The 70858-nt window shown below is 41.6% G+C and overlaps 1 protein-coding gene across 1 annotated transcript; it reads left to right on the forward strand.

The window, feature by feature from the left end:
• Positions 1–10106: 10106 nt before the first annotated feature.
• Positions 10107–39221, forward strand: LOC131254360 (uncharacterized; the record flags this gene model as incomplete). The annotated part of the gene is made up of 3 exons (XM_058255350.1): positions 10107–10287; positions 33031–33155; positions 38388–39221. Coding segments are annotated over 3 exons (789 nt in total), but the record flags the coding sequence as incomplete, so codon positions are not given.
• Positions 39222–70858: the final 31637 nt, after the last annotated feature.

Below are 70858 nucleotides of genomic sequence, written 5' to 3' on the forward strand. Positions count from 1 at the left end.
CGCTGAGGCTTGGGCGCGTGGCAGATCATTTTTTTGGAGTTTTATTCATCTTCATTGTATTTCCCTTATGCTCATTGTACTTGTAAAGTTTTTTATTATAGTGGAAATGTGATGGAGTTTTTGGTTGTTGTTGTGGGTTATGCCTTTGGTTATGCTTATTATGAATCAAACTGATGTTGAAAATCCTCCTTGTAGCATCCCAGGATTGGAACCTGGCGAATGGGCGCTGGGAGCCGAGAATGGGGTTCTACGGAGGCTGTCGGCGCCGGATTCGGCGATCGGGAATTTTGTGAGCCCGGTTTCCGAGTTTGGGGCGTGACACACCATTCATCCATTTTGCAAGATCATTTTAGGGCATGAGCTCAGAAATGATGAAGATCTAAAACTCAAGTGGATCACACCACAAAAGTAGAAGGGGCAATGATGCCAGCCGTTGGAACCTTACTAAGTTCAATCAGGATGTTTATTTGTTATCCAACCCATTCATAAGTTAATATGGACCTAGATGAGGGGAAAACAAAAATATCATCTCGATCTAAACTTACAACTCTTAAAGAAGTTTTCAATGGTAGGTGTTTAATCACCGTTACTTTTGTAGTGTGGTCTATTTAAGATTTAGATCTATATCATTTTCCTGCTCATGCACCGAATCAATCTTGCATGAATGTACTGTATGGATATAACACATACATTGTGGTCAGGCCCACAGAATTTAGTGACGTAAATTCATAATGAGATTAGATTGGTTGAACAATCCTGACTTATAATTCAGTGAACAATTGTTTGTGGAAATTAGGCCGTGAGATATATTTAGAGGTGTACATGAATGGAGCTAGCTCGCTCGACTCGACTCAAAAAAGCTTGATCCAACTTGGTTAGAAGTTGAGTTCGAGCCAAGTTCGAGCTGGCCCCAGTTCGACTCGACTGAATTTGAACCCAACTTGAATCGAACTCGGATCGGACCGATTTAGTGACTTGGTTACTTTGATATTAATGTTGCTCACCAAGTGTTTGATGAAATGATCCTACGAAGTGTAATTGGTAGTAAAGAAGATATGTATATGAAACCAATAGCCTTTTTTTCTTGATTTTTATGTTGCTTGGAAGGTGTTTGATAAAATACCTGTAAAATCATTGCTATTGTCTTAAATACAGTGAGATCTTGAAGGTGCAGTCCGCATGTTTGTGAAAATACTACACATGCGAACTCAGCTCGATCTTGGCTTGAACTCGGCTCGAATTGGCCCGAGCTGCTGACCGAACCGAGCTGAGCTAGCTAGTCAGGCTCGAGGACTGAGTCAAGCCGAGTTCGAGTTGAGGTCAGCTAGTGGCCGAGCCGAGTCAAGTCGTGCTTAGGCCAACTCGACTTGGTTCGATTCGATGTACACCCTTAGATATATTTCTTTTTTAACCATTCAATAAATGTCAGCCAATCCAATATTCATATAATCAAAGGAAGTGGATTGCATAGTAACTCACTACCCATAGCATAATGAGTAAATTCTGTGAGGTCTACTATGATTTATGTATTTTATCAGCTCCATCCATCCATTTTTCTAGATAATTTCAAGGCTTGATCACAAAAATGAGGCATATCCACCATTCAAACGGATCACACCATAGGAAACAATTGAATTGAATGTCTACCGCTGAGAAATTCTTAGGGCCACAAAAGTTTTAGATGAAGCTTATATGTGTTTTCCCTTCATCCATGTTTGAGTGATGTCATGAACAGGTTGGATGACAAATAAACATCACTGTAGGGCCTAGCAAGGTTTCAACAGTGAAAATCATTATCCCCACGGTTTCAGTGGTATGATCCACTTGATCTCTGGATATGCTTCAATTTTGGTAATAACCCCTTAAATTAGATGGAAAAACGGGTGGACGGCGTGTGCCCTACCGAGTTTACTTAGTACAATAATAAAGAATGGAGTAACTCTTAACGCAATCCGATTTCATAATCAAATGAGCTATCGAATATCTAGCATGTTGTAAACATCCAGGCCGTTCACAATCAGGAGAACTGGAGAGGCCCACTGGTGCGGCTGATCTATGGTCAAGATTTAGCTTGTGAACAAGATCAACCCACACCCACACCCACACTTTCCATTTAGATCATCAGGTTAGACGGACGAAAACCTATGCTGGGGTACAAGATGCCTGATGGATGATATAGACTTTTTCTTCACCAGGTGCTCATAAAACAGGAAGTCAACGGGCGCAGATTAGGTGCCACCCCGCCCTGTTTGGAGCTCCCGACAGGCGGAGTCTCCGATTGCCAATGTATAAATCTTATCCACACCATCCATTCGTTTTTTCATATCAATCTAGAATAATGGACCAAAAATAAGACAGATAGAAGGCTCAAGTGGACCACACCATAAGAAGCAGCGGTGCTAGGGACGCCTACCATTGAAATCTTCCTAAGGCCCACTGTGTCGTGTATTTTCCATCAAACCCCTTGATATGGTCATAAGTTGATCACTCGTGATCTAAAACTTCTGTGGTCCCTAATAAGTTTTTGACGGTATAAATTTAATCACCAACGTGTGGCGCATTTAAGACTTATATATTCTCTATTTTTGGAATAATATGAAAAAAAAAATAAAATGAATGGATGGTGTGGATAAAGTTCATACATCACTTTGGCCCCTCGGGTAGTACCTAATCCGCCCGCGATTCATAATACATTCATCTAAGTGGGCCCCACTCTAAAGCCGAATCGTCTTGGTCACTTAATCAGACGTGGAAATACTATTTCCTTTTCGACGAGACTTGTCCTGGCGTACGTTCCACGAAATTTGTTCTTTCGTGTAGACTTGGACGACTTCGAAGATAAGTTCCCGTCAGTTTATTATTTATCTATTACATTTTAAGTTTGTTTATTTTATTTTAGGGATTAGAAGGGTGTTTTGATTGGGTTTGAATTAGCTGTAAAACGGATTGCCTACGAGTTGCTCAATATGCTCTTATCATATTGAGTAAACACTGTTGGGCTCACCGTGAATGCATCTTGTCTATCCATGCCGTTTTTCCATTTTATTGTAGGGTTGATACCAAAATTTAAGCATATTCAAAGATCAAGTTGACCATACCATAGGAAATAGTTGGAATAATGATTTCCACTGTTGACACATTTCTAGGGACTACAGTGATGTTTATTTCTCATCCAACATGTTGGTAAGATCACACAGACATGGATGAAAGGAAAAAAACAAATACAAGCTTGATCCAAAACTTCCGTGGCTCCTAAGAAAATTTTAATGGTAGATGTTCGGTTCACACTGTTTCCTATGGTTTAGTCCAATTGAGATTTGTATATGCTTCATTTTTAGGCTCAGGCCCTAAAATTATCTGGTCAAATGGATGGAAGGAGTAGATAAAATTCATAAATCACGGTGGACCGCACAAGTTTACTCTGTACTGAGATACTCAGCAACCAATCCGCTTCCAATTAGTTGACGCCTTCCTTAGCTATATCTCGCTATTTTAGTGGCCTCACTAAGAACTATGGTCCCCACTGTGATGTATGTGTTGTATCTGCATCATCCGTCCACTTGGCAAGATCATTTTACGAAACGAGCCAAAGTGAAGTAGATCTATAGCTCAAGTGAAGCATTACATATAATAGTAGGACAATGATATGACATGTTTGTAATTTTGAAGTAATAAGGTGCGTGGGTATCCCCACCAGTCTAGAGCTAGGCAACGGTCCGGATCGGATCGGGTCTAACTCAATTCGATCCGAAATCTCAATGGCCTGACTCGTACTCGATCTGATCCAGGATTGAGTCCGGGTCACCTAACTCGAATCGAGTCCGACTCCGTCAGGGAAACTGAGTCGGATCGATTGGGTACGATTCGAATCGTACGAATTTAATCCAACTGTTTCATGTTGTGTGGTCCACTTCAGCCTTCAATATACCACATTTTTGTGCTCAAGGCCTAAAATGATATGTCAAAGTGGATGAACGGCTTAGATAAAACATGTACATCAAGGTGGGCCCCACATGCCTCTAAAAGAATTGTATCCGCACTTTCATTGGTCGTATAACATATTATAATGTTAACGTGCAGTATTTCGTGCAGTGACGTCCTTTTCACTCAAGTCTTGCTGTATTGACGTTAGCAAGTTATGTGGGTCTGATCATAGGGTATGTGTTATATCCAAACCGTCCATTCATTTGGCGAGCTCGTCTTAAGGCTTGAGATGAAAAATAAGACAGATCTAACTATCAAGTCAACTACACGAATTGTTTAACAGTGAGAATCATTCTCTACTGCTATTTGTGGTGTGGTCCAGATGATCTTTGGATATTATTCATTTTTTTGATAATGCTCTATAATGATCTCTAAAAATATATGAATGGTGTAGATATGATAAATACATCACTGTGGGGCCCACATAACTTTGATCTCCTTTGAACCGTTCGTACAACTCGAAGCTTAAGGAGTGTCATTACTTGTCTTCGCATGCCACGTACCTAGCCTAGCTACAAGCCTACAACAGTTATATAGTATAGCTGGTGACTGGTGTGTGGTACACTGGTATTGATGGAAACGGATTGGCTACTCCCCTGTTGGTGGTCGGTGATCTGTGAGCCCCACCATGATGTATGTATTTCATTGATACCATTCATCCATTTTTACAGATCATTTTAAGACTTGATACAAAATATTAGAATGATAAAAATTACAGGTGGACCACACCACAGGAAAACAATAATGATTGGATATCCTCCATTAAAATCCTCCTAAGGCCCACTATACTATTTATTCAACATCCCATTGTTGATTAGGTCATACAAACCCAAATGAAGGAAAAAAAACACAAAGATCAGCTTGATCCAAAACTTTTATGACCCCCAAAAAGTTTTTAATGGTCAATTTTCATTAAACACTGTTTCCTATAATGTGGTCCACTTGAGATTGGGATATACCTCATTTTTGGTTTCATATGATAAAATGATCTAGAAAAATAGATGGACGGCATGGATGAAACACATACATCATGGTGGGGCCCATGAAGAACCAACCATCAGACATTCCTCTCCTCTCTCTCTAAATCTCTATCTCTATTTTTCTCTCCTCTTTCAAAATCTCTCTCTCTCTCATGTTTAGTTTCAAAACTAGGGGAGTAGCCGATTCGATTCCGGTACTGACTACTGAGTAAACTCTGTTGGGGCCTACCGTGAATGCATGTGGTTTATCCACTCCGGATCGGGTCAGATCTGATCAGATCGAATCCATTCGGATCGGATCAGATCAGTCCGGATTGACCACGATCCAATCCCAATCCAAAAATCATTTGGATCTGAATTACCTAACTTGATCCACACCGATCAAGGCCGTCTGTTCGGTTAGGATCGCGTCAGATCGGGTCGAATCCACCGGATCGGATCTGTTTTACCTAGCTCCACCCACCACAATGGGAGAATATGACAAAATTTCTATTTTGGAGGTAAAAAGCTATTGACATACACAGCCCTCCTTGTTTATTGTACGCAGAAAATACTCTCTAATTTTAATAAGGAAATGGTACAAGAAGGTCGACCTCATAGAAACTTCCCGTGAGGTCGAGATGTGTGGGTCCCACCGTGTTGTGGGTCGATTATGAACATCATGCATTTGATGGGTCCCCTTTAAGTTATCGTGATTTTCCAAAAATCAGCCGTATATGGAACTCAAGTGGGTTATGCCATCTAAAACCATGCAAAAACATGCTTAAAATATATAAAAGTACTTAGTGGGGCTTACCTGAGTTTTTTGGATGCGATTGAAACTTGGTCTAACCCCTCATCCAAGTGGGAAACACACAATGAATAGTTTGGATTTGTGAACCACATCTCGGTGTGCCCAGTAAATAATTACAAATGTTTTAATGGGAGGGTAACCCATCTCGACTGTTGTATATGATGTGGCCCACCCAAGTCATGGATTGACTTGATTTTTAAGCTTGTGGCCCACCATGAAATGGTGCATTTGACTGATGGGTAGATGTTCGACACACATCATGGTGGGGCCCACACAGCTCGAACTCATAAGAAGTTCCCATGAGATGGTTGTACCATTTTTCTATTTATAATTGTTAAATACACGTATCATTTTTCATATGCACTGTCATGCATCAAAACACATCTAAGTCAACTTATGTGAGAGTTAAGTGTGAAATAGGATAGTTGTCTTGAGTTCAAGCCCAAATAATCTACATACCAAAAAGATCAAAACTGATGATGGATTATATGAAATAACATTTTTGCCTCTGATTTTGTAAAGATGAGAAAAAATTTTATTTTAAACAAAATTCAATCCACTGGTGGGCCTAACACTGCCACATGATGGTGGACCATCCATGACATTTGATCTAAATGATCTGCTCATTATGTGGGCCCTAAGATGGCCACATGATGGTGGACCATCTATCACATTTGATCTAAATTGTCTGCTCATTATGTGGGCCCTAACATGGCCACATGATGGTGGACCATCTATCACATTTGATCTAAATCGTCCAAACCGTTAATTAAAATCATCCAAAAGCCATGAATAATCTTTTGGTGCTTGGATTGGGGCAAATGAATTTTTTTTTTAATTATTATTATTATTATTATTTTTTTAATTTTAACTGTATATGTAAAGAGAAGGGGTTACTTGCAATATTGAGAAGAGATGGAGTTACTTGAGATATGGCAAACAGAAAGGGGTAAATATAAAAAACTCGAAGTTAAAAGAACGCTTTCGCAGGAAAGCGTCACCTCGGCCGGAAACGGATTGGCTACTCCCCCTGACACCGTCCAATGGCTGGTGGTCGGTGCTATGTGGGCCCACCATGATCTATGTGTTTCATCCATGCCGTCCATCTATTTTTACAGATCATTTTACATTATGAACCCAAAAATGAGATATATCCAAATATCAAGTGGATCACATTACAGGAAACAGTGTTGAATGAGGGTCGACCGTTAAAAACATTTTGGGGGCCATAAAAGTTTTGGATAGAGCTGATCTTTGTTTTTTCTCTTCATCTGGGCCTGTATGACCTAATCAACAGATTGGATGTCAAATAAACAGTATAGTGGGCCTTAGGAAGATTTTAATGGTGGATATCCAATCACTATTGTTTTCATGTGGTGTGTGATCCACATGAAATTTATATCCCTCTCATTTTTAGGATCAACACATAAAATGAAATCTAAAAATGGATGAAGGAATGGATGAAACACATACATCATTGTGGGGCCCACGGATCACCGCCCACAGCAACGGAGCTGGGGGCAGGGGAGCAGCCAATCCGTTTCCCCTCGGCCCCACCTAAGTTCCCAGCGTAGGAACTTCCTGCGAAAGGATTGGCTACTGTCCCTGACACTAGCAAATGGGTAGTGGTCGGTGCTATGTGGACCTTAAAGTGATGTATGTGTCTCATCCATGCCGTCCATCCATCTTTTCAGAAACTTTTACACTATGAAACCAAAAATGAGGTATTTTAAAATCTCAAGTGGACCACACAGTGTTGATTGAAATCTCACCATTAAATGCAAGATTGGGTCCACGAAAGTTTTGAATCAAGATGATACCATGGTGTGGTCTAATTGAGATTTTGATCTGCCTCATTTATGGAATAAATTAGTAAAATTACATGTAAAAATGGATGGACGGTGTGGATAAAACACATAGATCATAGTAGGGCCCACATAGCACCGACCACTAGCCACCTTGCTAGTGTCAGCATCACTAGCCAAACCGCGTCCCTGAGCCGGGTGCTACTTGGGGTCCACCATCATGTTTCTGAAAAATCTACCCGTTCGTACGTTTTTTCATATCATTTTAGGAAATAAGACCAAAATTCAGATGAATCCAAAACTCAAGTGGGCCGCACGAGAGGAAAAAGTGAAGATTTAGTGACTACCGTTTAAACATTTGTATCGCAGTTTGAGGCTAATAGTTTTGTGTTTTCACTTCATCCCACTGGGAATGAACTTATAAACGGTTTAAGATGGCATCTAAACACCAAGATGGAGCCCAGAAAGGTTTCAACGGTGGAAAACTCTTTCTCCAGTTTTACTTCTCATATGGCGGCCTCAACTTTTGGATCCACCTGATTTTTGGTATCATAACCTAAAACAATTGGAAAAAACGTATGGACGGGGTGGATTTTTCAGAAACATTATGGTGGGCCCCACGTAGCATCCCAGCGCAGGAACGTCCTGCGAAATCCGCGTCCAAGTTGGACGCTTTAAAACGGAACGAATTGGCTACTCCCCCCGCTACCAGCCAATGGCTGGTGGTCGGTGCTCTGTGGACCCCACCTTGATGTATTTGTTTCATCCATGCGGTACATCTATTTTTTTATATCATTTTATGGTTTGAGACCAAAAATTAGATATACATAACAATCTCTGCTGGACCACATTGCAGGAAACATGTTGAATGAACGTCAACCATTAAAAACTTTTTGTGGGTCATAAAAGTTTTAGATCAAGATAATATTTGTTTTTTCCCTTCATCTGGGTCTGTATGACCTAATCAAAAGATTGGATGTTAAATAAACAGTACAGTAGGCCTTTGGATGATTTTAATGGTGGATATCCAATCACTACTGTTTTCCTGTGGTGTGGTCCACCTGAGATTTATTCCTTTAACTTTTAAGGTGGAAACTAAAATGATCTTTAAAAATGCATGAACGGAATGGATGAAACACATACATCATGGTGGATCCCACAGAGCACCGACCATCAGCCACCAGGCTAGTGGCAGGGGGAGTAGCCAATCCATTTCCTTAACTACTTGAATTCTAATCAGATCTCATTTGCACAGTCCAAACGCGACTTCAAATCCAATCGCGCGATTCCAAAAACCTCACTGTCCTTCTCTGGAAATCTTATTCTGCTGCAATCGCTTCTCCTTCTCTTCGTTCTGTTTTATTCTTTTTTACATTTTATGATAAAATCCGATCGATTTCTCACACTCGAATGAAGTTTTCTGGAGTCCTTTCTCTCTATTTCCGTTTCAGAATCGGAACGGATTGCGATATTCTCAGATCGAGAGGTTGGGGTTTTTTGTGATTTGAAGTTGTTCAAGATCTGCTGGAGATGTACAGGAACGCAATCCTCGCCGTTGTTTTTGTGATTTGAAGTTGTTCAAGATCTGCTGGAGATGATGGACAGGAATTCAATCCTTGCCGTTGTTTTTTTGATTTCGGTCTTCGTTGCTGGCGGGAGTCTTCAGGTTTTAGCAGCGGCGGGAGTGGAGAAGGTGAATTCTGATGGCAAAATCATAAAGATCTTATCTTGTCAGCTCTTTTTGTGAATTTAGGGCTTTGATTTACGAGTATGTTATTTCCCTTAGGTTCCGTACAGATGGGCCCACCTTTCAGTGATCCGGACGGTCTTTGTGGTGGGCCCTGCCGCAGGTACGGTGATGGAGTGAAATCTCCTCTATAGAGGATCCCGGCCATTCAAACAGCGGAGTTTTCCTTCCCCATTTCATATGGACCCTTGACTCTGTTTTGTTGCTAACAGTACATTTTCAGGGCAACAACCAGATGGCTGGAATTGTGCAAGGGAGTTTTTCTTTTTTGCATAACAGCACATTCATGGTGGGGCCCGCATTTAATTGATTTGGCCCATTCCAATGGTGGGCCCCACTGCAGATCCACGATGGAATCGAGATTTCGTCCCTGTATGTGTTCGTCTTTTCTTGTTGCATATGGACTCTTTGCCATTGTTTTAAGACATTGAATTTCCCTGTCCAACTATTGAATGGCTAAGATTGTCCATTGGAGGTTGCTTTGGCAGCATTATCCCATCCACAGTGGAGCCCACCATATGGGCATTCTGCATTACTGGAAGGTGTGCCCAACGCATAACGAATGCTGGCTCGAAATTCGATGCACAGATTCATAGTCCAAGTTTCAGACTGATGTTGAAATTTCGGTTGGTGTTCAGGATTCTCCATCGCCGAGCCCTTTGCCCACAGCGAAAGGAGATGGACCTAAAACAAATTTGTCACATTCGAAATCTAGTCCTAATCATCCGAAATCAGATACAAATCTGAACGATTCTCATAAATTGAATGCCAGTACCCCTGGGGACCCACCAGTATCGAGCTCAGCTCCGCAAGGTTCAGATGGCAAAAGCCATAAAGAGATAGATAAGAATAGAAGTAACACTCCTGATGTCTCACATACTTCTGAGGGAAAAGGTCAAGAAGATGAAGTTTGCAAGGTCTTGACTAATAAGTGTCACCAGGGGAATCTGACTGCATGTTTTCAAGATTCCGGACAAGGTAATTAAGATTTTGTTTCAGCTTCTGATTGGTCTTGTTGTGATATATTCAATTATTGTTATCCTTTGCATGTGAGCAAGTGAATTTGTCTCTTTGGGTCAATTGGTTTTGTCTCTGCAGCCAGCAGTAGGTTGACCAAGCTTTATTTTATCAATCTTATTTTGGAAATAAGAAAAAAAAAACAAAAGCAATATGATCAGATAACAAACTAACAAACATTCGTTTGACCGACAATCTCATGCTCATCACCTGTCTTGGACTATTTACTCACCTGTTTGGAATGCCATCAGCCCTTGGACTGCATCGATACTGCTATAATGTGCTGATATCAAACACAACTTTTCATTGTCCTGACGGGAAATCTTTTTAATCCATGTGGATGTATATTCCATTTTCCATAGTTATGCATGTCATATATTTTACACAATATTTATATGCATGTACATAATTATTGGGTATTGCTTTCGTGTTGTCACTTTGTGGACATGGATATTGCATATCACCGAAGTTATTTGTATCATATATTTTACATGGTATTTATATGCATGTCCGATATTTTTTTTTGGGCATTTTATAACTGGTTTTTTGTGCCATTTTCTTTTTGCATGATATTTGTTGTATTCGATGTTTTGCTGGCAGTTACTACAATAATTCGAACTAAAATATACAGATGCAAATAATTGAAATCTGTGAGTAATTCTGACAATTCTCAGAGCCTTGCTTCATCAATAATCATCTTGGACAAACTCAATGCTATAGCATCATCACCATCATCGTTTAAGCCTTTAACTAATTGGGGCCAGCTACACGAATCCTATCCTGCCATTCCACTCTATCAAGAATCATGTCCTTATTAAACCCATATGCAAACTGGTTAATTGTAATCAACCTATGTAATAGACTATTAGATAGCCTTGATTGTAATCAACCCATCAATAGTCTCTCACATTCCGCTTGTGGGAGTTTCATGCTTGCATTGCCGATCCCAAGCCTGGCTAATGGAAGAGGGTTTCGTCAAGTTGGTAGTTGGCGTCAAACTTTTGCCATAACTTCCATCATGAATCCGAACAATATGACATTTAGCCGGCCCCAATTAATTGGAATAAGGCTTAGATGATGATGATGATTTAAGCTATATGCCATCAAAATCTTCTATTTACCACATCCACTCATGTCCTTTTGGGCCTTCCCCTACCCTTTTAGAGCCTTCAATTTCAACCAACTCACACCTTTTAACCTGTGTTGTGGTTTCCGTTTCATGTGGCCGTATCAAAGTTTACTTTCCTTCATCTCATTACTTATCGGTGCTACTCCTAAGTTACCTGGAGTACATCCATTTCTAATTCTAATCCTTGTCTAGCCACTCATCTATCTCAATATACTCATTTAAGCTACCTCATCCTATGAACATGTTATTCCTTGACTGTGATGGTATCAATCATAATAATAAAAAAAACTGGACACGATTATTGCCCAACGAGTTTGCTCTAGTTTGTTTGATTGTCACCTTTATGATCATTATCATTGTTGTCATCATTACGATCTTCTTCTTCTATGCACATGTTGTTGTCCTCTGAATTAGCTTCATCTTGCTGTCCGGTTTATGTGCCTCATATGAGGATGGATATTTTGTTGTGGCCTCGTAAATCCCTTGACTTTTCAAAATCTCAAATCAACATTCATATCTTGCCAGGCAATGTCATATTCAAACTTGCTTCAATTGCATCCAAATGTACTACTAGTACAGCTTATAATCCACTAAGCTAGTTATAGGGGTTAGGTAGATGATCCGGTGATATAGCATCAATGAATTGAAAGCACATGCTCCAATCTGTGGAAGGTTATCCGCCTATTTATATACCAATAATGTTACGAAATTATCCAGAACCCCATTGATTTTTTGACATATTTTCCGCTCTCACCCATAAGGATTGTGTAGCACTTAATCGGGAGACTTGGGCCAGTCAAATGTTAGCCAAGTCATGTTAGGGCAATATGAATTGTGTTTGTATAAGCTGTAGTTGCAAAAACAATGAAGCAAAGCGGCAACAGATTCGGGTGTAGAAGCAGGGAAGCCTTTATTTCAAAATGCTTTCAAGTGTAAAGTGCAAGCTTGAGTCCAAAGTGCAATTTGAAGCGGGAGTGACACCTAGTTAGAAGGATTGTGCAACTAAAAAGCAATTTGTATCATTGCCTATAGACACTGCCATCATCATCATCATGTTGGCTTCTAAATGGTTGAAGCCAGAATTTTTATAACAAGCTTCCCATTGGACATCAAACTTTGTCTTTTATCCAGGTTCTGGAACTGGCCATGGCAGTGCTGATCAACTTCATGTTTAAGAACATTAGCTGATACATATCAGTATTCAAAAAAAACAAAAAAAAAAAACAAAGCAAAACAAAACAAAACAAAACATGCTCTTGCTTGTATTTATCAGTGATATGTCACTTTAACTGGCTCATATGACTGATACGTCAAATTGCACACCGATATGACTCATAAGTAATGCATATCAGCTAACACATACCAATGTTTACTGGCTTTCGGGCCTCAATGTATTTTGGTACTGATATTTTGAACCCTAATAGATATTGAGTCAATGAATAGCGTCTTTGAACCATGCTTCCCCTAGAGTCTTGTATTCTTAGAATTGTTGCTTTTCTCGTTTGTAGTGATTCTTTTTCTCCACGTAATTGCTAACATAGCTTTGAGCATTAGGACACGTAAAAGCTTGATCATTTCCTTTTGTACAGAGGAATGTGCTTATCTGCATCCCTCCACTACACATTCTATATCTGTTTCGAAGTTTTGATTTGGAAATAGACAATGTCTAACTTTCAGTCTAATGAGTTTCTTGACATAACTTTACTACAGGCAAGCTCAAAAAGCAACATAACAGAAAAAAGGAGGGAGAAAGCACAGCTGATGCTTGCTTCTCCTGTTTTGGATGGATATCCCTTCATATTGTTATTTTCATTTGTGGTTTTATACCCCCCAAAAAAAAAAGAGGGAAAAGGGGTATGTGGGTTAGAAATAGATAAATAAGTTCGTTATTATCGATTGTTGGAAAATCTTTTGTGGAATTTCTTTTCAAATTCCATTGTAACAAGACAAGTTTTTTCCTAGTTGGGGAACGAGTGAATTGAACTGACAAAATCAAGGTTCCCAGATGATGCATGCCCACAGCCCACCTAGGCCCATCTATGCCCAATACAGTGCCCAACAATGACGTAGGTCCACAGCCCATTGTAGAGTCTAACAAGTGCTGATTTTTGGATTGTTTAGTTATAGATTTGGGGCATAAATTAAGGATTGCTATTTACTATTTTTGGACGACATGAGGGCTGATTTAAAGATGTGATTGAAGATATGGGGTTGATTTAGAGGTGTAATTAAAATTTTCTATATTGTTTTTACTATTGTTAAGCTTTACCATCTTAGATAGGTTAGAATGATTTGAAGTCAACTAGGGGTGCACACAGTTTGGTTCGGTCCGGTTCTGGGGTGAAACCGGAACCGAACCGTTCCTTACGGTTCCAGGATTTTCAGAACCGGAACCGGACCATTAGCACCCTAGAACCAAACCGGACCGTGAAAACCCATTCGGTTCTGGATTGGTTCCACGGTTTTGAGCTTTTTATAATCCGGCCCAATTGCATATTCTATTTTATAATTTAGCCCATGTCCATTCGTGTTGTGATCCACTTGATAATGATTTAGATATTGTATATGGTGTGAAAAAATACATTTATGAAAGCAAGCAAAGGGTGCATTGTAAACCATAAGTCATGAGTCAAATATACAACTAAAATATATTGTAAACTCATGGTTCCAGGTTCGGTTCCACGGTTCGGTTCCAAGTTCGGTTCCATGGATGGGATCCACAATTCGGATTCACGGTTCGGATCATGGTTTGGTTCGGTTCTACATACCCCCAAACCGGAACCGAACTGAATTAAACGGTTCTTTAATTTTTGGAACCGGAACCGGTGCACTCTAGAACCGGACCAAACCAGACCGTTTGGTCGGTTCCGGTCTGGTTCCACGGTTCTACTGGTTCGATGTGCACCCCTAAAGTCAACTATCATTGATTTGGAATCAATAACATAGTTGGGGGAATTCTCATTAAAGATTCACTTAAGAGTCTATTTGGGGGGGTGGGGGTGGTTTCGACTCTATATCATCGTCTAATGGCTTCAAAGGGGTGACACAAGAAGAGTTTGTGCAAGTAACCCAATTGATTCATGCATTCATAGAATGAATAGATCAACTCACCCATACAATAAGCGGCCTTACTAATAACATGCAACCTCGGTTTGTGAGCACTTTAATGATTGAATCCTTCAATTGTTGGAACGTGACAAAGAGCCCAAAATTAAAGTAAAAATTCTAGAATTCCATGGTCAGTTGCATGTTGACGACTTCATCAATTGACTAAGCAAATTGGAAAAGGTGTTCGAGTATAAAGAAATCGCAGATAATTGGAAGGTGAAGTTAGTAGCTATGAAGTTTTCCGGTCAGGCATTAGTATGGTGATGCAACCAAATGGCTACACAAGCCGATTGATCAAGAAGTTGAGCGCAAAGCAAACTAAGTGCAATGCTTATATTCAAGAGTTCGCATTCAACCTGAAACATTGCGCCGGCATCGGAAATAAGGCACATGAATCACAAGTGATGAATTGAAAAGATTGGATCCGAACTTTGCTATTTATATGAAGTGTTAACTTGTCGGAGTCGAGTTCTTTTCAACCTATGAGGAATTATGCAATCCCATGCCCACCTAAGCTCATTGTAAGGCCCAACAATGACATAGGCCGATAACCCACCGTAGGGCTCGGCTAACATGTGCTGACGTTTGGACAGTTTATTTGATTTAGGGGCCTCAATCAAGGATTTTAATTTATTGTTTTTGGACGATATGGGGGCTGATTTAAAGATATGATTGAAGATACGAGGGGGATGTGATTGAAGATATGATTTGTTGTTGGGAATGCCACCTCTTGGTTGATGGAAAATTACCGGGTGAAGGCCTTGGTGGTGGAACTCCATACAGCGAACCTGCAAAACATATCATATGGGAGTCGTTCATTTAGACTTTAGAGAGAAGGTAAAACAACAACAACAACAATGCTTACCAATAAACTCTTTCTTAAAGATGCGACGACGAGGATAACGATGAAGAAGACGACGAAACAACAGCATCGAGAAAACGACGACGAAGGTAAATGTGAAGACGATGGTGACGATAGCAGGCGGACAAGAGCTAGGGGTATCGTCAGGGCTAAAGGTGATCGGAGCTTAAACAAATCAAGGGAAGACACGCTTATGCAAACAGCGACGTCTGCAAATGACTGGACTCTGGTTAGACGGAAACCGCGGGACCGGATCAAGAGGAACAACGAATACGACTCTCTGCCTACCCTTTTCGTCAAGGGATTTCCTACGGGTTGGTTCCCCTTGAACCTCGAAAGAGTTTTTGGAAGGGCTGGGGCAGTTATGGATGTGATTATGCCTGGAGATAAAAGCAATGGTCTCTACAGGGGTTTCGCCCTCATCAGGATGAGCTCTGAAGAAGAGCTTGCCAGAGCTGTATCCATGCTTCATGGACAAAGCTTCGGAGGAAATAAACTCCTTGTGCAACTTGCTAGGTTTGGTCTGGAAAATATTCAAAAGAGATTGCTTCCCCATCCCAAATCAAACCTTAAGCATGGTGTTGTCAACACCACCTCTGATTTGAGAACAAAATCTTATCGGGACATGCTGGTTAAATTGTCTCACGATAAATCGCAAACCGAGAAGCAGACTTCCCTGCCTGTTCCGGAACCAGAAAGGGATTCCAATCTCCCTGAAACCGTACAGCAGACATCCTTGCCTCAACAGAATCCTGGAAGGGAATCCAATCCCCCTTTGGTAGGTAAGGAGTTCTCTTCCTCCATCCGCATTACATATGACGAGATCCTCAAAGCCAAGGATGCACTGAAGGATACGATGGTGATCTTGGCTCGTGAAGACGCTCCCATTCCTCAGATCAATGACTGGGTCGATGAATGCACAAACATTCGTGCGGGTTCTTTTAGCTTGCGTCCTATTGGATATAATGAAGTTTGGGTTAAAGGCGATCCGAGAGTTAATTTGGAAGCTTTGCTTGTGGCGGGAGCAATTCACAGGGATGGACCGGTTAGAGGCGTGCTATCTTGGAACGAGTTCTCTATGTTTGGAGAAGAGGATATATGGATCCTTGTTTGGGGAGTTCCTCTCGAGCTCTGGAATGAAGATTTCTTCATCGCCGCTGCTTCTTGTCTGGGTTCCTTAGTGGAACTGGATTTGAAAACGAAGAGAGGGGTGGAGATGGGGGTAATACGAGTTCGAGTTCGAAGAAGGAAGGGATTGCCCCTCCCTACTGCTATTTCCGTCATTGTCGATGATAAGGAGATCGAGCTTCCGATCCAAAGGGAAGGTCCGTGCTCCCCCCTCCCTAGCTGGGGGGACCTATGGCGGAGCAGGATGCCAGTGCAGTCACTGATGTCAAACTCCGATCGCTACAGGGAAGAAGAAGATACGTGTATTCGATACTCCCGCAGTGTACCAGATGATTTCAGAGTGGCAGGTGAACCCCATCAGCTTTCTGACCCTAGGCAACAAGAGTGTTTGCCACGTGGTGAGAATTCGTCCGTTCCTCAGTCTCGAGACGCCCGTCAGGCCAGTTCACTTAGATCGATGGACATACGTGGCGAGAGGGGTGCTGCCTCTCGATCGCGCGAATATGATAGCGACATGGAGATGCTGACACATGCTAATCTCCTGGGAAGGAATGGTGATCTCCAATCTCGCATTGATTCCTCTAGTACGGTTCAGAGGACACGTGATCCCCGTCACGAGGTGATCGGTGGTTTAAAAGGGAGGGACCATACAGGTGGCAGATATCTAGCCACCTGCAGCTTTGGTACCGAGGCTCCTTTTAACCCTGAACCTGATCCGGCTTTGGACCCTAATCCGGATCCTCATCCCAGAGCAGAGTCTCCTTCGGGTCTACATACAAAGTCTAATCCTACCCCTCTAGACCTCAATCGTACGCCTGGCCCCTCTCGAAATCTCCTCTCATTTCGGGATTCCCCTCCTTCCACGCATTTGGCAGCCCCGGCTCCTAAGTCGAATGCGATCTTTCGAAGCACTATCAATACCAATGGGTTTCCCTCTTCGGAAGATGAGAGACTGCAACTGCAACTGATCCCGTACGACGCGTCTTCTGAAGCTCCAATGTTTGACGACGACTCATCTCTCTTTATGCAATCCCTCTCTCCCTCAGCGTCCCACATATCGGATGGCCTTTCCCAAACATATGATGAAGTGGACCTAAATCTTCTCTCCCTTTTCCAAGATTCTTCAGGGACAGAGGTCATCCTCGCGGAGCCCATCCAAGTCAGAAGGGGCAATCCGGAAGTCAGGTTGCTTGAAGATGATCAGAGGGCCTCCTTATGTAAGAAACTCCATAGGAAGAAATGGATTTGCGATGCAATGGGTCACATAGGGAGATTACTAGGTCTAACTTTCGGCGATTGTCCAGAGGACTTCCTGGGCCTATTCCAGTGCGTTGAGAATAGAGGTAGACCATTGGAGCAGAATAAAAATTCCCAGAGACGAACCCCGGGAGCACGAAAAAAGAGGGCTTTGAAAAGGAAAGGCATCATCTCTGCTGCTAAACTTCATCTCTTCAATGAAGAAACCGAAAAGGGTCTGCGGGGAAGTGAAGTGCCCTCATGAAGCTGGTTTCATGGAATGTTCAGGGGGTGGGGTCAAAGCAAAAGTGACGACTCTTGTCAAAGCAAAAGTGACGACTCTTCAAGGACTCATGTAGTAGATGTAACCCCCACATTATTTGCCTATAGGAAACCAAAGTGAATCGATTCGACGATCGTCTTATGCGATCGCTTTGGAATGTTTCGGATGCTAAATGGGTGGTCCAAGATGCTTCTGGTAGCTCTGGGGGTATTCTGATTGCCTGGAGGCCAACATTGTGGTCTCTCAACTGTACTTTAGGGAGTTTCTCGATCACAGCTATTCTTCGAAACAACGCTATGGCTAAGAATTTCTTGGTCTGCTCAATTTATGGTCTTACCAACAATGAGCTGAGGGGAGAATTCTGGAAAGAATTATCGTCAGTTTGTTAGAGTTTCAACGGCCCTATGTGCTTTGCTGGAGACTTCAACACCATTAGATTCACGTCTGAGAAATCCACAGGTAGTAAACTGAAGCCTTATATGGTTGCCTTCTCTGATTGGATCGACAGTAACTGCCTCATTGATCTCCCTTTATTCGGCTCTAGATTCACCTGGACGAACGGGAGGCTCGACCCGATTTTATCCAGGTTGGATCGCTTTATTATCTCTACTGATTGGCTGGACCTCCTACCTTCCTCCCAATCTGTCCTGCCCAGGATCACTTCCGATCATTGGCCCCTTCTTCTATCAGCGGAGGAGGAAGACTGGGGTCCTAAGCCTTTCCGTTTTGATATCTCCTGGCTCCATGTTGCAGGTTTCATTCCCATGGTGGCTAATTGGTGGAAGGAGTTGCAAACCCATGGTTTTGCAGGACATTGTCTCTACAACAAGTTAAAATTGCTGAAAGAAAATCTCAAACAGTGGTCAAAGGAGGAGAGGCGAAGATCGGAAGAAGAGATGGAGTCGATCCTGGTACAAATCCAGAAAATCGACGCCACTGCTGAACACAACCCAATGTCGAAAGCAGATCTGGCGAATAGAATTAATCTCATTCAATCCCTCTCAACTAAACTCCTTCAAGGCGAAGTGTCATGGAAGCAAAAAGCTCGGGCTAAATGGATCAAGGAAGGGGATAGGAATACACGATACTTTCACAGTCTAGCCAGCATGCATGCAAAGGTCAATCGCATCAATAGCATATCTATCAATGGCAAGTGGATAGAGGATAGAGAATTGATTATTAGGGAAGCAATTTCATACTTTCAAAGGCTCCTTCATAATGACGGATGGTCCAGGCCTCGACTAGATAATCTTCCGTTCCTATCTATCAGCGAAGATAATGCTATCTCCTTGGAAGTTGGAACAGTGCTTTTCTGTGGAAGAAGTTAAAAAGGCAGTGATGGAATTACCTGGTGACAAAGCCCTCGGCCCAAATGGCTATCCGATCATCTTTTTTCAATCCTTTTGGGATATTCTCCAGGATGAGGTCATGGCTTTCTTCAATGAATTTCACGAAAGAGGGAGACATTCAAAAAATATTGGGGTAACCTTTATCAAGCTGATTCCAAAGTTTCCTGGGGCTTCAGAGTTCAGAGAATTTAGACCAATTAGTCTAATTGGTAGTATGTATAAGATTTTGGTGAAGGTTCTTGCAAACAGAATGCAGAAAGTGATTGGCTCTATCATCGTTCCTAATCAATGCGCCTTCGTTCCGGGTAGACAGATTATCGACGGAGCTCTTATTGCTAACGAATGTCTTCACTTCTGCCATCGGTCAAAGAAGAAATTTGTTTTCGGCAACCTCGACATGGAGAAGGCTTACGATCACGTTGAATGGGATTTCCTTCTTTATCTGATGAAACACATGGGGTTTGGTGAGAAATGGAGGAGCTGGATAAAGGAGTGCATCAGTTTGGCTCTTTGTCAATCCTGTTGAACGGTTCACCTAAAGGATTCTTCAATAGCTCCCATGGGCTCAGACAAGGGGATCCTCTTTCCCCCCTCCTTTTCCTAATCATTGGTGAGGCTTTATCTGTGATGCTTCTTAAAGGCCAAAGGGAGGGCATCATCAGGGGCATTGAAATGAAAGGATTGCAGGAACCGATTACTCACATGCAGTTCGCAGATGACATCCTTATTTTCTTTGAAGCGCGCACAGATTCGGTTGCTAATTTGAGAACAGTTATCAGGTGTTTTGAAGCAGTAGCGGGACTGAAGGTAAATATGTCCAAATCCAAATTATATGGGATTAATCTGGATACCCAAGAAATCAGTGACTTAGCAGAATTAATGGGATGTTCTTCAGGGTCCTTCTCGACTTCTTTCCTCGGCCTCCCTTGATGTCTTGGGGTGCCCAAAAAACACCAATGGGACAAAGTTATCTACAGATTTCATCAACACCTGTCTGGGTGGAAAGGGCGTTATCTTTCTATTGGGGGTCGTCTAACGTTGATTAAAGCAGCTCTTTCTAATCTTCCTACTTACTTCATGTCCCTGTTTTGATGCCCTGCCAAAGTTCTCAACGATATTGACTCTTTGCGCCGCAAGTTTCTATGGAGGGGCAAGGATGAAAAGAATAAATTCAATCTTATGAACTGGAAGCAGGTCTGCAAGCAGATTAAAGATGGAGGAATTGATATAAAAGATTTGAAGCTGATGAATCGGGCTCTTTTAGGGAAATGGATTTGGAGACTTGGCACTGAAAAGGACTGCCTGTGGAATAAGATTATCAAAGCTAAATATGGGAGCTCTGAAGGGGGGTGGTGGACGAGCGAGTCCTCTCTATATAGGGCTTTATGGAAAGGAATTTGCCAAATGAAAGAAGAAATGATCCAAAGGATTGGATTTGAAGTTGGAAAGGGAGACAATATTCGATTTTGGCTGGACACCTGGATCGGCGAGATTCCACTGAAAGACAGATTTCCCACCATATTCCGGTTAGTAGCTAATCGAAACAGTTTCATAGCCGAGAACTACTCAATTCAAGCAAACAAGGTGACATGGAACATACAATGCAGACGAAATCTATAGGATTGGGAGGTTACTGATTTTATGAATCTGATGGATTACTTACAGCCTGCTCTCCCTAATTAGGAATGTAATGATAACCTCATCTAGAAGGTGGACAAGTCGTCAGTTCGTTCTTCAAACAACTCTCGACTCCCAACAGTATCTCTTCTCATCAGAGCCCTCACTTCATCTGGAAGTATGCAGTCCCTACCAAGCTCCATGTGTTCGGGTGGCTGGCGGGGAATAGTAGAATTCTCACTTTGGATAACCTTAGAAAAAAAGGAATGATACTTCCTAATGTCTGCGTTTGCTGTTTGTCCGCTGAAGAAACTGCAGATCATTTGCTGATCCACTATCCGTTTGCCTACTCGATTTGGACTGTGATTCTCTCTTCTTTCAAGATTAATTGGTGCTTTCCCAGAGATGTGGACACGCTTCTCAAGGCATGGCGCGGTGTTAGAATGGACAAATCAAAATCTCGGATCTAGCGCATGGCAATTTTGGCAACTTGGTGGGTCGTATGGATAGAAGGAAACAATCGTTGTTTTTGAAATGAATCGAAGCCCCCACACTTAGTATCGACTTTTGTGAAGTGTTTGATCGCTGAATGGGCTTCCCATACGGATGGGTTCAATGTAGATATCGCCTTTTTAAAGGCTTAACTGGTTCTGCTATCTCAGCAGGCCTTTTCTTTTGTTTTTCTTTTCTCCTTTAATACAAGTTATCTTTCAAAAAATAAAAAAGTCTATAAATAGGGTGGAGGAAGTAGTCATTCCAATATTTTGTGAGTGTGCGTTTTTCCTTTTAAATATTGCAAGAGAAGTTTGGTGTCAATCAAGTTATTTCTCCATCTCTACTCCAGCATTCTTGTGGGTGTGCTCTTGTCCATTTCTTTGCGATTCAGGGGTCAAGGTCTCATTGACTCGATGAGCGAGTTGCACCACTAGATCTTATAAGGGCACATGGCAAAGGATTTTTTGTTTTGTTTTGGTGCCTGGTAATTTCTCAAAAGGGGGAAGCAAAGAGGGATGTACTCTTTGAGCATTTAGGAAGTGATCATGTGAATCATGCCTCAACTCAAACCCTTATGTTTTTTCCTCAGAGAAGAAAACTGATTGTTCTCACTTATACCTACTTGAGGGCATTCAGTTTGAAAATTCACCTTGAGGCAGACGCCTATCCTCAAAGGGGACTTTATGTAGCTAGGCAGGCACCTAGCAACAGCCTAGGGTGCCTAGCTTTTGGGTTGGTCCATGCGAGTGCAATATATCGGCCTTCTTAAACTAGCTGCTTGAGTTGCATATTATTATTATTATATCTTTTACGACCATGCTCACTCATAGCTGACCCAAATTAGTTTGTATAAGGCATTAGATGATGATGATGAGGATGAGTCTCTTGCATGGTATCATATGGTGCGTCTCTATCTTCTATCGTTATTAAACCACCATCATCTCCCAAGCAAACTAGCACAGATTGACATGATAATGAGGGGTAATTTTATTGTGCTCTTCACGCTGTTGGTTTTAGTTGTGTAATCTGTATTTTATTTGGTATTTAGTTAATAGGTGGACTCAAGTTTGTCGGTTGTTGCCACATGTTTAAATGCTTTTAATGAAAATACCCTTTTAGAAGTCTATAGTCATTAGGGCAATCACTTTTAGATTCCCCTTCGATAGCAAGGCTGCTTCTCGGGCAGGTGGAATATGTTTGCAATTAGAAGTTAGAGACTGGAAGCAACTTAAAATAACACATCATCAATCATTTCATAGCCTGTCACCCCTAGTCTCCTTGGGTCCGTTTGGATTGGTGGAATCAAAAAAGTGGATATGGAGAGGAAAACCTCATGTCTGAGGAAATCTGTGAAAAAGAATCCCACTAAACCAATTTGTTGTAGCTGAAGTCATTTCCATGGAAACATTGAATTTCCCAGCAACTCCGTTGTTTGGTTTGCAGCAGATTGACACAGGAAATCGTACATGAAAACATTCTGAAGTAGTTTAAAGGGCCCATCCGGCAAACTCCTGTCTGTAGAAGTTTAAAACAGACCCCATCCAGTGGACTCCTTTTAGTAGTTTAAGAGCCCCCATCCAAGTAACCATCAACAGACACATACTAGCGTCAAACAAACATAAAAGAAACTAGATATGTGGCCCAACAAGCATCTGCACCCATGTTCTCTTCAGGTGCCATCTCATCAGCACGAATAATGCTGCATACTGCTTGTCTTTGACATGAGGTTTAGCTGGGGCAGATTTGGGAGGGAGAGGGGGAGGGAGGGATTCCAATTTGCAGAGCTTAAATGCTCAACAAGCCTCTAGTCTACAACAATAGATGACCAGCTGTCTCCTCTCCCATATGTCTACCAAAAGAGAAATCAGTTTGTATTAAAAAAGTAATTTCATGTCCTCTATGTTTGACTATGAAGCCATATTTATGAGTTGTTTACAAAAGTTGGAACTCTACCAAAATATAAAGCAAGTGATAAAGATCCTAATACAACTGAACTTTGCAACTAAAACCTATCAAATAGAATCATGCAGAAAGGGAAACTACTCAAAAAGACATTGCCATGTGTGATTAGGTGGGGCGTTGTCTAGGCCTCATCTTGTGCAGTGTGGAATGCACACGTGTGGAAAGGGGTGTGATTGTTTTTGGTGGTGAGTTACGTGAGTAGGACGGGTCACCCATTGGAAGATATATTGACACCATTCAAGGCATGTGTGACTTTATTGTTAGAAGTGAAAGGGTGGTTTCTTGTGAGACAAATATGTTCCCATTAATGCTTGGTCTCCATTTGCAGCCCTCATTAACTTGGTATAGATGAACTAACATCCAATATCAAGAATGAGTCCCTTAGCATTTGTCGTTTATCGAGGACATGATGTTGATTGATGAGACCAGAGAGGGGGTTATTGCTTAATTAGAGGTTTCGAGAAAGGCTAGAGAATCTGGATGTTTAAAAATTAGTAGAACCATGACAGTATCTAGAATGAGACTTTAGTAGGAATAATTATAGATGTGAGGCTTCCATTAAATTTTTTTTTTTATTTAATTTAATTTTTTTTATGTGTCTTTATTTAAAATTGATGATCAAGAGATTTCTCAAAGTGATTTGTTCCATTATCTTTCGCTCTTATCATTAAAATGGTATAGAGAGATTTAGGAGGATGTTTCCATTAGAATTTGGTTTGGTCGCTGAAGTGGAGATGCGCCCCTAGAATGTTGTCTGATTGTTTCAGGGCAACAAAACTTAGTGAAAATTTTAAGCAACAACTATCTTGCTATGCAATATGGTGCCGCATGTTGTGCAATTAAAAGACAACATGATTAGAAGACTAATTTAGAGATGAGGCTATTGAGATGGGCACATGGGAAGACCATGAAGGGCAAAAAAGTGATTTTTTTTTTTTCTTGAATGGCAATGAAAGATTTTATTTGCATCATAAAAAAGGAAGAAGATGCAGAATGAGGCATAGAAGGAGATGACACATCTTGCTTTTCCCTCACTAACGTAAGTACTAGGAGCACTGCAAAGCAATGTCATAATGATATTATTTAAAGCAACTTGGGAATAGTCCCGATTGGAGATGGATAGCCAATTTGAGATGGTTCAATCTTGCGCTGTGATAACCAAAGGTGGCACTAACAAGGAAGGGAATTTTGATTAGGGTTGAAGGGGTAGGAGGGCAAGAAGAAGACCTAAAAGGAGTTAGATATAGGTTATGAGAAGGTATATGAATACCATGTAGCTTATCGGAGATACTGCCTTGGGAATTCTTGGTGGAACATGATTTGTAAAGCTAACCCCAAATAATTGGGACATGGCTAAGATGATGGTGATGATCACGGTTTTATGTATTAATATTGCAGCCTCTATCATGCCCTTGGGATATAGAAACATATTGGTATTGCGTGGGAAATATTGAATGTATTGGGGAATGTATCCCATCTTCAGGAAACATTGGAGAATTGATGGAATTTGCAATGGAACTTCAGTCTAAAAGTGACATGATTACACTCTTAGAACTTGAACATTAAAAAAAAGAATGCATAATTAGTTTCTATTCCAGAAGGGCTTAAACTTTAAGTTGTCAATAATGTGGCTATATAACAAATGATTTCATATCATTTAAATATCATATTATACAAGTAATAGAACTAAAAACTCAAATGGAGTCCCCTAAACTCTCCCACAAACAGTTTCAACAAAAAGATCTGTCTTTTGAGAATGCTACTGGCATTTGCTCAAATCTACTTCTGTTTCTCCTCCATGCAGCTGAGAATGCTATTGACATTTGCTCAGATCCATCTTTGGCACTGGTTTATTGTGGCTCACCTTGATCAGATCCGCACGCTTCAGTTCTGCCCTATCAGTTTGTTGTGGGCCATAGACCATTAGCTGTTGTTGTTCCTGGTAGTCATTGATGCATCATCAGACCATTGTGGCCCATCTCGGATCTGAATCTATTTGCTGGTTGGCCCATCTAATTGTTGTCATCCATGTTGTGATCCATCTTTCCATCTCGTCCTCCCTCTTCTTTTCATCTTCACCATTTGCATTTGCTGATCAGATCCAGCATCTATTCTCTTGATTTTTTTATTTGTTTTATTTTTTTTTTATTTTTTTTGGAAAGATCAAAAAATATATTAAAAGGAAGAAGGAAAACAAAAGATGGGGGAAGAGAGATCGCCAAGGAAGCAATCTCAGCTAGACCCAAGAAAAAGAAAATCACATTCCTTTAGACCCATAACATGAACGGCCCATTATATGATTAATCGCTTAGCCTTACTAGCGATCGCCATTTCCGAATTAGAGAAATCCCTGAAACATCTACCGTTTCTCTCTTCCCAGACCGACCACCAGATTGCAACTATTGCCATTCTCCACAAGTGCGTCTTTTGCTTACCCAAACTAACCCCATGCCAAGCTTGAAGAAGATGGATCACGGAGTTAGGAAAGCACCACAGAATGTTGAATCTCTTGAGGAATTCTGACCAGATTCAAATAATAAAAGGACAAGAGAGAAGCAGATGATCGATAGATTCTTCATTCTTCATACAGCAAAGACAAACATTAACTATGGGCATCCCCCTTTTTCTCAAATTATCCACCGTTAGAATTTTCTTGATACCCAACAACCAGCCAAAAGAGATGTATTTAGGAGGAATCGGGTATTTCCAGATATGGAAGGACGGATGAGCATCATATAGGGTCTGATCATGATCCAACAAAGCATAAAAAGACTTGACAATGAACTTACTAGACTTGTCCGCCTTCCAGCATATACTGTCAGCAAAAAGAATATCTGGAATGCCCCTGTAAATACACTCAAGGAGCCCTACATACTCTTCTACCTCCCAATCGTGGAAGTTCCTCCTACAGACCACATTCCACTCGATTTTGTTGTCTGAATTAGAGAAACAACTTGCAACAAAAATTTCTGGATTTGGGGCGATGCGGAAAATATTCGGAAAGTCTTCTTTCAAAGGAACTTCTCCCACCCAAACATCTTCCCAAAACCGAATGTTGTCTCCTTTCCCAAGAACAAAACTGATACCTTTGGCTACTTCCCTCTTCAGAGAGAGAATTCCTTTCCAAATAGCTGAAGCCCTAAAAAGAGAAGAATCTTTGGTCCACCAACCGCCAATAGATCTGCCATATTTCCCTTTGATAATCTTATTCCAAAGACTATCATCTTCTAACCAAGTCTCCAAATCCACTTCCCTAAAAGAGCCCTGTTCATTTTCTTGAGATCTTTAATCCCCGCTCCTCCTTCTTTGAACCGCTTACAAACCTAGAGCCATTACACAAGATGAAACCTCTTCTTCTCTTCCTTGCCATGCCAAAGGAAGTCACGTCTTAGTCTTTCTAAGCTACCCAAAACTGAAGCTGGGCATCTGAACAGGGACATATAATATAGGGGTAAATTGGAGAAGGCTACCTTGATAAGGGTGAGACAACCTCCCAAAGAAAGATATCCACATTTCCATCTTGCCAGATAACTTTCGAATCTATTTATGACCTTATCCCATAGGGATTTAGGAGGCGAGCCCAAGCATAACGGGAGACCAACAGGGATTTTTGTTCGTTGATTATTGCTGGCCCAGGTTCAGATCTGCTGTGTTGATATTGCGGTCTGTTCTGAGTTGATCTTGCTGACATCACTATCAGAAGATGTGGTCCTGACATCATGGACGAATAGCTGGAGTTGTTTGTGGACCTCATTTATTGTGAATCTGGACCGTTGGAAGATTTGTTGTATTGCATTGATCTTTCTGACATCACAGTTGGAACATGTTGTATTGCATTGATCTTTCTGACATCACAGTTGGAACATGTGGTCCTGGCATCATGGGCCTGATAGTTGGTGCTGTTTGTGGACCTCATTTCCTATGAATCTGGACTGTTGGAGCTAGTCTGGACATATCTTTATGCAGTTGCTGGTTACACACTATTTTGTGAGCCAATTGCTACAGTATGCGTAACTTGCTTGTGGCTCAATTCACTATGGCCCCATTAAGGGCCTGGTAGACCATTGTTCTAGATCAATGAAGACCTGTATTGTTTTTGCAGACTGCCTCTGTGGGCGTGAATTTCGAGAGTGGGATTAGTTTATGGTGAGCTTGTTATTAATTTCGATATCAGGCTTGTTGTTGGGCCATTATAATTGTTGCTAGACAGTTTGGATTGGGCCATTGTTGTTGTGGCCCACCTCCCCGCCTTGTTGAATATATCATCTTTTGTTGAGTGACATGGGCTAGCCCCTTCACTACCACCTCTGTCAAGATTGTAGTAGCTTCTTCATATTAGCCACCCTTTTGTTAGCATGTGTGATGCGAGAAGTATTTATGCAAGCAGTTGACCTAACTCATTTTTGCGTCGGGTTTTGGCTCAAACTCGTATTGGACTGGGTGGTTGTCCTAGCCTCATTTACTCTAAGCACTTGGCTAGGACTTATTCTTATCCTGGACAGTCCAATCTCAGTTGTGCTGAATAGTTGGATGGACTCGTTTGTGTCAGATAGTTGGTCTAGTTGCTCATATCGTTCAAGTTGTAGAAGTGTTTGTTTGCCTGAAGTTGTTCGTTGTTTCATCATTTTCACTGCCCGTGCTACTCAGTCACATTACCTTTTATTTTCTATTTCTTAATAAATATTGCATGTGCCTCTCCAAACTCAAGTTCCTCTTTTCCATAACACCTTGAGTTTGAGAGAGGATGTTAGAGTATTTATTTTTGTTAGAATTCTTTTTCAGATTTGATTATGTGAGCCCTTCTTCCAAGCTGGACATCATTTGAATGCTCCGGCTAGAGGGGGAGTGTTGAAAGGTTAAGATTTGAATAAAGGCCCATTAGTCCCTAGCCCATGTAATAAGGCCCATAGGGCCCACGTGCCTTCTAAGTTCACGCACCCACCTGTGCATGCACGCACGCACACATTATATGTATGTATGTATTTGATCGACATGCTCTGCATGTTGATGGCCCACCGTTGAGCTTGAGCGCCATCCGTTGATAGATTGTGCCAAGGGGTGAGGTGAGATGGGAGTGGCCTTCGGAGGTTCTAGAAGCTTCTAAATGGGATTGGAGAGCTTCGTCTAGGGTTTAAAATTGGTGGAGGAGAGAAGTTTGGAGTAGGTGTGAGGGGATTGGTGGAATCTAACATGAAGCAGCCGGGATTTGACAGGCTGGGAGCTTAGGTGATGGTGTTGCCTCCATGCTTTAGAAAAGGGCATGGGAAGGCTCTGAGAGAGTTTCATGATTTTCAGCCAAGAGGAATTAAATGATACAAGGTTAGCTTATCGTGGATGGATCCTGATCTTGTCAACACGTTCTAAATAATTGTTATCCTGGCTAACATTTAAAGATGTTTGGTTAAAACTGTCATTTCTTAATCATTATTTGGTTAATTACTGCTTAGCATGCACATTGCTTTTTTCGCCAGAGAAGAATGGTGGTGTTGGGGTTTCACGAACTAGTTCCGTCAAAGAAATATCGGAGAAGAGAACATAATCATCTACAATACTTGTGTTACGCGCTCTTGTAAAACACGTGGGCTATATGGGGCCCACCATGTTGCATATGTAAAATCCAATTTGTCCATTCAGTGATATTTACACCATACACAAGAGATCAGCCTAATAAAAAACTCGGATGGGCCACACTAATAGGAACACCATAACATCGCGCCTAAAGGCTCTAAATTCATGATTCAACACTCGCGTGAGTTTTGGATCCGGCTGATTTTGGTATGTACGTGGTGAGATATGCTTACTAATGGTTTTGAGGAAAGATACACACCATGGTGACCCATGCACAAGCCCAGGTTGTCATCCCACTGCCCTTGTTTCCTCTGGGGTGGCCTACCTGAGTTTTCGATCTGGCTGATTTCTGTTGCAAAGGCCTAACGTCGAAGAGAGAACCAAGCCCGCAGAGTCGGCGCCATCCATTGATTAGATGGCATGCGTAGGCTGAGTGGTTCTATTAGAATAAACAAATGTAAATGGAGAAGCAAGAAGAGAAGAAGGAGAGAGAGTTGGAAACGTGGGGTGCATAGGTTGCTTGGTTTGTTAATCTTAACCTTTCAACTATTAAAGTCCCTTGATATACATTGATACACCATCCTCTAATGGCTTGAGCCTTTAGAGCGAGTGGTTATTTGATATGGTATCGAAAATCAAGTCTGGCACAAGTACCGGGAAATCAAGCCAGGCCTGTTTATGGTGTGAGTGTCCCTTCACCCTAGCCTAGTATGTTCCTTTGAGTAGTTCCACCCTCGCAAGTGTGGGGGAGTGTTAAAGTCCCTTGATATACATTGATACACCATCCTCTAATGGCTCGAGCTTTTAGAGCAAGTGGTAATTTGACATCAACACTCCCCCTCAAGCAATGGAGAAGCAAGAAGAGAAGGAAGGAGAGAGAGTCAGAAACGTGGGGTGCTTAGGTTGCTTGGTTTGTTAATCTTAACCTTTCAACACATCCCCTCAAGCTGGAACATCTTAATGGTGCCTAGCTTGGAACAAGGGCTTGCAGAATCAAATCTAAGAAAAACTCTAACAAAAGAAATACTCTTAACACAATAATTTGAAATTCTTCCATTGCGCTCTAACTAGATACTCCATAATATGCTTTTAGGTGATGACTTCCATATAATGCACCCCAGTTTGCCCATTGCCCTGACCTTCCACTTGGCCACCAAACCAGATACAGCCATATATTTGCCAATACTATTGATGCTTTGAACACTGATAATGATGATGATTTTTATTTTTGTTGACTTTTTCCTAGGATCAAGTTGGAGCATGGAACTGAAATCCCATCCTCGAGGTTCAATTATGTAGTTCCTATTAATGACATTTTGATGTTGGTATAGGCATCAGTCTCATATGCCAATTTTCTGAGTTGTTCTTTTATGTTCCTTGCTCGCATGGTGTCAGTGCTAAAATCTCAAAGAGTTAATGAGCATCACGTGTGGACCTTTTTGAGAATCATTACACCCAACATGTTTTGCAAGTTGTGGAAAAGACTGAAAAGATGAACTTAATAGATATAAACAGAAAGAAGATGAGCAAGTAGGCACAAGAAGATGAGATAGTTGGAAATTGTGCTATTTTAAGTAATAGTTTGAATTCGTGTTGTTTTAAATAAATTTTGTCTAACCCGTGTGCCTCTGAATGCGAAGGAAGTTGTTTGAGAATCTCAACCACGACTCAGAATTTCTGCAGACTGAAACTTCGCAATCATAGGGTTCAATCTCTCCAACTAATTGCCTTTCCTTAATCCCTGGCCCTTAGCCTATTAAAATCCTAACACTAATGGCTTCATGAGCTTGATGAAGCATCAAATAGTGGGGATTGCTACAAAATGTTAAAAAGCGTGGTGTATGCTCAATTAAATTATCTGGTTGCAAAACATGTTGCATGCTTAAGTTTCTGGTTCCAGTCAAGGGCTGAATATCTCTGACTTCCACTGCATATGAGATAATCATTTTGGTAGTGCTAGTAGTGAAATTATTATACATTCAAGGTTTATATTGTTTGGCAATGAAATACTATTTTCAATACACCCAATCCACATACTTCAGCTCATTATTTATGCGAATGCATTATCTTCATGTCTGTCTTGCACCTCATGTCAGTATCTAATCTACGCAGTTGTCCCTTTTTCTTTTTTCTTTTTTCTTTTCTTTTTTTTTTTTTTTTTTTGCTTCATCTTGTGAAATAATCACTCATGAAGTTGTATGTATAGGTGCATCAGTAAGTGGGCTGCACTATTCTCATTTTGTGTATTTCTAAAGAATGCGTTGTTGAGTGTACATCTTTTCCTTTAACCACACCATATTGTATTCGCTTATACATGTTTAATTCTTGTAATTCATGGTTTCTTGGAAGCAACTATTTGTTCATTGCAAAAAGCTCAACATTGTGTTCACAAGCATTTGGTTTCTTTAGAAGAAAATTCATGCCTGCTGTTTTTTCCACTCTTATCATGAGCAGTGTACTAGCTTTTACTTGATATCTTCTGCATGTGTTCACACCAGTATTTCTCTTTTGTCCAACTTAGATACATATATTGCTTTTCTTTCATCACTTATCAAAAATAAAATAAAATAAAATTGCTTTTCTTTCATAAGGAAATAAGGAATAGTATCATATGTTGCCCACATCTTTACACAAGTTATGTGGGTTGTCCCATGTTTCAGTAATCCAGACCACAGGTCTCTCGTGTTCCTCCATCAATGGATCGTGCATTAAGAAATCCCTTGATGAGGCAATCTTAACCTTTTGATTTGTGGTTTCGGATAAATGGATAAGAAGAGAGACACAACTGTGGTCCTTGTTCAACTGAAGAGATACTGATATTGATCCCAAGGATCTTCCAACATTAGATATTTTTGGGGCCAGCTCCATCCATGGTGAAACTGAACTGACCGATGTCTGGATGGACCATGGGCTTCACTTATCAGATTTGAAAACCCATTTATACTGTGGTGTGCCTCATGCCATACTGTTCCCTCTTCATTTTCATAAGAATTTCATCAGTCTGCATTTCTACCCCCCTGCATTAGGTCCATGTTACTATGATCTCCACTTCATTTTGTGCATTAATCATTATGTATCTTGAGTTATGCTATCCCTGTATACACTTTTAAATGCAGTAGATGCGTCATATAGCATGTGGGGGAAATCTGTGTGGCGCATAATATGGAGATCGAGCATGCTAAATATCTGGAGAAAATAGGCCAGTTCATTGATCTGACAGTACATTTGATGACTTGTGTGGATCAGCTGATTAGTGGACCAGCCTGATTCTTTGACCAGATCATTTTCATGATAGGATCCATCTCAAGTACAGTGTAAATGTCAAATTGGCATGTGGTTTCCTTTAAATGTGTGTATTTCCTTATAAACTTAGTTCTTTGAGCACCTATTTACGTCTGTTTCTGTTTCTCTACATTGAAGCTCTGTTGCTTTCATTTTTTAATAGGAATCCAATCTACTTCCGTTCCTTCACTTGCATGCAAGAGCTTTTGGTGGCATTTCACTTTCTGAACATTAATTTCTAGATATAAAACTGCAAATCCTCTGTTCAGATTTGCTTGGGGTTGATGCCAAGCCCATTCATGCATCTGCAGTGACAACACTTGTCACAAGATCTGGGCAGTTCATCAGATGGACCCAACTGTGAATGTTCCATAGCCCATGAAGCAGGTGTACCCTTCAGGTGGGCTTGGCCCATATGTATGACTAAAACAAGGATAACCAACAGTGCACATTAAACATCCATGTGTAGCACCACCTGATGAGCAGACAAGCCTGGCTTTTGGGTCATGTTGCATTGATTGTGGGGCCCACCCTGGAACTTCCCACGCCAAATTGGCACAGGTAGGTGTGGCCGGATTCAGTAACTTCCGATTTACGACTTGGCTTAGGCATTATTCCTCTCTCTTCTTCACCAGGATTTTGAGAAAGAAATTCATCATTCCTTCTCCTTCCATGTTCTCTGCAGCATCAAAGAAATTACTCCTGGTAAAAAATGTGGGAGAGAACACCCTGGAAGTGACTATCAGTGTCCCAGCATCTGCAAAAATTGACACCAAACAGCTGAAGCTATTGAAACACACACACGAACAGGTCTGGTTCTAGCAATCCTTTCCATTTCTCTTCAGCATTTTATATGATCTTACAGCAGCCATTACACATCTGAAATTTATGAGGAAAGAATAGATCAAGAAACAAATTGGGTTTCATCAATTACAATGTTTATTGGGTGGCATAGGTAGTGAGGTGTCTTTTGTTCGATTGGCTTCATCTTGGGTTGTTGGTAGGTTGAAAGTGGGCTGGGCTACCTGTCCTGCCCACTTTTGTCTGAATCTACAGTCCATGGATTAACTTGGGCTTGAGTTTTGAGGCTGAATAATTAACTAGACTGGCCGAGCCTGGATCTGGAAGTGTAAAAATCCAATGTCACAGCCAACGGGTCCTTTAAAAAAGAAGAAAAAGAAAAGTTGACACTGTTGTAATGGAATGGGTACTTGGTTAGGGGGCTAGGTTGGGCTTGGACCTGGTACTTCTGTAGCAGGCAAGTCTGGGCCTGGTAATGGGTATCAAGCTCATAAACTGGGCTTGGACAAGCCTTGGCCAGACCAGCCTAGCCATTTACAACCTTAGTTGTAAGTCATCTTAGTTAGGCTGGATGGTAGGCTATCAATGGGCCGGGTTCGGCTTGGGTCCTAGAGTTCCTGGACCTGGTCTAATCGGGGTCGGGTCGGGTCGGGTCCCTTTAGGTCCCTCTCTTGTTTTGTAGGACCCAAACATAGAGGTGGGCCAAGCTCGGCTCGGCTTGTCCATGTTGTACTCGAGTTCGGCTTCGAGCTCAACATTGAAGCTTGGCTTGTTTGCCAAAGCTGTCGAGTCGAGTTCGAGTCGAGCTAGTGGTTCGAGTCAAGTCGAGTTTACCTCGAGTCGAGCTCAAGCTTATTGGGTGAGAGAGTAATGGATTTTGTTCTTGATCCTCCTTCATTGATGAAAAATTCAAAAATCTTAGGAGAGTCAAAGCAAAACGCGATGAAAAAACCAAACAAAGCTTCGAATCGGATGAGGAAACCTGTAAGAACCGATCTGTTCTTGATCTTCTTCCACCAGCAGAAATTCAAGTACTAAAAAAGAAACAGAGCATAACACAGATCAAAAATCCAAGTAAAGAGCTCTAGCCAATCAAATCATTGGATTTCCTTGAAGCTCTAACAAATCTGAGAAGAACCCATCTCCCACCCAAGAAGTAGATCTCAAGAGATTGAAATCATACTATTGTGGAGATGAAATGAAAACTGGTGGTGGTGGTCCAGGCGGGCGTGCGGCTGGCAGTGGGTAGAGAAAGAGAAGAAAGGGAAAGGGAAAGGAAAAGGGGGTGTGTGCGGTCGGGTAGAGACTCTAGGGTTAAAAGTTAAAACTTATATTAATATAATATATATTATATATAATATATATAATATATAATATTTAATATATTTATTAACCGAGCCGAGTCGAGCTCGAGTTCAAGCTTTGAGTTGAGTTCGACTTGAAATGCCCCCTGGTCGAACTCGGCTCGAACTCAACTCGAGCTTCAAATAACTAGCTTGACTCGGCCCGAATCGGCCATTCAAGCCGAGTCAATCGAGCTGAGTCGAGCTGAGTCGAGCGAGTTTTTCGAGCTAGCTCGACTCGTGAACAGCCCTACCCAAGCACAAGATCCAATTGGATTTCTGGTAACTGTTGGGGTTTTGAACCTTGATTTTGTGGGTTCGTGTGGGGTTTGGGTCATGCCCATGTCAAATACGGGCATTCACATAGATCACACTCTAATGGATTAACTAGAGCACACACTTTTGCTAGTTTACACATAAGGGGTGCTGTGGCTTGGCAAACCTCATTTCATTGCTCAAATATTTAATATATTAATTTTAAACATATAAATTAAACACTAAAATTAACCTGACCTGATTTTAATCGGGTCAATATGGTGGACCCAGACCTGACTAGACCCTTTTTTTACGGGGGGCCAAATGGCAGACCAACCTGATTACTAAGTGGTCTGAGAAAATGGAGCCAGATGCCTTAAAATTGGGTCAGGTCAACTGGGTATGCAGGACCATTGACAGCCCTACTTGTGGGTGGGTTGCCATTTTACCAACAGCTAGATTTTTAGTTCAGATAATATTTTGGCTGCCTAAATGAAAGCTGAACCTGAAAAACCCAATTGAAGGAGCGTTCTTTTGTTTGACCTGCCAATGGTACAGGTAAGCCTACCCTTTGGCATCCGAAGCATTTGATATGGTGGTTACCATCCTGGTATGGTCTCCTGCCCTAATGGCCGTTCAATGACAACAGGCCAGGTTTAAAGTGAGGCTTGATTGAGCAGTTAGGATAATCTGATGGGGAACAGTTTTGGGATTCTCCCATCCACCATTGGACCTGCCAAAAACTTGATCACCAAAAGGTGGGCCACATGTGTACATTTTATTGTGCCTTATTTTCTTAATTATCCTTTTGGGGGCCATCCTTGGCACCATCTTTTTCATGTATGAACCTCCCAGGCCGACTGCTCAGGCGTATGTCATGCTCATGTATTTGAGACAGCCACATGACTAGAGTTTTTAATCAGACAATCGGTGAAGTTCTGGGTACCATTTGCTTTCCCATTTCTGAATCCATGGGCTGTGATTTGCCGCATTGTGCTCTCCCCGCCATAGTCTTAAAACTCGAAAACTTGACTCAATGTCCATCAGGTTGGGTTGACTGGAAGACTTGATGGGGTCTTTACTTGATTTTTAGTACAAGAGTATATAGGTATTTAATATATTTATTATTGGATAAGTAATATAAAATGACAAAAAATCTAACAAGCATGTAACCTACTAGCAGAACCCATTGGTTTCAAGATAGAGGTCACAGTTTCAAACCTTCCTTCCATCCTTTTTACTTGTTAAGATTAACAGCCTGACCAGATTTTGACCGAGTAACTCGGCTCGAGTTGCATCAAGTCAGCCATCCGATTCAACGAGCCTTGCTGAGTTTGGACTGAGTCAATCTGAGTAAGTTCCACAACAACTCAGCTTGAAATCTTAACTAGTCAAGTTGACTCGGCCGAGTTGCGAGTTGAGTCAGGAAGTTTTAGAACTTGCCTTTTATTTATTTTAGGGCGTGTTTGGGCGGTGGGATTAGAAGGGATTAGGTGGGATGGGATTCAAAAAATATAATTATTACACATGGTAGGGATTGTCCCCTATTGCCATGGGATAAGATTAATGCCATGCTTTGTTGGTAATAAGGTGGTACATTGAATGGATATACCCACCATCATTTGAAATTACTGAGAATAACACACATGTATTATATCTAAACCGTTCATTTGTTTTCTAACCTCATTTTATAGCATGGGCCTAAAAATGAGGTAGATCCAAAACTTATGTGGCCCCAAAGAAGTTTTCAACGGTAAGTATTCAATCCCCATTGCTTTCTATGGTGGGGTCCACTTGAGCTTTAGATTTACCTGATTTTTTGGCCCATGCTCTAAAATAATCTCAAAAAATGGGTGGACGGTGTGGATATAGCCCACACATCATGGTGGGACCTACACCTAACATTGAGTGATTGGCATGAGACCCAATGCAAGTCCATCTAATCTAATTCCAAGCTTTTCCATTCTTCCCAAACATGGAGTGGAATTGGCACAGGACCAGGTGAAACCCATCCCACCTAATCCCTTCTAATCCCACTGCCCAGACACGCCCTTAATGAAAGTTTTGAGTTTTAGAACTATCCAACCCACCACCCCAAAACAACAATGAAGCACCACCAACCACAATTTGCTGGTAATGCAACCCAACTCTTGTTTTCGACTTTGAGTCATGCTTCCCAAACGCTCAGGTGTCCATTGGAAGCATCCCCAACCATTGTACCCCTCAAACATGACCTAACGGTTGCTTTTTGAATCCTACTTCTCAACCAATTTTGGCCACCTACTCCATCCAGCTTCATTCAACTAAGTGCTAGATGAATGGTCTGGATCTTGCTAAGCCAATGGGCTCCACGCTTAAGGTCCTGCTCCTGCAGCCCTGCTTCGTACCTGCTCACAAGTATGGTCCAGCACATGGTTGATGAGACTGAATGTCATCTGCGTTCTTGAATTTCAGCCATGTTGCAGTGTCCTGTATCAATATTAGGACGGTTCTAAGAGGCATCAAAATTCCTTATTTAATGTATATTCACACACATTAATCTTCTTCTTCATCTCTTTCTTCTTCTTCCTTTGATAAGGCTGTTGTAGTTATTTCAGTATATGTGGTCTGGCTGAAGAGGAATTATAGAGAACTGGGCATCAGCAAACATGCAGTTCAGTGATGCTTTGATTCTGCAAATTTGGGGCGATGTTCAGATGATCCAGATTGTTGATATGATAGATCCCTATATGGACATGGGATGTTTAATATCTACTGGGTTAGGACATCCCAACCCTATATTTTTGGCCCTCTTTCTTTTCTTTTTCTTTTTCTTGACACTTTGTTATTTTTCTTCTGTCTACTAATAAGCCAGTAGTCAAAGAGGTAGGATCTCCCAATCTAGGATTTTTCTGGGTGTCCCTTTTTCAGCCCATCCAATGGGTTCCATCATATCAACAGTCTGGATCAGCAAACAATGGCCCCCACTCATATGGAACTGAAATCACAAAACCTTCCGATTCCTCGATGTGAAAATTGATGATCAAAAGCATTGAACATGGCTACAGAACTGGTTTTCTGGTTTCTGAATTTAGTTGAAAAGGTTGTCCAATTTATAAAAGGGGCCGGCTCCAGCGGTGCCAGTATCACTGTAAGCTGTGGTGATACCAGACAGATGTGGGACCCACATGATGCAAGTATGCAAACCGTACCCTCCATCTGATGCACCAGCGCATGTTACCTTCTCTAAGGGCCAAAAATCATGCTGTTCAGTGAATCAGGTGGGCCACATTATAGGGAACAAGATGGGAGGGAACACCCACCCTTGATCTGTGTGGGTATTTCACTGTGTTGTGTATATGCATTCAGTGTTTTGCTAATTAGGACTGAAGAGCCCCGATGCAAATTAAGTGTGGGCATCATCTCCCACCTTGTTCCCTTTTCTGTGGCTCACTAGAGTTTTGGATTAGGATGATTTTTGGGCCCTACAGGAAACCCAAGGTGATGCGTTTTATGGACTGGTTGGATGGTGGTCACACATCATGCGTGGCCCACATTTTCCCGGTATCACTGGAACTCACCTCTTTATAGAAACAGGCAGGGTTTCAATGCTAATAAGATTGAATAGATCTTTTCACTGATTGTTTTGCTTCCCTTGTTTCAGATCAATGTCTGGGTAAATGATGGAGAAAATTCAGAAGTAGTAATAAGTACTGGAAATGAGAAATGCATTCTTCAACTGCAACAGGCACATGAGTCTGCCGGTGCGCCTGTGTCTGCTGCTGCGGACTTCTTCAAATGGCTGCCTTCTTACGCCCCCCACATGACCCCCATCTATGGTGCATATCTTTTCTTTCTGACGGCGCTGATTATTGGAGGTATGTGGGCCTGTTGCAAGTTTGGTAAGAGGGGGCGACGAGACGGTGGTGGGGTGCCGTATCAGGAGCTTGAAATGGGGCTTCCACATTCAAGTTCAGCTGTAGGGGTGGACTCAGCTGATGGTTGGGATCAAGGGTGGGACGATGATTGGGAAGAGAAGGCGACTTCGAGGATGCCAGAGATACGGCGGGCTGGCAATGTGTCAGTGAATGGCCTCACCTCGAGGTTACCTAATAGAGAAGGGTGGGACGATGATTGGGATGATTAGATATTCAAATAAATAAAAATAAACAAAAATGGAATTTTTTGGAGGAAAAAAAGATATCAACACGGAAAAAAAGAAGAAGAAGAGAATTACATGCCGAAAAAGTGGATCAATTGAAAAGGTTATATAGCTCATTTTCATCTATTTTCTGAGGCAAAAAACAGACATTGGGGTTGATTTGGTAAATGTTGTAAAATAGGAGTACATGTTGGGTGGTTTTGACAGTTTTGTAGCGTTGAATCAGGTACACTGCAGTTTATTTCATGAAAACACACCCAACCGGAACTTATGAGCAAAAAAGAATGTCTATGTTTTCCTCAATTTATAAGATTGGGTCTATATTGCTTTTGGTAATGCTCTAACCTTTGTTGTTGTTGCTGCGGTGGTAGTGGTGAAACTGAGATGAGATTATAACAGTGTTGTGGTTCTACAATGTTGATGATGATGATCTTACGATCATATTTCCCATTTCCACCACAGCAAGTTATATATTCCGATAAGTGGCCAGGCTTGGGATAATTTTTGTTCTTGAGGGTGTGCATCCAAACAGGGCCTAATTGCAGAAGAAGAAATGATCTTGGTTTGGCTCTCTGATCGGTACTTGTATTGCCACTCTTCTACTTGGATCGGTTGGCTCTGTGATCGATTAAATGTCCATGAGGGACCCCTCTACCAATTGATTGCTGGATTATGACATGATCTCAGATCAGCATTCGGAGGCGTGTTATGGGAGCATATGGATGGCTAGACGCTTTGACAAGATTCAGATGAGTGCTTAAACACAGGTACTATCTTCACTGAAGAAAATGCTACGCCCTTTGAAATCATGGCCTTTGGAATGTGGCCTGCCGTCCTTTGATAGTATGGCTAGCTGCTTAATGGATGAATTGCTATGATTTTCGCAGCTGATTTCTACCACCTGTTGCACAGCAGATTGGTAGGGACATGGTAAGCTCGATCTTTCTTAATCTTAGGCTGGGTTTGGCCTGGTCTTATCTAAATGCTCTGTTGGTCTGCCATTGCCTCTCCTTGGCTTGTGCCCTGGCCTGAGCCCGATCTTTTGGATAATGATCTTGGCTGGGGCTGGACTTTGTTATTTTTAGTGGGCCCATATACTGTTAGCCTAGTTAGTTTTAGCTCATGAGCAGGCGCATATGGCGTTACGCCTGGCCTGCAGAGTAGCTTTTCATAGTGCTCCCAATGGTGCAGATTAGGTATTACCCTTACTGTGTGGCCCACCTTAATGATGTGTTGTATCATCCGTTTTTACAGACCATTTTAGGACGTAAGTAGATTCATCTCTGGTGGACCACACCACGGGAAATGGTGGTGTTTGAAAGCCTACCATTAAAAACTTCGTAAGGTCCACAGTAATGGTCACCGAACTGGTTATTTTCCATCCAACCCTTTGTTAAGGTAAAAAAGATCTGGATGATTTATTGCCCATAAAAAGCTTTAATTGTCATTCACCACTGTTTCTAATAGTGTGGTCCACCTGAGATTTGGATCTGCTTAAGTTTTGGGATCACATCCTAAAAAAAGCTGGAAAATAGATGGACGTTGATATACAAAATATTCATTAAGTCGGGCCCCATATTCGCTCTGGCTTTGGGTCGAGCCATGGTCGAGCTCGGGTTGAGTTTATTTCATTTTTGGGTTGGGTTCGAAGATGTGGCCCATTTAAGTAAAATGGGTTAGGTTCAGGTTGAACTTGGTCCAGCCCACATGCCGCTTCTACGGTTGTGGTCCAGTCCTCTCGGAGAACTTATGAGCACTGTAAATTATAGTGCTCCTAGTCGCATTTGGACAGTTAAATCCACCGATCCAGACTGTTCAGTGGGTCCAACACATTCATTGGCTACCATGCAAACACACCACTAACTTGAGAAATATTAACCATATGATCTATGGGCTATAATATGGACGGTTAAGATTGTTTATAAAAATAGGTCCAGTCAACAATCTAATCCATCTATTTGTTAGGCCACGTCATGGATTGCTTATTATTCTAAAGAATAGCTTTCATTTGGTAATCTTAGTCACCCATCCATGGACTGAAAAAGAGATGGCTACAGAAAATAAGACCCAATCAAGGATGTGCAATTTTTGCATGGTAGTCCATGAAATGTGTTCAATCGATTGAACTGTCCAAGTTCAATTAAAAACACTATAACTTATGGTGCTCGAAGATTACAGGAGTATTTCTCTTTCACGTAATTAAGAAATGTTTAGGGGTGTTTGTTTTTCAATTTCATATCGTAAATATACATAAATGGGCAATAATTAATTACCCATATAATTTTTCACTTTTTCTATGCTAACAATAACAGCTTATTTTTTGGACAAAAAAATTAAAGATTTTAAGAATTTCATGTGGATCTCATTGTGATATATGTGGCTTATCCACAGTATCCATCCATTTTGCAGGCTGAGGCAGATCTAAAACTCATGTGGACTACACCTTACAAAACAGTGGGTTGAGTGCCTGCCGTTAAAAACCTTTTATGACCATGATTTCCTATGGTGTGGGCTATTCGAGCTTCAGATCTGGCTCATTTTTGGGCCCATGCCCAAAAATGTTGCGGGAGAATGGATGGACAGCATTGATATGTTACGGACATTATAGTGGGGCTCACAAATTTAAGTCCATTCTTTTTCAAACGTCATTTCAAGAAGGAAATACTTATTTCTACCAAACATGTGTAATTGATAATTATTATCCATTTATCTGTATTTACAGGGTGGAATTGAAAAACAAACACTAACAATGCACTTTTTTTCCTAGTAGAAATGTGTGGAGCAGTGCCAGCCGTCCATGTTAGACTGGCCCGGTGCATCATATAAATACTTCAGGAATGTTTGGCTTCCACATTACTTCTAATTCCTTTTAACTAGGAGTTCAAAATTTTCAAAAAACAATAATAAAAAACAAAGCGAAATTTTGTATTCTATTGAAAAGGTGTTATTTCAATTACAAGATCTTCGAATTATCTCTTCCTCACCGATGTTTGACTCGGCCCAAATCACTCCCTACTCTCAAGAGTAACCAGCGCTGCCAAACTTGATTGAACTCAATTACCAAGTCCGAATCAATTGGACAAGTCCCATCTGACTTAGACAGGATGTCAATCCATGCTTTCCCTTTTGTGATGTAGATTTTGATAAAACCCAATGAAGCTGTTGTTGTTCTTTTCAAAGGCGTCGCCACGTGTATAACGAATGGCCTAATTTTAGTTAAATGTGTGATTAAATTAGGTGCCGGATGTGTTAGAGTTGTAATCGACTCATATCAAATTGGACGCTAGCAATCCCTGGCACTAAATAATCTAAATTAAGATTAGATCTGTAAAGATTGACTTAACTATTCAACTGCTTATTAATATAGCGATTAGACGTTTATGAAGGAAAAGCTTAGTTCTTCTTAATGGATTCTTTTTGTCTTGGAAGACAATTATTTTTCTTTTTACTATAATAACTTAGATTGTTTTTCTCAATTAAAATAATAAAATATATAAATTAAAAACAAAAGACTTGATCACAGTATTGATATAATACAATTAGTAAAAAGAAAATAAATAAATAAGCAGAAAAAATTATCTATGGTGGTTTGTGCTGATAAGAATAACTGTAGAAAGTATCAACGGTTATGAAACGATCATGGTATGGGGTCAGCATGATGTGACTAGTAAAGTAAGAACTCAATAATATGTGAATCCAATGATGGGCTTGTGGATATTCATGATAATCTACTGGCATATTGTGATGATGCACTGGACAATAACTAAACTAAGCTAAGAATTTAAACCATGGGTTTCATTCCTAGTATACCATGGTACTAGATAGAGGTGGAGGAAACAAAGTTAATAGAGTACTTAGACGTTCACAAAGGACAGAAGAAATAAGCAATAGAGAATTGAAAAGTTGTGTGTTTGTATTAGCATGTGGCCCTAAACTTATCATCAAGTGTTGTTTTTATAGTTTTTAACAGGTGGTACTCATGCCTAACGTTTGGCATTATAAGACATCTCACACAATTTTCCTTGATCTTTCACGTATGTGTAAGCTATTGCATTCGGACACGTATAGATGAGATATCATACACTTTTGATATTCGGGTGAAACAACGTGTATTGGAAAGCTTATCCAAGTCTCAGGGCATGTTTGGGAGCGAGGTTTTGAAACCCATTGGATTTGAAATCCTCCTATTGTGTTTGGCACCCTAAATTGGGAATCAACTTTAATCCAAAAGTAGATGTACATGGTATATTTACTTTGGTTTGAATTTAATTACTAAATCAACTTTAATATCTCTAATTAGTGACGTATGTAATGTTTGACACAGTGGTTGTAATAAGTCTGCTGAAATATATGCTTTGCCTGGAAATTATGAAATTCCAAGCCTCGGATGGGCAACAAGCACAAGATCATGTCCGAGTGACTAACCAATGATTTTTAACTGTTGATTTACATAGACAATGTTTGAACGGTGCTAATCATCATATTAAAGTAATTATAGTGATGCAATTGATAATCTAAATTGTTTTGGGATATTATTAGTGGGTCATTTGCCCAATAGAATAATAGTCTGGTAATACATGTTACTATAATACCCTGAATTTTGAGGGTCGAGTAATGCCCAACTCTCGAATTTTCGGGTGTCGCTTATGCATTCCAGATTTAACTAATTTGGGTTTCATTTGATTGGTGTATGAGCATTTGAAAAATTAAATGGATCAAGCGGCATAAACTGAAATCAACTAATTACATTAAAGCATGACAATCAAAATGATGTGTATACGCGTAGTGTATGGGATTGCGTTCCAGCAAAATATATATAGTCCAAAAAATATACAAAATGTCCTTGCCCTACGGCCCCATCGATGGCCCTAAGACAACTACAGTGGCCCGACCAAGAGCTGAAATTACGAGAGCTCCTCTTCCGAGTCTATGGACGTCTTATCTAGTGCGTCGAACTCTGTGATACTTGTAAATAAGATAAAGTCTGGTTGATGTTTTAAAATATCGTCCCAGAGTAGGAGTGAATAATTAACTCAGTGGTTCCATTAACATCAAGTTACACAAGCTATCAAATTCACATGTACAAATAATGCAAAACAATTTAAGCATACAGTCCATATATACTTTCGTTAATGCACATGCATGCTATTATGATATTATACATGCTTTCGTCATCCAACACTCCCTCAAGCGACTCCATTTACACGTTCGCATATGACCAATACCCCCTCAATGTGACCTCAATTGTCGAGTTGCCTACCTAATTAATGCAATGCAACAATGATCATGTTAGTCAAATGTTTAGTTATGTCTGTTCGTCCAGTAAGATTGAGGAAACTGAGGCACTCCCACGAAATCAAGGCCATAATTCGATCGCGAGGCCTAGGGCGGCCGTAGCGGCCCCGTGCTTTCGATTCTTAATCTATCTAGTTTTGTCACTCCCAGCTGCACTCATACAAAGGCAGGTTTGTAAACTGAATTGCTCGCGGTCACTACGGGGAGGCTCGTCACCCTAGCGTAAGCCGACAGCTCGAGTATAGTGTCCCATACCACCATGTCCGGCTCTCGAGACTTGTAGATCATGTCGCTAACGGTTGTAAGTAAGCGTTTCAAGGGCATAGGGTATCCTAGGTTCAAATAGGTGTGATCATACATGGTGAACATACATGGTTGGCCAACTAGTTGACTAGTCTGGCTGACTCAGGCGAACTACGGCACAACCGGCACTGGGTGCAAGTATCTCATGTAGTTCAACTACTGTCGGTTGTCCCTCTTTGGCCTGAATCAGTCGAATTGGCCTAGAGCAATCAATCTAATAAGGTTGCCCTTATGAGTTTTTTCGATTTGCTACGCAACTTAATTACTAATAGACTAAAATTCTATAGCATGCCACAAACAATTTTATTCAGGAATAGGCAACCAACTCAACAGTATTTCAGGATATTCTAGCTGATATGAGCAAACAAATAGGCATACAAGTGTATTATTCAATCATCGCACAATTTACAACAACCAGCTAATTAGGTGCATGTATTAGGAGGAAAATATGGAGCATGTGAAATGGGGGTCGTGCATACGCTCTACTCCCAAGTTCCCGGGAGATTTTTAGATTTTATTAATATTTAATTCGTTTTAGTTGCGCAGCCTGGAAGTTCTGGAGCATGAAACATAACCACACTAGTCTTGAAATGAGCGAAAAACAAACATACATTCATATACATGTCCAAAAGTATAAAAGGGGTGCATATGACGCTACCCAACAAAATCTCAAAAGAATAGCAAGTCCAAAGAATAGGTGAGCCCCGCTCGGTGACTCAATCTGCCAATCAAGTCGCGGAGAACCCTCCATCAACGGAAGTATGATAGCTCGTCCTCCTCGTCCAAGCTCGCCTCGCTAGGCTCCTCCACTCCTGAGTCACCTGCAATATCAAAGTAATGCGGTTGGTGTTTTAAAACACCGTCCTAGAGTGAGAGTGAGTGATCAACTCAGTGGGTGCTATTAGTCACAAGTTATCACAGGCATCAATTATAATATAATCTTAATGAAAAGCAGTCAATCATGAACACCTAACTAGTCTTATTAATGCGTATGCATGCCGGATGATATGATGCATGCCCTCGCCACAACGCTCCCTCGAGCAACTCCATCTAACGATCGCAAATGACAACACTCCCTCAGTGCGACCTCGACTGCCGAGTCGCCACCCTAACTAGTGCGATGCAATGCGATCGTGTTAGCCGAGTTATTAGTTAAGTATATTCATCCAGCAGGTTGGGGAATCTGGTACACCCCACGTATCAATGCCCTAAACTGGTTGCGAGGCCAAGACCCCCCAATGCGTGAGGCCGAGACCCCGCGGTCAGTGATCCCGTCGGGTTCCTCATCCCCGACTTCAAGCACATAAGGAGTGCCGAGAGAAAGGGATCGCTCGCGGTCACTACAGGAAGGCGCAGTACCCCAGCATAGGCCGACAGCTCGGACACAGTGTCCCATTTCAGCATGCCCAGCTCACGAGACTGTGGACTAGTGTCAAGTGGGTTATTGATGAGCTACAACGGTTGTAGGGTAGATCAGGTTCCATACATATGTGAGCAAGCAGGGTTAACAAACAAGGTTGGTCAGACAGGAGGCTAGATCACATGAGTCGGGCGAACGTGAGACGAGTGACATCAGACACACGGGACCCATGTAGTTGAACTACAGCCACCCGAACACACCCGCCTAAACCCACGGGTCTAGCCATAGCATAGTCCAACCGATGGGACTACCGTCTCTTCTCAAGTTCCTAACCAACCCAAGGAGGGTAAGGGGACCCATAGCATGACAACTACCCAAGCATCATCAAGCATAATAATATCATGTTCTCATGTTGCTCAACATACAAAAACAGATATTCATACAAGCAATTCAACAATTACCGATAACTACGGTGCGTGTGAATGTGTGAGTTTGTGAGGAAGTTAAACACTTCCTCATCTCAAGAAATCATGTGCACAAGGGTAATAAATCATACACACCATGAGATACCACATGTGAGGGAAAGAATCAAACAAACATGGGCACACTATCATCCATACATCAATTCATGTGAGAGACAAGATCAACACTAATCTGAGAGCTAACATGCACATCCATACAATTCCAACAAATATATAACTCCTAGGGTTATCTCTAGAGTTTCAAATGCAATATCATAGCAAACAAAATCATTAAACTCCAACTATAATTGGTGCTAGCCCACCTAAGGATAATAGTCTGCACCTATGGTTCGTTGGAGATTCGAAAAACGCCCTAAGAAAGAGGGCCTTTGGGTCGATCGGCCGGAATCCCTAAAACAAGCTCTTGCGTGTTAGAATTTCAAACCAATCTCATCTTATTACATGGATTTCAAGAAAAATGGGTGAAAACCTTACCTAGGCAACCCACGGTCGGTCGTTGAAGTTAAGGAGAGGAGTTTCTCCTTGCAAGAGAGGTAGGGAGTTGGAAGGGTTGACTCGCTTGGGCCCCACTTCGACCTAAGGTCCACCTTGAATCACCTCTCACACACCCTCTTCTCCTCTTAACTCCTTCACTCTCTTTCTCTCTTGGTGGTTGTGGCAAATGAGGGAGAGTTATGAGAGCTAAGGTTTATTCCTTAGACTTGGGCCCTTTGGCCTTAAGTTTCCTCAAATTTCCAAAATAGCCAATTAGGACTCACTTTTGGATTTGGTGTGGCCCTAATACTCCTTTGGCCACCAAATTTGGTGGGTAGGTGCCCTGCGGCCCGATTAGGGCCCGCGTAAAATTTGAGAATAAACAGATGGACGGTTGTGGGGTTTGAGTTAACAGTTCTGACCTTTGTCCATTCTGGTGATTGTAGTGGTTCTGGTGGCCCTCTGGCTATGAAATTTCTAAGATAGATGCTTCATGGCCCGATGAAGGGCCATGCAAAATGTCCGGCTCTCGAGACTTGTAGATCATGTCGCTAACGGTTGTAAGTAAGCGTTTCAAGGGCATATGGTATCCTAGGTTCAAATAGGCGTGATCATACATGGTGAACATACATGGTTGGCCAACTAGTTGACTAGTCTGGCTGACTCAGGCGAACTACGGCACAACCGGCACTGGGTGCAAGTATCTCATGTAGTTCAACTACTGTCGGTTGTCCCTCTTTGGCCTGAATCAGTCGAATTGGCCTAGAGCAATCAATCTAATAAGGTTGCCCTTATGAGTTTTTTCGATTTGCTACGCAACTTAATTACTAATAGACTAAAATTCTATAGCATGCCACAAACAATTTTATTCAGGAATAGGCAACCAACTCAACAGTATTTCAGGATATTCTAGCTGATATGAGCAAACAAATAGGCATACAAGTGTATTATTCAATCATCGCATAATTTACAACAACCAGCTAATTAGGTGCATGTATTAGGAGGAAAATATGGAGCATGTGAGCATGAAATTTCAGTAAATCCAGTCTATTCTAGCATGCAATCAATGATCAACTATTCTAAGTAAGATTCACAAGTCATGGAGGGTATTACACCTAAGAATTACTCATTGTTTAGCATGCAATTCCTAATTTCACTACACAATCATTATTTGTAACATAGGTTCAATAATTGGTAACCTAAAGGTAATGGTCCGCACCTACGAGTAGCTCGTTGATTTTTCTAGCGCCGCTCCTAGGAATCCGGTCAAGTATTTGACGGATTGATGCCCTACATCGAATAGGTTAGCTCGTAAGGGCATATGCAATAGCCCACAAGGCTCAAATTTTTGAAAGGGGTTAGAGTATTACCTTTCTCTTGCTGCTAGTTGATCCTTTATGGCGAGGCGAGATTGCGAGCTCCGACGTGGGCAACGACGGCTGGAAAATCCTCCAATCCAGTTATTTAGAGAGCCCTCACCTTCTCTTCTCCCCTCTCCCTCACTCCCTTTCAATTAGAAATTCGGATGGGAATTAGAGAGTGAAATTTTAGGCCTTAAATAATCTGGATTTTATGTCTAAATGGCCCTGGGGGCCCTTTTCCTAACATGCATGCCCCAAATGGGCTGGATTTTGGAGCACGGGGCCCATTGGCTCATCGGCACCATGGGGCAGGTGCCCTTTTGTAGGATGAGTGATGGGTCCAAATTGAGTGGAGATCGGATGCATCAATCCACCGCAAGGGCCCTACTTGCGATGTGCGGTCATCAGTGATCGATCGGGGACGCGGGTATACGGATACGATTGGAGAAATATCCTTGACCCGTACATTGAGTTTGGTTGCAATCTAACAGTTAGAAAGTCACAATTTCGTGAAACAACCAAGGGTCTATTTCACTTAAGTTTTCAGATTTCAGTTTAAGAAATTCGCGCGTTTCAAGCACTTGGCTTCTTGACTAAGTTGAGTAGTTTTGGGTACTTTCTTAGTTTACCACCCACGATGGGCGTCAAGCCCAGTGAGACGAACATTATTCTATAATTTCGGAACTAGTGGTCCGCTAACGAGCAGTCTAGAGCTCGTTTGGATAATCAAGACATTTTTAATGAATTAAATATTAAGATTTCTTGCGTGTAATGATTAAGGTTTGGATTAACTATGTTCATATGTGGACTATTCGTAATTAGAAAAAATGGCGATTCGGTCATAATCACTATAAATTGTTGGTTCTTAGGCTGAAAGGAAAATTGGATCACTCTGGTTCATTAATTAAGATCCGACCCCTAATTGCCTTGATTTTAGGTAGATCTTTATTTAGTTGCAGTTGCCTTGATTACTCAATAATAGGTCGACTAAACTTGGGCCCTATGTGAACAAATCATGGGGCTAAACTCGATGTTTAAGTGATCAGTTGTATTCGTTGGCTTCCTACGGTTAATTAATCTTATTTGTACGGCTCTTTATCGGTACCACCCATGTATAGGCTCACTTCGACCATCAAAGGTCAATACGTGATGGTGTAAGGTAGTTATTAAAAAAAAAAAAGAATTTTTTTTGGCAATCCAAAATAGCAAAAATTCAGGACATTATAAAGAGAGACATTATTTTATAGTTTCAAAATTAGTAGCCCACTAACGAGTGGTTTAGATCTTATTCGGATAATCGGAGTATTTCTGAAATGACTTATGTACCAAGATTTCTTGTGGGCAATTATCAAGGTTTAAATTAACTATATTCATAGTGTGGCCTATTCGCAATTAGCAGAAATGACGATTTAGTCATAATCACTCTAAATCGTTAGTTCGTAGGTTAAATGAGTAACTAGGTTGATTTGGTTTATTAATTAAGATCCAACCCATGCTTGTCTCAGCTTTAGACGGGTCTTTATTTTATTATAGTTGTCTTGATTGGTCAGTGATAAGTTGGATAGATTTGAGCCATATGTGAACAAATCATAGGGTTAAATTTGATGTTTAAGAGATCAGTCGAATTTGTTAACTTTCTCCGGTTGATTAATCTTATTTGTGCGGTTCTTTGTCGATATCACCCGCATATAAACTAACCTTGAGTATTAATGTTCAGTAAGTGACAACATAAGTTAATTATATTGAAAATTTTCAAGGGTTTTAGAAAAATGCAAAATAGCAAGAATCTTGGATGTTATATTACACATGTAACTCTTTGAAGGATTTTAGATGTAATCCAAGCTCTCACCGTGGATTTCAAATCCCCACTTTGAGGAGATTTAAAACCTCCTGGATTTGAAATCCCTAGTTAATTTATGAGGCTAAAAAACTAGGGGATTTGAAATCCCCTCAAATTCATGGTGCCAAAAGACCCTTTAATGTCGTTTAACTCTTACCTTTATATAATAGGACACTAGCATTTAATGTTTATTAAAGAATTGCTTCGATAAAATTTTAGCATTTAATATTTTTTACGTATTAATATATCTAACTCATTTTCTTTAAAATTGTCATGTATTGTAACGTCCTAAATTTTCACTGTTTTGGATTTCCAAAAAATCCTTAAATTTTTTTTAATGTAATCAACTTATATTATCACTTACTGACCATTAGCACTCAATGTTAGTTTATACACAGGTGGTACTGGTAAAGAACCACACAAGTCCAATTAATCAACTGCAGCAAGCCAACGAATCCGCCCGATCACTTGAACATCAAGTTTAGCACCATGATTTACTCACAGAGGGCCCAAATCTAATCGACCAATTACTAACTAATCAAAACAATCAAAACTAAATTAAAGATTTAACCTAAAACTGACGGTTTAGAGTAACCATGACCAAATCTCCACTTTTACTAGCTATAAATAGGCCACACTATGACCATAGTAAATCTAAACCCTAATCATTGCCCACGAGAAATCTCAGTACCTAATTCATTCCAGAAATGCCCTGATTTTTCAAACAAGCTCTAGACCACTTGTTGGTGGGCCACTAGTTCCAAAACTATAAAATAATGTTCGTCTTACTGGGCTTGACGTCCATCGTGAGAGTCAGACCTGAGTACTGTCCAGAACCGCTCAACTTAAGCCAAAGGACGAGTGCATGAGAAGTGCAAATACCCTGAAGGAAGAAGGTGAAACTTAAGTGAATTGGGTCGTTCACTCTTATGCAAAGTTGAAGATTTCGGACCGTCGGTTTACGGCCAAACTTCATACGTGGAATAAGGATATTTTTCTACTCATATCCGTATAGCCACAGCCCCGATCGACCATCGGTGATTATTAAACAGACTTCTAATCATATCCGTTGATTGACACATCCAAATGGTAGACCGATCATATCCATACGTAGATCATCATTAGGGCTAACTATCCTACGGTGTATATCGATTTGTACACCCCCATAATGGACCCTAAAGGTTAGAAAAAATCCAACCATTGGGGCCATTTATACCAAATCTGACACTATATAAGGGCTTCATTTGGGCACCCCCTCTTCCCATACGAATTTGCATTTTCAAAGGAGAGAAAGAGAGAAAGAGGAAGAGAAAGAAGAAGAGAAGAAGAGAGAGTAGGGTGAGGGAGGCTATAGTGCTTCCCTTAATTGGTTTCCTCCAATCAAAGCCCTAGCATCGATCATTTTCCTCCACCAAATTCGCCTCATTTGCGATTGGAAGGTAAGAAACAAAACCTACTTCCCAACTTAGGTTTTTCTAAAATGAATTGCATGAATCTTACTTAATTGTCTCTAAATTGGTATAGGAATCATTTTCTCAATTTTCTAACCCAATGAGCGCCATGAGTTGGGTGAAACGTCACAAGGTACGGACTACTATTCTTAGGTGGCCTAACACAAATTTTAATATGGATTTAATGATTATGAATGTTTGGGTGATGTGCTTGAGTAATTTACAGGGAACCTAGCCAAGACCCTATATAATTATGTCCTCCCAAATTTCATGAAATGATTGAGTGTTGTTTATTTGTTCTTCAATATGATTGGGCTTGATTCTGGTATGGTATGTTTATCTCATATATGATTCTAGTATATCCTTCCTTGTGGCATGCATAATTGTATAAATCCTTGTTATATGTTTGTGCCATGAATCATGTATAACTCTTAAACTGTAACGCCCTGGAAATCGGGGGTCGTGCATACACTTGACTCCTGAGTTCTCGGGGGTCACTTATAACCGATTTTCATTAATATATGTTTAATCAGGTTCAAATGCGCAGCCTAGAATTCTCCGGAACATGAAGTACAACCACACAAGTCTACTGAAATGAAGGAAATTAAATATATATACAGGTCCAAAAATAAGTATAAATGGGTCACACAAAGCGTTGCCCAACAAAACCACAAAAAGAATAGTAAGTCTAAAAGAATGAAGTTGAGTCCACTACTCAGCGATCCAACGCCCCATCTACTGAGCCGAAGAAGACCCGCTCATCAACTGGAAGTAGGAGAACTCGTCCTCCTCCTCGAGGCTCGCGTTGCCGAGCTCTTCGAAATCTGCATCACCTCCATCTATGGACGAGTCTAATTGGTGTTTTAAAACACCGTCCCAGAGTGGGAGTGAGTGATCAAATCAGTGGGTGCTATTAATCTTAAGTTGTAATATGCATCAATTACATTATGAACTTAATAAAAAGTAAGCATTCATAAATACCTAACTAATCTTATTAATGTATATGCATGATAGATGATATGATGCATGCCCTTACCACGACACTCCCTCGAGCGACTCCATCTAACGATCGTATATGACCAACACTCCCTCAGAACGACCTTGACTGCCGAATCGCCACCTTAACTAGTGCGATGCAATGTGATCATGTTAGCTGAGTTCTTAGTTAAGTCTATTCATCCAGCAGGTTGGGGAATCTGATACACCCCACGTATCAATACCCTGAACTGGTTGTGAGGCCAAGACCCCCCAACATGTGAGGCAAAGACCCCGCGATCCTTAATCCCGTCGGGTTCCTCATCCCGGACTTCAAGTAAATGGGAAGTGCCGAGAAGAAGGGATCGCTCGCGGTCACTACAGGGAGGCGCGTCACCCCAGTGTAGGCTGACAGTTCAGACACAGTGTCCCATTCCACCATGTCTGGCTCACGAGGCCGTGGATCGGTTTCAATTTGGTTATCGATGAGTAACAATAGTTGTATAGTGTTCTAGGTTCCATACATATGTGAGCAAACAGGGTTAACAAAACAAAGTTGGTTAGCCAGTAGACTAGACTACATGAGTTCAGGCAAATACATGGCGGAATGACATCAGGTACGAGTGACCCATGTAGTCTAACTATTGTTGCCTACACGCACTCGCCCAAATCCATGGGTTTAGCCTCAAGGCGGTCCTACCAACGGGGCCGCCTTCACTCTCCTCGTAATCCTGACCAACCCAAGGGTTTGAGTTTAGCCTCAAGGCGGTCCTACCAACGGGGCCGCCTTCACTCTCCTCGTAATCCTGACCAACATATAACTAGCAAGAGAGGCTAACAATATCATGAATAAAGGTGCATGTGTATTGTGTGGGTTGGTGAGGAAGTTAAACACTTCATACATCTCGTAGAATAAAATGCAAAAGAGTTAATGAATCAAACATGCTATGAAACAATACCATATAAGAAAAAAATCATGCAAGACCTGAACATGTAATCATCCATTGTAACCTAATCATGTGAGAGGCATGAACAACATCATATGAGAACTAGACAAAACATACAATTCCATACACTCCAAAACAAGCACCCAAATCCTGGGTTTTCTCTAGATTATCCAAATATATCATCCAAGCAATCAAAATCATTAGACTCATGGTATAATTGGTGCTGGGCCACCTGAGGATAATAGTCTGCACCTATTAATTATTGGAGGCATGGAAAATGACCTACGAATGTGGATTTTTTTAGGGTTGAACGGCCGAAATCCATAAAGCAACCATTTGCATGTTAGAATTTCATGCAAAACCTTTCTCAACTCAAGGGTTTCAAGAAAAGGGATGAGGGCTTTTACCTAGACGATCAACGAAAAGAACGGGCGATCATGGTGAAGGGTTTCTTCTTGGAGGAGAAGTAGGGAGTTGCAAGATTGGGTTCCCTTGGGCCCACCTCGATCTATGGTTCACCCTTGCTCTCACCTTCACCCTATTTCTTTACTCTCCCTAGCTCTCTCTCTCTCTCTCTTCTCTCTTTACTCTCTCCCTCTTCCTCTCTTTCTCCCCTTTGAAAATGGAAAATCGTATGGGAAGAGGGGTGCCCCAAATGAGGCCCTTTTATAATGCCAGATTTGGTGTCAATGGCCCCAAGTGTTGGGTTTTTACTATACTAACCCTATAGGAGAGTTTTTCTAGCCTCTAAAGCCTACTATGGGGTATACATATTGATATACATCGTAGGATAGTTAGCTCTAATGATGATCTATGTATGTGTATGATCGGCCCGCCATTTGGATGCGCCGATCGATAAATATGATTAGAAGTCTATTCAACGGTCACCGATAGTCGATCGAGGCCACGACCATACGAATATGTGTAGGGAAATATCCTTACTCCACATGTGAAGTTTGGTCGCAAATCGACGGTCGGAAATCCTCAACTTTGCATAAGAGTGGACGACTCAATTCACTTAAGTCTCAGCTTCTTCCTCTGGGGTATTTGCACTTCTCATGCACTCGTCCTTTGGCTCAAGTTGAACGGTTCTGGACAGTACTCAGGTCCGATTCCCGCGACAGGCATCAAGCCCAGTAAGATAGACATTTCTCTATAGTTTTGGAACTAGTGGCCCGCCAACGAGCGGTCTAGAGGTATTGAGATTTCTTGTGGGCAATGATTTAGGTTTGGATTAAGTATATTCATAGTGTAGCCTATTTATAACTAGTGAAATTGGATATTTGGTCATGATTATTCTAAATCGTTGGTTTTAGGTTAAAGGAGTAACGGGGTTGATTTGGTCTATTACCCAAGATCCGGGCCTTATTTGACTCGGCTTCGGTTAGATCTTCAATTTAGTCATGATTGTTTTTATTAGTTAGCGATGTGTCAGTTAGATTTGGTTCCTATGTGAGTAAATCATGGGGCTACACCTGATGTTCAAGTGATCGGGTGGATTCGTTGGCTTCTTACGGTTGATTAATCGGACTTGTGTGGTTCTTTACTGGTACCACCCCTGTATAAACTAACATTGAGTGCTAATGGTCATTAAGTGATATTATAAGTTAATTAATAAAAAAAATTCAAGGATTTTTGGAAATCCAAAACAGTGAAAATCCAGAATGTTACATGAACTCTTCGCTAACCCTACACAACACACATACACATTCATTTCGTAATATTGTTAGTAATTGCATTTACAGAAAAATCTGAATTTATATGTTTGATGTATGAGTGCATGACATCACTTGTGTTAGATGATAAATCTTAATTTGTTGAAGTGTTATTGAATACCATTAAATCCTTAGGTTGATCAAGAAACAGAGGTAAGAGAAGGTGGTCCCGTTGGTAGGATTATCCTGAGGCTAGATGTAACACCCTGAAAATTGGGGGTCGCGTATACACTCAACTCCCGAGTTTCCGAGAGCCACTTTTAGCCAATTTCGTTAATGCGATTATTTAGTTTTAGTTGCGCAGCTTGGAAGTTCTTGGAGCATGAAACATAACCACACTAATCTACTAAAATGAGCGAATAACAGTCATACATTTATATACAAGTTCAAAAGTACAAAAGGGGCGCATGACGCTACCCAATCAATATCATAAAAGAATAGTAAGTGCTTGAAATCGGGGATGGGGAACATGATGGGATCAAGGATCGCGGGGTTCTGGCCTTGCACATTGAGGGTTCTTGGCCTTGCAACCAGTTAAGGGCAATGATATGTGGGGTGTACTAGTTTTCCCAATCTGCTAGATGAACGAAACTAATTAAAAACTCGGCTAACACGATCACGATCGCATCACACTAGTTAGGTTGGCAACTCGGCAGTTGAGGGAGTGTTGGTCATGCGCAAACGTTAGACGAAGTCGCTCGAGGGAGTGTTGTTGCGAGGTCATGCATAATATCATATATCATGCATATGCATTAACAAGACTAGTTATGAATTTATGAATGTTTGCCTTTCATTAAATCCATCATAAAATTGATTTTTGTTGTAACTTAAGGTTAATAGCACCAACTGAGTTGATCACTCACTCCTACTCTGGGACAGTGTTTTAAAACACCAACCAAATTCTTCAGTAACTCGGAAACATTAGGTGTAACATCCTGGATTTACACTGTTTTAGATTTTCAAAAATCCTTGAAATTTTTTTATTATTAATTAACTTATAATATCCCTTAATGACCATTAACACCCAATGTTAGTTTATACAAGGGTATACTAATAAAGAACCGCACTAGTCCGATGGTCCCCAAGCCGTAGAAAGCCAATGAATCTGCCCAATCACTTGAACATTGGTGTGGTGTAACGTCCCACCCAATCAGAACAGTGTCCTGGGGCGTCCACGTAGGATTTACCACAGGACTGTTCATTTAAGCCACTCATAGTGAGGTATCCCAAATAAATTAGACCAAGATTAACTCAATTGGATAGACCAGAATAGCCTTGATAGAACCTGGTGCAGGCCTCCAAGCCAGATGGCCGTTTACACTTAGCGACAGCCCGTGCGGGCTATACCGTGACATGGGAAGGTCAGAAAATTATAAAAATTCAAGGGAGCATAGATCTCACTGGGCTTGGGGACCACGGACCTAGTGGACACCCAGAAGTGGAATCTGGCACTTGCCAGATGCGCCCCACTAATGTCAAAATTGAAATCTGGCACGTGTAAAAAAAACTGAAATGTAAGATATTTCAGCCGTCGAATTTCTTCATAATTTACGATGAGGGTCTAATGTATTTTTCTACGCCCGTCCACAAACTCTAGGACCCGATCGTGGCACGGTGACCGTTGATCGCGAATCAGACCCGTGCGACCAAACCTCATATCTGATCATCCCCAAATTTTGCATGGCCCTTCATCGGGCCATGGAGCACTTATCCTATAAGTTTCATAGTCAGAGGACCACCAGAACTGCCCCGGTTATCCAAACAAGCTCTAGACCGCTCGTTGGTGGACCACTAGTTCCAAAACTATAGAATAATGTCCATCCCATTGGGCTTGACGTCCATCGCGGGAATCGGACCTGGGTACGGTCCAGAACCGGTCAACTTGAGCTGAAGGATGAGTGCATGAGAAGTGCAAATACCCTAAAGGAATGAGTTGGAACTTAAGTGAATTGAGTCGTCCATTCTTATGCAAAGTTGAGGATTTCGGACCGTCGGTTTGCGACCAAACTTTACCCATGGAGTAAGAATATTTCCCTGCTCATATCCGTATAGCCGCGGCCCTGATCGACTATCGGTGACCGTTGAATAGACTTCTTATCATATCTGTCGATCGGCGCATCCAAATGGCGGGCCGATCATATCCATACGTAGATCATCATTAGGGCTAGCTATCCTACGGTGTATATTGACTTGTACACCCCATAGTGGGCCCTAGAGCTTAGAAAGACCCTCCCATAGGTCTAGTATAGTAAAAACCCAACACTTGGGGCCATTTCCACCAAATCTGGCATTATAAAAGGGCCTCATTTGGGCTCTCTCTCTCCCCATACGATTTTGCCCTAGAGAAGGAAAGAGAGAAGAGAGAAAAAGGAGAAGAGAAAGAGGAGAAAGGAGGAGAAAGAGAGAGGAAGAAGAGAGTGAAGGAGGGTGTTGTTGATGGTGGGGCCCAAGGGAGCTCAACCTTGCAACTCTCCACCCCTTCTCCAAGGAAATCCCTACACTACAACCACAAGAATCGTCCGTTGGTCATCTAGGTAAAACCCCTCACCCCTTTTTCTTGAAATCCATGTATTGAGAAGGGATTTCATGGATTTCTAACATGCAAATGGTTGTTTTAGGGAATCCGGCCATCCGACCCTAAAAGCCTCATTCCTAAGTCGTTTTCCAAGTCTCCAACGATCCATAGGTGCGGACTATTGCTCTTAGGTGGCCTAGCACCAATTCTAATATGAGATTAATGATTTTGGTTGCTTGGTTGATGTTTATAGAAAATATAGAGAAAAACCTAGGATTTTATGCTTATTGGAGTGGTGTGGAATTATATGTTTTATTTGATTTCCTCACATGATGTTTGTTCTCGCTTCTTACATGACTTGGTGTAAATTTGTTGATTACTTGTTCATGTCTTGTTGGATTGCTCTTATGATGGAGCAATGGTGCAAGTGTATTATGTGTGTGTGTTGGTAAGGAAGTTGCTCACTTCCAACAACTCATGGAAACAAATTTACACAGGAAATAAATAAGACACGCATGCTATCAGGCATTGTCATATGAGCAATTCCAACAAGACATCAATAAGTGATCATCAAATTTCACCAGGTCATGTAAGAAGCAAGAACAACATCATGTGAGGAAATTAAATAAAACATACGATTCCATACCACTTTAAATAAGCATGAATTCCTAGGTTTTCTCTATATTCTCTAAATGCATCAACCAAGTAATCAAAATCATTAAACTTATATTGAAATTGGTGCTAGGCCACCTAGGAGTAATAGTCCGCACCTATGGTTCGTTGGAGATTCGAAAAATGCCCTAGGAAAGAGGGCTTTCGGGTCTATCGGCCGGAATCCCTAAACCAAGCTCTTGCATGTTAGAATTCCAAACCAAACCCACCTTCCTACATAGATTTCATGAAGAATAGGTGAGAACCTTACCTAGGCAACCCACGGTTGGTTGTTGAAGTCAAGGAGGAGAGTTTCTCCTTATAAGAGAGGCAAGGTGTTGGAAGGGTTGGCTCTCTTGGGGCCCCACCTTGATCTAGGGTCCACCTCGGATCTCCTCCTTCTCTCTTTCTCCTTTTTACTCTCCTTCACTCTCCTTCTCTCTTGGTGGTTGTAGCATATGAGAGAGAGAGTTATGAGAGATAGGATTTATTCCCTAGACTTGGGCCCTTTGGTCTTAAGTTCTCTCAAATTCCTAAAATAGACACTATGACTCATTTTTAGAGTTGGTATGGCCTTAACGCTCCTTTGGCCACCAAATTTGGTGGGTAAGTGCCCTATGGCCCGATTAGGGCCCATGTAAAATTTGGGAACAAACGGATGGACGATTGTGGGGTTTGAATCAACAGTTCTGATCTTTAAACGGCCCTGAGGGGTCCATTCTGGTGATTGGAGTGATTCTGGTAGTCCTCTGGCTATGAAATTTTTAGGATAGGTGCTTCATAGCCTGATAAGGGGCCATGCAAAATTTGGGGACGATCGGACTTAGGGTTTGGTTGTACGGGTCCGATTTGTGATCGACGGTCACCGACCCACGATCGGGTCTCAGAGTTGGTGGACTGGTGTGGGAAAATCCATTAGACTTCCACCGTAAATATGGAAGAGATCCGATGGTCGGATAGCCTGGAATCTCGGTTTCATTTGCAAGCTCCAGATTTTGGTCCTAGCATGGGTGGGGTGCATTTAGTCAGTGCCAGATCCCACTTCTGAGTGTCCGCCGGATCCGCGGTTTGCGATGGTCCACAAGCCCAGTGAGTTCTATGATTTTCTAAATTTTTAGATTTTTCTGACCTTCCGAGGTCGCGGTATAGCCCGTACGGGCTGTTGCTCAGTGTAAATGGTCATCCGGCTTGGCGGCCCGCACTTGGTCTTGTCATGGCCTGTCTGGTTTATTCAAATGGGCTAATCCTAGGTTAATTAACTCATGGTACCCCCACCATGAATGCTTTAAACGTTCGGTCCTGCGAAAAATCCTACGTGGACGTCCCAGGACACTACCGATTGGACGGGTTGTTACACTAGATCAGTGGATTTGAGCGGATGCGAATGGGCGACAGTAGTTAGACTACATGGGTCGCTTGTACCCGATGTCGTCAGTCACATACTCGCCTAGACTCGCACGGTCTAGTCCTATTACTGACCAACCACGTTTGTTAACCATGCCTGCTCACGTCTGTATGGAACCTGGAACACCTTTCGCCCACTGAAGCCCATCGATAACCATTTGAAACTGATCCACTGTCTTGAGAGCCGGGCATGGTAGAATAGGACACCGTGTTCTATCTGTCGGCCCACGCTGTGGTGGCGAGCCTCCCCATAGTAATCGCGAGCGATCCTACTTCTCAGCTCTCCCCATGTGCTTGAAAATCAGGGATGGGGAACCCGATGGGATCAAGGATCGCGGGGTCCTGATCTCGTACATTGGCCTCGGAACCAGTTGAGGGCATTGATATCGTGGGGTGTACTAGTTTCCCCTATTTGCTGGTTAAACGGAATTAATTAAAAACTGGGTTAACACGATCACGATCGCATCGCACTAGTTAGGTTGACGACTCGGCAGTTAGGTCGCAATGAGGGAATGTTTGTCATGCGCGATCGTTAGACGAAGTCGCTCGAGGGAGTGTTGTTGAGAGGTCATGCATCATATCATATATCATGCATATGCATTAATAAGACTAGTTAGAAATTTATGAATGTTTGTCTTTCATTAAATCCATCATAAAATTGATTCTTGTTGTAATTTAAGACTAATAACACCCACTGAGTTGATCACTCACTCCTACTCTGGGATGATATTTTAAAACACTAACCAGACTCTTCAGTAGCCGCAGGTGATGTTGAGTTCGATGAGCCGTGCGACGCGAGCATTGATGAAGAGGATGAGCTGTCCTACTTCCAGCCGATGGGCGGTTCGCCATAGATTTCATGAACAGACTTGGATTGTTGAGTAAGGAACTTAGTGTGTTATTCTTTTAGACATGTCATTTTTTTATTTTTATTTTTTGTATTTTGCTGGGCGACCCGTTGATATATTTTGTAGACTTGTGAACATTAGCTGCTTCCATTTCAATAGACTAGTTGTGATTGTGATTCACGTTCCAAGCAATTCCATACTGTTCATTAAACCAGATTAAACACAAAATAGTAAAATTTAATGGTAAGTGACACCTGAGAAATTGAAGGACGAGTTCCTACACGGCTCCTGAAAACCCGAAGTGTTACATGTATATTATTGACACATGACATTCTCTAAGCTGTTTGGCTGTAATAAATTGGGTGTAAACCGTTTCCTTCCCCCTTTTGCCCTATAGTTTTCCTAACCAACAACATATAATTATAGTAATAAAACCCAATAAAGCCAGACTCAACTTGGATGATGGATGAGTGGTCATTCCATGCTTTCCCTTAATGCTTATTCACCTGCAACATAACATGATGATATCCATATAAATCATGTGGCCGAATCATAAAAAGGTCTATAGATGAAATCACAACAATCAAATTTTATTAAGTGGCCAAAGGTAGAATTTATGTTATTTACTATCAAGATTTATAATCTTAACATTATAATATGCTATAGCATGTTTGATCATTCATTTTCTTAGTCATTGATTGAATGGTTAGTATTATTATTAAAAGGTAGGGCCCATATGTTTGATCATGTGGACCAATGGTTTAACTATTTAGAGTATAATCAATATGGACCTGAGACATTAATGGCATGATTAAATTCATCCAACTAAATAGATTTTATGAGAAGGATGGATGACCAAAGGCAGGGCCCACCTAATATTGGATAGTCAGAACCATTCAATTAAAGTATTTTCTGAGAGAGATTTGAAATCAAAGATGGGAATGAGATAATGGATGGTCTAGATTAACGATAAGATCTTTTCTAGGATTAACAAATACATACTGTCATTTCCCTAGCCTTTGTTCTCCTGATCAAAGTGAATTTCTGTGGTAGATTGGAAATTAAGGTTGGGAACCAAATGATGGACAGTTTAGATCAATGCTTGTACTATTTTATAACTAATATGAACCATCCATTTCCTTGCAATGAATGGATGGTTATGATCAAGAGAAAGATAGGAAATCAAAGGTGGGGCATACATGACAAATGGTCCAGACGACTGAGGGGAGCTTTTTGTAATATAACCTATGAGACAATGTGGCCCACTTGATGGAAACATCCTGTTTTTAACATTTTCGAACACACGGATAGATTTTTCCCGTTGAATTTTAACCGTTCTTTTAATCTACATTTAACCATCAATTTGATAATGGAAGGCTAGGATTGCTTCATCAAAATGATGCAAAAACATATGACCAATCTATAATGGGACCCACAAATTGAATGGTCTGGATGACCCTACATAAGCCACCACCATTGTCAAAATGGAGTCCTCTATCATAAGTAATAATTCCCGTGTGCGCAGTACCACCTCGATTCATGGTCCACCAATGTATGTACGGCTAGAAACACCCGTGCAATCTACGCACGCGTGTGTACAATCGATGACATGTGGCATGATGACCCACGAACATCTCGAGCTCGTTTAATCCAACGGTCGACATTGCTCTACGGACTGCAGGCTCACCGAGCCCCATGCTAGACACCATCACCACCATGTGGGCCCACAAACATCCATGTTAGAAGAGGTGGGCCATGACACTTTATGGACAGATATAATCAATTCAAGTAGGGTGTGTGGGGCCCGCAATGTCCCCTTCATGAGCACTCAACATCATATGCTCCCTCACCCATGGTGCGTGGGTTAGTGGAAGTTGTGCATCATATCATGCTACATACATGCGCATTAATAAGATTACTTAGATGTATGTGATTGTATGCTTTTCATTAAGACCATATTAAAATTGATGCCTGTGATAACTTGAGATTAATAGCACCCACTGAGTTGATCACTCACTCCCACTCTGGGACGGTGTTTTAAAACACCAACCAGACCCATTCATAGATGCAGGTGACTCAAGGCTTAAGGAGCCTGGTGAGGCGAGCTTCGAGGAGGAGGACGAGCTGTCCTACTTCCAGTTGATGGACGGTTCTCCGCCAGCTTGAGAGGCGGGATTGGATCGCTGAGCAGGGGCTCAGTTTTATTCCTTTTTGGACTTACTATTCTTTTGTGATTTTGTTGGGTAGCATCTTATGCGACCCATGTATTCTTTGGACATGTATATATATATATATATATATTCGATCTCTTTCATTTCGGTGGACTTGTGTGGTTGTGCTTCATGTTCCAGAAACTCCAGTTGCGCATTTAAAGGCTATTTGACCATTTCTTTCTTCATTCCTTGGTGTTTTTACTATGGATTGCTGATATTCTTACTGTAGATTGCTGATATTCAATGTATATCGTCAACATTCTCTGTGAATCACTGATATTCATTGTGAACCACAAATATTAAGAGTAGACCATTGATATTTGTCACATCCTGGATTTTCACTGTTTTGGATTTCCAAAATTCCTTTAATTTTTTTTTTTTAAATTTTAATTAACTTATAATATTACTTATTAACCATTAGCACTCAATGTTAATATATACAGGGGTGGTGCCAGTAAAGAACTGCACCAGTCCGATTAATCAGCAGTAGGAAGCCAATGAATCCGCCCGATCACTTGAACATCAGGTGTAGTGTAACGTCCCGCCCAACCAGAACAGTGTCCTGGGGCGTCCACGTAGGATTTGCCACAAGACCGTTCGTTTAAGCTACTCGTAGTGAGGTATCACAAATAAATTAGACCAAGATTTGCCCAATTGATTAGGCCAGACGGGTCCTGATAGAACCTGGTGCGGGCCTCCAAGCCAGATGGCCGTTTACACCTAGCGACAGCCCGTGCGGGCTGTACCGCGACGCGGGAAGGTCAGAAAAATCTAAAAATTTAGGAAACCATAGAGCTCACTGGGCTTGTGGACCATCGCGAACCACAGACCCAGTGGACACCCAGAAGTGAGATCTGACACTGACTAAATGCACCCCACTTATGCAGGACTGGAATCTGGCGCTCGCAAATGAAGCTGAGATATAAGGCTATCCAGCCGTCGGATCTCTTCTACATTTTCAGAGGAGGTCTAATGAATTTTTCTACACCCGTCTACGAACTCTGGGACCCGATCGTGGAATGGTGACCGTTGATCGTAAATCGAGCTCGTCGACCAAACTCCAGATCCGATCGTCCCCAAATTTTGCGTGGCCCTTCATCGGGCCATGGAGCACCTATCCTATTAGTTTCATGGCTAGAAGGCCACCAGAACTTTCTCAATTCTCCAAACAAGCTCTAGAACACTCGTTAGTGGGCCACTAGTTCCAAAACTATAGAATAATGTTCGTCTTACTGGGCTCGACGTCCATCGCGGGAGTCGGACTCGGGTAGTGTCCAGAACCGCTCAACTTGAGCCGAAGGATGAGTGCATGAGAAGCGCAAATACCCTAAAGAAAGGATCTGGAACTTAAGTGAATTGAGTCATCCACTCTTATGCAAAGTTGAGGATTTTGGACCGTCGGTTTGCGACCAAACTTCACACGTGGAGTAAGGATATTTCCCTGCTCATATCCGTATAGTCGTGGCCCCGATCGACCATCGGTGACCGTTGAACAGATTTCTAATCATATCTGTCGATCGGCGCATCCAAATGGCGGGCCGATCATGTTCATACGTAGATCATCATTAGGGCTAACTATCCTACGGTGTATATCAATATGTATACCCTATAGTGGGCCCTAGATCTTGAAAAGACCCTCCCATAGGTCTAGTATAGTAAAAACCCAACACTTGGGGCCATTTCCACCAAATCTGGCATTATAAAAGGGCCTCATTTGGGCTCTCTCTCTCCCCATACGATTTTGCCCTAGAGAAGGAAAGAGAGAAGAGAGAAAAAGGAGAAGAGAAAGAGGAGAAAGGAGGAGAAAGAGAGAGGAAGAAGAGAGGAAAGGAGTGAACGTGAGCAAGGTGGACCCTAGATCGAGGTGGGGCCCAAGGAAATCAAACCCTACAACTTTCTACCTCGTCTCCAAGAGGAAACCCTCCTCCGCGACCGTCATTTCATTCCGTTGATCGCCTAGGTAAGATCCATCACCCATTTTTCTTGAAAACCTTATGATGAGGAGGGGTTTACATGAGATTCTAACATGCAATGCTTTGTTTTAGGGATTCCGGCCAATCGACCCAAAATCCACACTCCTAGGTCGTTTTCCAAGTCTTCAACGATCCATAGGTGCGGACTATTGCTCTTAGGTGGCCTAGCACCAATTCTAATATGAGATTAATGATTTTGGTTGCTTAGATGTCATATTTGGAGAATTTAGAGAAACCCTAGGAGTTGTAGGTTTGTTGAAATAATATGGAATTGTTGCTTGACTCATATGATGATTGATTTTGCCTCTCACATGACATTGATGTATGGTTGACAATATGCCCATGGTTGCTTGATTCTTTTCCTCACATGTGGTGTTGCTTTATGTATATGATTCATAACCTTGTGCACATGATTTCTTGGGATGGAGGAAGTGTTTAACTTCCTCACACACTCACACACTCACATGCACCTTAGTTATTAACAATGTATATTTGCTTGCAAGGATGTCCGTATTGTATGGATGGAATGCATAAGTATAGGATACTATTATGCTTGATGATTTTTGAATAGTTGGCATGCAATGAATCCCCTCACCCTCCTTGGGTTGGTCAAGAATTTGAGAAGTGACGGTAGTCCCATCGGTTGGACTATGCTATGGCTAGACCCATGCGTTTGGGCGGGTGTGTTCGGGTGGCTGTAGTTCGACTACATGGGTCCTTTGTGCCCGATGTCACTCGCCTCATGCTCGCCCAACTCGGGTGGTCTAGCCTACTATCTGACCAACCTTGTTTGTTAACCTTGTTTGCTCACACATGTATGGAACCTGGAACACCCTACAACCGTTGTTGCTTATCAATAACCCACTTGAAATTTGGTCCACAGCCTCTTGAGCCGGGCATGGTGGAATGGGACACTATGTCCGAGCTGTCGGCCTATGCTTGGGTACCGCACCTCCCCGTAGTGACCGCGAGCGATCCCTTTCTCATGGCACTCCTCATGTGCTTGAAGTCGGGGATGAGGAACCCGACGGGATCACGGACCGCGGGGTCTCGGCCTCACGCATTGGGGGGTCTTGGCCTCGCAACCCGTTTAGGGCATTGATACATGGGGTGTACCAGATTCCTAAATTTGCTGGATGAATGGACCTAATTAATCACACGGCTAACACGATCACATGCATCGCATTAGTTAGGGTGGCGACTCGGCAGTCGAGTCGCACCGAGGGAGTGTTGGCATTGGCGATCGTTAGATGGTGTCGCACGAGGAGCGTTGTTGTGAGGGCATGCATCATGTCATGCTGCATACATGCGCATTAATAAGATTACTTAGACTTATGTGATTATGCTTTTCATTAAGATCATATTATAATTGATGCCTGTAATAACTTGAGATTAATAGCACCCACCGAGTTGATCACTCACTCCCACTAAGGGACGGTGATTTAAAGAACAAACAAGACCCATTCATAGAAGCAGTTGACTCGCGACAGGAGGAGCCTAGCGAGGCATGTCGAGGAGGAGGACGAGCTGTCCTACTTCCAGTTGATTGATGGTTCTCCGCCAACTTGAGAGGTGGGATTAGATCACTGAGCAGAGGGCTCAGTCCTATTCTTTTGGTCTTGCTATTCTTTTACGATTTTGTTGGATAGCATCTTATGCGACCCATGTATTCTTTTGGGCATGTATATATATATATATATATATATATATATATATATATATTTGTATTCAGTCTCTTTCATTTCAGTGGACTTGTGTGGATGTACTTCATGTTCCAAGAGATTCCAGACTGCGCATTTAGATTGGATCGCATATTAATGAAAATTGGTTATAAGTGACCTCGGGAACTCGGGAGTCGAGTATATGCACGACCCTCGATTTTCAGGGCGTTACAGTCACAATGAGAATATCTAACCATCATTGTTGCGCTATTCTTTTAGACATATCATATTTATATTTTACCTGGTGACGCCTTTGGCGACCCGTTGATATATTTTGTAGACTTATGAACATTAGTCATTTTCATTTCAGTAGACTAGTCGTGATTGTGATTCGTGTTCCAAACAATTCCATACTGTTCATTAAACCAGATTAAACACAAAATAGTAAAATTTAATGGTAAGTGACACCTGAGAAATTGAAGGACGAGTTCCTACACGGCTCCTGAAAACCCGGAGTGTTACATGTATATTATTGACACATGGCATTCTCTAAGCTGTTTGGCTGTAATAAATTGGGTGTAAACCGTTTCCTTCCCCCTTTTGCCCTATAGTTATCCTAACCAACAACATATAATTATAGTAATAAAACCCAATAAAGCCAGACTCAACTTGGATGATGGATGAGTGGTCATTCCATGCTTTCCCTTAATGCTTATTCACCTGCAACATAACATGATGATATCCATATAAATCATGTGGCCGAATCATAAAAAGGTCTATAGATGAAATCACAACAATCAAATTTTATTAAGTGGCCAAAGGTAGAATTTATGTTATTTACTATCAAGATTTATAATCTTAACATTATAATATGCTATAGCATGTTTGATCATTCATTTTCATAGTCATTGATTGAATGGTTAGTATTATTATTAAAAGGTAGGGCCCATATGTTTGATCATGCGAACCAATGGTTTAATTATTTATGGTATAATCAATATGTAGCTGAGACATTAATGGCATGATTAAATTCATCCAACTAAATAGATTTTATGAGAAGGATGGATGACCAAAGGCAGGGCCCACCTAATATTGGATAGTCAGAACCATTCAATTAAAGTATTTTCTGGGAGAGATTTGAAATCAAAGATGGGAATGAGATAATGGATGGTCTAGATTAACGATAAGATCTTTTCTAGGATTAACAAATACATACTGTCATTTCCCTAGCCTTTGTTCTCCTGATCAAAGTGAATTTCTGTGGTAGATTGGAAATTAAGGTTGGGAACCAAATGATGGACAGTCTAGATCAATGATTGTACCATTTTATAACTAATATGAACCATCCATTTCCTTGCAATGAATGGATGGTTATGATCAAGAGAGAGATAGGAAATCAAAGGTGGGGCATACATGACAAATGGTCCAGACGACTGAGGGGAGCTTTTTGTAATATAACCTATGAGACAATGTGGCCCACTTGATGGAAACATCCTATTTTTAACATTTTCGAACACACGGATAGATTTTTCCCGTTGAATAACCATCAATTTGATAACCACTAAATGGACGGCTAGGATTGCTTCATCAAAATGATGCAAAAACATATAGCCAATCTATAATGGGACCCACAAATTGAATGGTCTGGATGACCCTACATATGCCACCACCATTGTCAAAATGGAGTCCTCTATCATAAGTAATAATTCCCGTGTGCGCAGTACCACCTCGATTCATGGTCCACCAATGTATGTACGGCTAGAAACACGCATGCAATCTACGCACGCGTGTGTACAATCGATGACATGTGGCATGATGACCCACGAACATCTCGAGCTCGTTTAATCCAACGGTCGACATTGCTCTACGGACTGCAGGCTCACCGAGCCCCATGCTAGACACCATCACCACCATGTGGGCCCACAAACATCCATGTTAGAAGAGGTGGGCCATGACACTTTATGGACAGATATAATCAATTCAAGTAGGGTGTGTGGGGCCCACAATGTCCCCTTCATGAGCACTCAACATCATATGCTCCCTCACCCATGGTGCGTGGGTTAGTGGAAGTTGTGGGGCGCATCATTCTGTCTAGTGATAAAGGGAGCTGGTGTGAAATTATTCTTATTCTACGCATCCCCACATCTCAAAGCAATCCACCTCCTTTTTACTGTTTTCTCCACTTTTGAGAATGTCATGAATTTGCTTTTTTATTTTACTCCTTTGTTTCTTTCGTAATATAAGGTTAGGGTTAGGGTTTCTTATGGCTCATGTGACACGTGTGCCTGCAAGATCTTGGCTGTTCATGAAGTGGGCCCCACTAATTATGTGTGGTGGACGGAAAATTGGGCTATTTTGGCCATTGGATGGGCCGCGCATTGGTGCATTGGATGTGGATGGTTGGCCAGGTTTTATGACCGTCCATTTTTTGATGCATGCTCTTGCTGCCCATGGGATGGATGTACTGGCTTGATTTTCGGAAAGTTAGCTATGCATGGTGGATCTGGCCGGTGAACGGCTGAGATCTCTCGTACATGTGGCATAATTGGTACGTGTGGGGAGTTGAAGCGTGAGTGGCCATTACATGTTGATTGATGCATGAAAGCTAGGATTAGGGTATGTGGAAATGACTCCACTTATAAGTAGTTATTAGACAAGTGGACGGTCTGGATAGGCCGATCCACTCATCCACATCCGATCGAAGGTGGGGCCCACAATCCCATTAAAGAAATTAACGAATTAAGGAAAAAATGTGGAAAATCTCCCTCTCAAAAAAAAAGGAAAATGAGGAAAGAATACTAACTAATTAAAATGTCAAAAATTACAAATGTTATTAAATTAGAAAACTGATTACCTACATCCGGCTGAATGGTGACTTAGTATGCCGCGATGGATTGCCTACCAACTGTCATGTGCGTAGCACATCTGATCCGTTCAAAATGTGGGCCCCACCATGAAGTCACTTTATGAAACTGATCTAATCCTCAAGTGGGCTACATCTTGTACGTTGAGTCAGATCGTCGGCTGTCCATTTATTTCAAAGATGTGGCACACCTGATGAATGGACCGACCAGATTTTGTGGCATGGGATCGTAACGGTTGGGCCCACCATTTTGAATAGCTTGTTGCCGTACATAAGCTGCGATTGGCAAGGAAAGAGGGGGATGCAGGCTAAGTAGGCATGCAGCTGGCAATAGGTAATGTACGTGGCTTGCGAACCATGGTTAGGTGATCCGAACCATTGGTCTATTGATTCCCAAGGTGGACCCATACATCGCATGAGATTGGAAAATCCAAGCCGCTAATTTTAAGAGATTCTTCAGTTGAATGTCGACCGTTGTTTGTATCTCTTTTTCATAGGTCTGAAATACAAAGGTTTTGATTGTCCTATCCGGGATTTTATTTTTTATTTTAGCATATTCTATTCATAATGGGGGCATCGGATTAACGGTCTGGATTGAACCGTGGGGCCCACTTTTCAGATCTTAAAACTGGCAAATACTGTACAACGCTAAGGGCCACGGATCAGATAGTTTCCTCTTATAAGATCTCCGTTATGCATCCAGTGACAGGTGTAGCCCACCCAATGGATGGATCGGGCTGATTTCTTATAAGCCGTTCGTTATGGTGTGGCCCACCTTTTCCATGGATCAGATCTTCTAATCACGTGATAAGTTGCCGGTAAAGCAATGGCCGTATGTTAAAGTTCAGGTACAGCGGCTGTATGGTATCATTTCTCGTTTAAAATAAAAAATTAAAATTAAAACCGGTCCTTCAAGCCAGGCCTGCACAGTTCACGTGGAACAATAAAGACCGCAGCTTCAACGGTGGGCCCCATCCATCCGATTCGCTCATCCATTCATATTTATTAAGAGAGAGAGTTCCGTGTCAGGCAATCCATGCTTCGTACACATGCACTCCGATTTTCTACACATGGAATAGCGTAACTCAAATCGAACCGTCCAAATGGTGGGACTCCCACTAACCAAATATAATGCTGAGTTGATGTCCTCAATGGTTGATATTTAATGGACGGCTGGCATTCAGAGATTATGATGGCTTAGTCCATCTGATCTTTCGAATATGAAAAATCTAAGGTGGGCCCACGATATACATTACACGTGTACAACTTTGATGGTTAGAAGTTTGCTAATATCACACGGGTACATAAGCCGGCCTATCTACACATCATCATATGTACCAACGTGGCTCACGAGTACAAGATCCAAGCCGTCCATCAGGTGGATCTCATAGTGGGATGCCGTGTCCAAACAGTGCAGAACCACCTGATCGACGGCTTGGATCTCGAACCACCGTGCGAAATAAACACGTGTGAGATTAGATATCGATATCTGTACTTGTTCTAGCAACTCAAAAATAAAATAAAGGAAGCTTTTGTCATTTCCCACAATGAGGAGCACTTCCATTCCATTTCTAAAAAGTTGTTATTGAGGACCCATGTGCTTGTTGGTGCCATAGCCCTTAGATTATGTCATTTTAGGTGG

Source organism: Magnolia sinica, chromosome 8 (assembly GCF_029962835.1).
Source record: "Magnolia sinica isolate HGM2019 chromosome 8, MsV1, whole genome shotgun sequence".
Taxonomy (NCBI): domain Eukaryota; kingdom Viridiplantae; phylum Streptophyta; class Magnoliopsida; order Magnoliales; family Magnoliaceae; genus Magnolia; species Magnolia sinica.